The sequence below is a fragment of the Argiope bruennichi genome, chromosome X1, assembly GCF_947563725.1.
Source record: "Argiope bruennichi chromosome X1, qqArgBrue1.1, whole genome shotgun sequence".
NCBI lineage: Eukaryota > Metazoa > Arthropoda > Arachnida > Araneae > Araneidae > Argiope > Argiope bruennichi.
This window is the reverse complement of record NC_079162.1, coordinates 92,904,930-92,967,784: the sequence shown is the minus strand read 5'-3', so window position 1 is coordinate 92,967,784 and position 62,855 is coordinate 92,904,930. Positions and strand designations below refer to the sequence as shown.

The window sequence follows — 62,855 nt, the reverse complement described above, 5'->3', positions numbered from 1 at the left end:
TGTAACTAAACTAAACTAAACTAAATTAAACCAAAAGTGACGTGGCAGTTTTACTAAAAAATTATTTCACAATCTGCATTTACTTCTTTGTAACATAAGTTGCCGTTATATAATTAATGTTACGTTAATTATAGTAGTATAATTAAACTATACTAAACTAATCCGATATCCTACATTTCCTATTTGGTTTGTTTTATTTGTCAAAAAATAATACAAAACATTGCTTTGTTTTAATTTCAGAGAAGAAGTACTGGAATTACTTATGTGTTTAATTTATCTATAGTTAACAATTAATTCTTACTTGTGAATATTCCAATTGAAAAAGCACGCGTAGCTAGCTAGATAATTTAATTTCAGACAAATTCTTTGGAAAATATTTGAAATTAATCTTCTCATCGACAGTGACATATACATGTATAGCTTTACCCCAATTTTAAATCACACAAATTGAAAAATAATAAAGCCTGTAGAATAATAAAATTTAATCACTTAATTTTAGCTACATCTGATACATCAAACTGTTTTTGAAACACTTCATTTTTCTCCATATACGAACTAAATTAAATAAATAAAAAAATCGATAAATTATTTCCTGTAAAAATTCATCCTTAAGGAAGCTGTTCTCATTTTTTAAATATTTTAATCGACTTCCTTTATCCAAACATGCCAACCTAGCATTCTTAAAAAAAAAAACATTCATTACCAATATCCTTTTTTAAAAATGAAAATTTCAGATTATAGAAAAAATACTCGAGAAATATACAAGAAGCAACAATATTAGATAATTGCATTATGCCATTTCGGAAAATAAAATTCGGTACAAATTCCTTAAAGGAGACTTTCGAAAAATCGAAATATCTATTTAAATCATTCACCATTTTTCATCAAGAAATGTTTAGCTTTATCCAACAAATATTTCCTGTCAGAGTGCTTTTCAAACAAATGTTTCCTTCTATTCATGTCACGCCAAGAACAGACAGCCTCTTTATATACATAAATGACAGTATTTAGTCGGCGATTCATTATGCGTAGTTTCTGTCTTTCAAGAACAAGAATGTTAGCTGTTTTTCCGCCTTTCAATTAGTTTTTAGTTCATGTCGACACAGCTTTGGTTGTTGAAATTAATTAATCGCTCAGGCTGTTCTGGTAAATAACCAAACTTTTAACTATTGCATGTGACAGACGCAGAAATCGTTATTATTTGTAAGTTGTGCGTCTGATTTAAAATGAAAATGAAGCTTTTGAGGAAACGGTACATAATTTCAATACGAAAATTTGATTCTGAAACGAATAAATAATGTATGATTATGGTAAAATGTCTAAGCCATTTCTCATTCGTTTTTTAAAAATCATTTTTTTAAATAATGATAGGTCTTCATGCATTCAAACTGTATAAAATGTTTATAATATTTATATTTCAGATTTTATTATAAAATCTTAGCAATATTATAATGTACTATATCTATATCAACTGTTACATGGTTGTTATTAAAAACACTTACTTTCTGTTTGATTGTGAAAGTTCCACGGTTATACAAAAAAAAAAGAATGAAATATAATACAATTTTTATAATCCGATATAATCCTTTAATTGAATCTATTTAAAAATTATTACAGCATTTAAAATCTTTAAAATGTACGTTAGAATTAGCCGGCTATCTTTCTCACTGTAGAGTCGTGGTTGCCTAGAAAAAGAGTTACGTTTTAGAAGAATGGTACACAAAGAATTAAATCCACCCTGCCTTGGCATTAGGGGTGAACTAAATAGCAGAGCGACAGCGACACAAAATATGGGCATTGTTTCCTATACATAATAGGCCCCATCATTAGTTGACTACAAACCGATTCTTCATACAGGAACATACTACAAACAGATTCTTCATACAATAGCGCTGAGCCACAGCTATTATTGTATCCACCAGCGAAGCGAGAACCAACCAATATATAGAAAGTTTGTCATTCCCATATTAATATCTATTAACATCATTTCGAATTTTATTTAATTCATATCTATATAAATAAAACTGAAAAACCAACTTTTATGCTCCCTATAGAAATCCACAAAAAGGAACAGATTTCTTCAAAATTTCTTACAAATGCTATAAATCATAAAGAAAATATTAAAGAAGATTTTGTGAAAATTAATTAAATAGTTAAATGTTAATCAATGGAAAAATGCATTTTTTTTTCCATGCACATAATATAACATAGTCAAAGATGTCAGCACATGGAAAAGAAAGATGTTTAGTTATTGATTGATTGATATTTACAAATATTTTTTGTTTCAAATTTGATTCAAGGCTCCTTGTTACTAAAAAAATAACTCAAAGCTTGGTTACCTTTTTAAATAATATTTGTTGCTAATTGAAATTACTAATTAAAAATTGCTGCCTAAATATCCCATGTAGCAAATACATATTTAAGTTGTCACGCATACACATTAAATTGTTATATTTAATAAAATTTTGTATAATTCTTTTGAAATTATTTATAACTAATTTATAAATAAAACTAATTTTCTGAATTTCTAAAAATTATTTGGAGCAATTTGTAATTTTTTGAAATATTACGAGATTTTAAAACTCTTCAGCGCAACAGACTTTTTCGTTGTAATTAAAAAAGACTTTATTCATTGTAATATTTTAGATTAAATAAGCTTCTTCAATGAAGATAAATTACTTAAAAAGCGTTTGCTTACGAACGTGTTGAGATTTGATCAAAAGCTAAAATTAATTAGATTTTCAGGTAGGGTTTTTTTTTTTTTTTTTTTTTTTTTTTCCATACGATGCATGTTTAAAAATTTGTACTGCAAGAAATTAAAACTGCCTATCGTATTGAAGTATATCAGAGTTGTAATGAAGTTTTGCAGTAACTAATTACAGTTATTAATTTTTCTTTGTTAAAAAAACCTGAAAATTTCATCACAAGTAACGCTAGGTATATCACCTAGTTGGAAATACAATATGTATCCTCTCAGGGAAGTAAAAAGAAATTAAGTTTCATTGAATCGCAAAAAATAAAAGATAACACTTTTTTTACCATTAGTTTTAAAACTTCAGTCAGCTTTGAATATTATTAAGGTGAAAATTCTTCGAAATACTAAAGATCTTTCAATTACCCGCAAAGAAACAACGTGTGTCGTTTCAAACAATGAAGTTAATGAGGGATTTCTCACTACATTTCCCAGTGTGTACCATTATCAGATTTACTAAAGCAGCTATCAGATTTACTAAAGCAGCTATCAGATTTACTAAAACAATCAAGACTTAAGCAGTGTTCAGCTAAGTGGAATTAATGACATTGAGAAAATCAAATCAGGTTATGGATTTTCATTTAGATAATTTACCATTCTCTTATCATCAGGAATTCTGAATTCTCGGACAATCTAATAAGATTACTTAATGCAATTTAGATCTTCTGATCTAATCTTTGCCCTTATACAAATATAGAAATCAAATAGAAAAGATATTAAATATAATTCATTTTCCCCTCTGAAAAATATATAAAGGGGTTTTAATTCATTTAGAAGTAGACAAGCGACATGCAATTTATTCCAAGTAATAAGCAGTTCCTTCGACAAAACTTTAAGAAAATGCTTATTTGCTAAAATTCTTGTGTCTCTGTTAAGCAACTTAACCTTTTATATCAGCATTAATAAAAGCATACGATGATAATTTGCAAGCAAATAAATTTGTTAAATATTTTCACTGGAGACAATACCAAAATCTGGATGCAAATTAACCTAAGAGTTAAAATGTTAAATGTTTAAAATGAGAGTTTAAATGTTTTAAATGTTTAAATGATTTTCCTTGAATTTGAAGGGCAAAGCGTGTGTAATTAAGCGAAATAATTAATAGAAGTACAATATTTTGTACGTCTGCGTACTTAAATCATTTGTGTAAATACCCATTTTTATGTAATTTGATAATATAATGTAAAGCATCTCTTATCCTGGATAAATTTCGTTCAAAATTAGTTACATGTCTATTTATATATAGTAAAGTGCCGTTTATGATTTTTCAAAGGACTGTCGTAAAATGATGTGTGTGAAAAGATGTATAATCGAAATGTTAATAAATAATTTATTTTTTTTAGAGATTGAATGCTAATAATACAAATTCATTTAAAGGTATAATAAGCTGTTGAAGGATAATATTTGTATATTTCTGCATAGAAAATACAATAATTAAATTTTAAATTAACCCTTAAATGCATGATTTTTTATTTTTAATAAATAAAATTTGAAATCAACTTGAAAAGGGGTGTAGTTAATGGGAAAAATACAAAAAAAAACATAAGAATTTTTTTTTATTTTCCAAAATTCGTATTGATGTACTTCCACATCATCATGAACAATCACTCCTTGAGTTCTACAAGTCCACTGCGTACAATAATATAATATTTCAAACATAAATGATACCTCTCATTACATTGCAAAACATGAAAATTCATGAAAGAATTATTTTTAGCATTTAAACATAAAGGAACATTGCATTTGCCGAGGTATTCTGTGAAAATAAAAAAGTCAGAGCGTAAAAAATGAGTGTGAAAATCATTCAGGCACATTCTAATTATGCAATTATTAAAATAGCAATATAATTGCTTAAAAAAGACTAAAAAAATATGGAAATAGTAATAAAAGTTTCACAAAATAACTTTAGGATTAGTGAACTTTTTGCATAATGATGCATTTTTACATTACAAAAAAAAGGCTACATTTTTCTTGCATAAATTTATCAGAATTTGCAAAAATATAAATATTATTCGTTACTCTTGCCTTATTTCTATCAGAAAAGAATTTTTCCTTTATGTTTTTACTACTTTTTATATATATAATTGTAATTCGTAACACCCGCCGAAAGGAAATTATTCTCAGATAGCGCGGCAACAATGAAAATTGTCATAGAAAAAGAAATAAACTGGCGAAGATTCTAATTGTGTTCGGAAACGATAAAAGAGTTTTAGCAAAATTAATTTTAAAAAAAACATTATGCAAAAGGTGCTACATAAAGAGATATAAAGTTTTAAACATACGATGCAAATCTACATCGCTATGCATTTAAGGGTCATAAAAGGGAGATAAATCATACTCTTATTGCTTATTCTGGATAAAATCGTGCATTTCTTATTTTTATATTATTTATATGTAAGTTATATCACTGACTCTCCGACCAGCCCGAAGGCACATGGAAAAAGAAAACTGAATGACCGGACCCCCACAACAGCTACACTGGCGGGAACTGTGGCTGAGTCCTAAGGGCCATCACCGGCCACGGTACAACCCTCCCGAAGGAAGTACGTCCCGTCATCGATGGGAGGAGCCAGATCCCCCACCTTTTTGTGTACCCTCCAAGGTGGCGAGATCCAACCACAATACCGGAAGCATCTCATTCTCATTTCGAGGAGCCCCCCCCCCGGGGGGTTACTATTTATATGTAAGCAAAAAAGGGGTAAACTAAAGAAAAAAAAACTTCAACCATCGTTTGATGTTTCTCTTGTCTGAAACTGCAGTAACCGCCGCTGGCAATGATCAATCAATTGATTGTACTGATCAAAATCTCAAGGAACAGATCTCCTGTGTCTAAATACATACAAAATCCAACGGTTATAGTGATCAATAATTCACTTGTAGTGATCCATTTCGATGTCCAAGGTGTTTGACAAGGGCGTTTCTGGTATCATCCTCGCCATCTAAAAGCGATTCAAAATTACAAATGCATTAAAAAACAGCACTTATGTTGCTTCTAAACGAGACATAAATTAACTAAAATAAATTGTACGCTTGTGAGAAGTTAAAAAGAGATTGTCTTTTATTTGACATATTTTAATAAATTTTTTTAATAAACTGTTCAAATCTAGCACCGCTAAAGGAAAGACAAAACAAAATAACCACTTAATTTGATTATTCATAAAAATAGAAATTTCTTAAACAACATAAAAAATTTAATAAATTTCGAAAAAATATAATTAAGTATTAAGAACTCGCATTGTGGGATAATTTAACAAATATTATGTATCTCTTCAGATACACGGCATACATGTTTGAGTTTAGATTTTTTTAATTAAACTTTTATTTAATGTATTAGTATTAAACTCTAATGGAGAAAAATTCAGGAGTAAGAATTTGATATTTTCTATCCCATCGAATCGCTGCATATATAAAATGATTAAAATGAGATAGAAAAAAATTTTAATACTTTTCTTACTTTTAAAAAAATTCATTCCTGAGAATATTAAATATTTACTGAAACAAAAAATTTTTTAAACATTAAATGATCAAACATTACCTATCACATATTCAAAATGGTAATAGAAAATATTAACACGAAACATGTACCAATACATCACTAACATATGTTGTGAATTGATTAAACGTACTTCCTTATATAATCTAACCACATTCATGAGCCAAGGACTTGTGATATAATAACTTAACGATTGTTGCATTTGTTCTAGCAAATGTTTACATGTAACTATTATTTCTTTTTTATTATTTTCATCATGAAATTACTTTGTAGAATTGAAATTTCATTTTTAGCATAAAAAGAAAGAAAATTGGTTATATAAAACTTACTTTCTAGTACTTCTCAGTTTCTAGGCTACTTCAGGCTAGGTGGCATCTCGAGTACGTGGATGAGAAGTAGCCAAACTTTTACTATATCTGCAAATATCACTTCTCCTGGAATTATAGTAATAGGTTATGATGGAGTTACCTCCATTCCGATGAGGAAACGTACTCCTGAGGAAGAAGTTGGATGGCCCTTAGGACTTTCTCTCCCTCAATTCCAGTGTCGATGTCATTGTGATTATCATTTAGATTACCGAAATAACAAAGTAGGGCGGTTACGGCATTTTGTAAGTGTGAGTACTTTCTGGGTTATTCTGATATAAAAAGAAAATAATTTTTCAAGTATTCGTCTGAAATATTAAATTGAAGTCACCCCAATCAAAACGTATTTTCAAATTGTTTGTTCTTGTGTTGGAGAATCAGGCAGAAGCTCACAGTTAGAACATGTTTAATGCCCGGTTACGGATTGCAGAATACTTGCTTTAACTCTTTGAGGTACACAATTTTAAAGAAAATAGAAACTCTAGATGCATAACTTTTTTATTTAAAAAAAATTGAAATCATACATTTCGATTATTTAACATAAAATATTACTCAAAAAAATAATAACATTTCAATAAGTATAGAGTGGGACATATATAACACCACCATTTCACAGCTTCAAAATCAACATAAAACATCAAATAACAGTGTCTTTTTTATTATAAACAATTTATACACCCATAATAAAACATCACGTACCGTTATACAAAAATCCACTGCAGCATATAATGTGTCAACCTTCATCACAGCAGCACACATAATTTACTGATGCGTTTTGATTTTTATAAATTTCCCAATTATTTACGCATATACTATTGATGCACAAAATTACCAATTGAAACATTAAATAAAATATTAAACTGCATTACTGTGAGTAACCAACTTTTCGTGATGGGTTAAAATATATTCCACCATACATAAAAAGCTAAGCAAAAATTGAGACAGTTTTTAACCCACCTAGCTCCAAAGAGTTAACGCATTTATTCTATTAAGAAGATATATACTCGCAGTAAAGCGTTCACAGCTATGTCAGATGTGCCCTTCATTGCACCGATGTTTAATCATGCTGAATTGGAGAGACTCATATCACTGTCTAAAAGCGGTGACTAATATGTTGGGATCATTAATCTAGTTATTTGGAACGCTGACCATCAATATTCACTTAAGTCAGACATTCGTAACGGTTGAGTGACGACAGCTTATCATTCCAACTCGCTAAACTAGTGACCAGAAGCTGTAAGGGGCACATTTTCACTAGAAAAATCAATTTTTTGAAGTTATTCAATATCTAAAATCTGAAATGGTATCTGTTAAGGAGAATATGTTTTGTATAGCAGTGAGTTAAAAAAAAACACATGTCTTAAAAATAACATATTTTCAGAAAAAGCAGATTTTTCATCATCGCAACTGCAACTTAGAAAATAAATAAAAACAGGTTTGATTCTTTTTTTGAATTAAAAAAAAATAATTGAGAAAATAGCAGACTGAATTCACTTTGAATTTGAGAAAATAACAGGTTGAATTCACTTTTAAATTAGAAAATAATTGAGGGGAATAACAAGTTGAATTCACTTTTGAATAAGAAAAATAATTGAGAAAATAACAGGTTACATTCCCTTTTGAATTTGTCATTTAAAATTTTTTTTCAATGTTTTGTAATTTCAACAAGCGTTCAACTTCCTTTGTCTAAAAAGATAAATGAAATGTTACTTTAAACAGTTAATGTTACCGGTTTGGTAATCCAATCAAAACTTCAAAAGTAATCGCAAGGCACACAAAATATTGAATAATTGTTTTAGGGTTTTACTTAGGGTAAAGTAGCTAAAAAATAGCATAAAGTAGGGTGATTTCCTTAGGAGAATTCCTGTTTTTCCTAAGGATGAAGGTGTAAAATCTTTACAGAAATCGACCCTAAATCAATTACGCAACTTTTATTAAAATTGGCATATTTCCAAAGCGCAATTAGATCAATTAAAATTCTCTTTGACTATTTCAATTATGGAATTCAAAATTATGAGATCCCTCCCAAAATCGACCTCATGTTCCTTTCAAACAGGATATTAATATAACTAAACTAAACTATATCGCTTACGTAGTCAGTGAAAGTAAATTACCATTTTCACACGGTTCTAAAGTGGAATTAGGTTTCGAGCCAGGAACCACCCAGCCCCGAAGCCAAAACCTTGATACCATGGTCCATATAAATTATGTATATCTCAAGTGTTTCACGAATTTTTAGTTGAATCAATACTATAATATCTTTCCAATATCGAAAATATCATCTAATTAGAAGGTAAAAAAATTCGTTCAGTTAAATTTTTAACAACCGGGGATTTTTTTAATTAAAATTTAGATGCAATGTTTGCAAACAAGACAAAATATCTTTTTAAAAAAGCAAACTCTTCTTATACGAAATCGATATTAGCTTGATATAATTCAAATCTATAATAGTAAAAGGCACACACATTGGCCCGTAAAAAGCGCCGGATGCAGGAGAAAATAAATTGACTTCCAACCCGTGGACACGGCAGGATGAGGAGTTAAAAGGTTAAACATGAAATCAAAACTCGGAGCTGTTTTGTTTTGAAACTCGAATATGTCTTACTTAACCATTTCATTCTATTGCCTCGATTAGTTATAATACCATACTTATTTATAATAATATTCTATTAATTATATTATATTTATTAATTAATATAATATTATATTATATTAACCATCTCACTCCGTTAACATAACTCAGGGAAAAAATTAAACTCTTCAGAATTTCTCTTATAGTGAAAGAGCATATGCAGAGCATATTCGAAAGAGCAAAGGCGTGACTTGCAGACAGACTCATACGAAGTAATGTTTAATTTGTGTAAGGCAGAAAGATGCCCAATAGTTTTAACAATTATATTCCTAGGTAGTTAAATCATTGGGTTCGTATCAACAGTTGTATTAAAAATAGTTCTTGTGCAATAAACTCCATCAACCAACCATTAAAAGTGCATTTTACAGATGAGCTCCACTTTAAAGCGTTAACCCTCTGCGGTAGTCGTTTGCTGTCAACATTCACAGCAAAGAACCATACTTATATTAAATAAGTAAATAGAAAGGTACATCAGGTAAAACTTAGAATACAGATTTAATAGGATACATGTTTACAAAACACAGCAACCGAGTAGACTAATAGCTTGCGAATCGTATATCGCTTCAGACGGTAAATTCTTTGAACACTTATTTTAAGTACTCAAAGCATTTTTTTTTTCCTCCTTTTCTTTACCCCTTCCCCTGATACTGCTTCATATATGTCGTTATCGTTTTGTCGTGCTTCATGTGATATGCAATGTTATTAATGTCTATTTCCATTCCATTGAATCTGTGCTGAAAATTTTATCTGGTTATCTTTTTCTTTTACTAAATTCTCAAAGAATCTCTATGGTGGCACCCACTTTTCGTTTCCAAACCTATGTTTTATTGCAAAAAAATGACCTTTTGAAACACCCTCAATGCCAGTGGGGCATATATCAAATAATTATGCCATAATCCCAAACGTCCTCATACTAGTTTGACGTGGTGACTGTTAAAAAGTAAGAGGTGCTCACCCAATAATCCTTAAGTAAAAAACAGGCCATTAAATCTAAAAATAATCAAATCATTCACCTGAGAAAATTTTTCAATATTCCACGTAGCAGCCCTGATTAAATAAAAGAGTTAAAAACGTTTGCTTTAAGACAATATTAATAAAGTCGTTGTCATTGTTACATTGTTAAGAATGCTATTAACAGTTTCATAGATAATGTAATTTAAGCTTTACTCATATTGAATGAAACACAGATTTTAGTTTACATTTCATTTTCATCTCAATTAACTTTTTTTATATATATTTAAACGGAATTAAAATTAATCTATGCCATCTTTTGTCTGATACATCAAGCTATTTGATTAAGAAGAAACTTTTGATTTAGATAACCAAAGAAAAATATTCAAGAGACTGAAATTACTCACACAAAAAATTTAACATTTCATATTATATTCTTCTTTTAATATAAGTGCTTATTTAATGGTAATACATTTTTTATGATAAGATTTTTATGGAACTACAGTGCATAGTTTAAATTAAAAAGCTGTCATTTTTTTTTTGTCATTTTTTTTGTCTTTTTTTTTTAACGATGCATAATTAAATCCATAAGATCGAATCGTAACTTAAATATATTTAGCATACAATAAATAAAAATGTTAGAATGGATTATGCTAATTTCTAAATATTAATTGTAATTTAAAAATAGTTCAAATATTGTTTAATTTTATACTTTTAAATTAAATGTTTAATTCCTGTTCTAAAATTGTGTTATGATTTTTAAAAAAAGCAATTTTAATCTCATTTTGAAAAAGATTGTTCATCATACAAATGCATTTAAACTATGCAGATACAGTTCGCATAATCATATCCGCCAATGTTTAAATATTTCCAGCACAAAATTCAGAGTTTGTTATTTAAAAAAAAAATCATTTTACTTTTTTAAAGAAGTTCTTAAAAACATAGTAATGAATTATTAGAAATTGTTCAACAGAAACTCTACTGTAGAAAAACATTTAAGCTTGTACAACATTCGAGAAAAATTACTTTAATCTTATGAAGTTACATAACAATAATTTTTATGAAACCATTGGAAATTGTGTATGCGCAATTCCAAAAAAACCCCGTATCTTAGAATTCCATTTAATCAGAGTACCAATTTTCAGATAACAATGTTTTTCTTGCCGATCGAAAGATGGCAGCACATCCGAAGGACATAATTGCTCAAAATCGGAATTCAAAGTTAATCTCGAATTGTTTTTGTCAAATACGGATCTGCCAATCATATTGCAAAATAATCTGGGAAAATATTGCCTTATTTAGACTATTTTTAAATATAAAGGAACATAAATATTTCATTCTGCAACAAGCATTGTTTTCATCAGTATATTATTCTAAGATGTGTGAAAATGCTAATAGGACCAAGATATTTAAGACACACTGAATTTGGACAAATGTGTCAATCAATAATTATTAAGGTATTTTCAGAAAATCAATAATCATTTCAAGTAAAATTTTAACTTCCTTGCAATCAAATTCTGCTTTACTTTGTAACTTTTTTTATGATTCATTCTACTATCTGAGTAAACAATGCTTTTAAACCTACAAAATCTGAAGTACACAAAACTAAACAAAATGTGTTTAATGCGGAGCACTCAATAACAATAATAATTTTATTTCCGCCTAAAATCAATTATAATTTCTCAAATTTTTCAAAATGGAAAAAAAAATAATAAATAAAGTGCGATGCGTCGTAATATGATTATATTAAATAACATTTATTTAAATTGCTTTATTTCATAGTCTTAGAAATTCGGTTCATTTGAAGTTTTAAATATTTTTTAAATAATCCTCAAAGCTTCAGAAAATTACAATAAACTGTAACATTAGCTAGAACTAAGCAACTGCAACCATTAGTTATTCTATGCCTTTAATACACATTTTATATTTTTATATTTATTCACAGCTGAACAAAGAATTTGACTTCTTTTAATGAGAACAATAAAGAATAAGGCTTAGAATTAATTTTCAAGTTCAAGTTATTAATTTCGAGTTTAAAAACTTTATAATTCATTTAGGAACTCTTAGAAAAGGAAAGTCTAGGAGAACTCCTTTCCTTTGTCCACATTCCAAAACAAGATATTTTGGTATATAATTTAACTTTAGCCTCTATATTAAGCATTTTTAGTAGTATATTTTGACAAACTAAAATGGCAAAACATTACATTTCAGACGTAAAATTACGTAAGAAAATCAGTTTCAATATTTCGCCTATAAAAAATTCTAAATTTAAACTTAAAAATAAATTTTGGCAAAATAGTAAAAATGGCGAAATTTTATTAACAAAATCTAAATACTATTTAATTATATGATCGGACAGATTTTAACGTTTAAACCTTCTTTCCATCCAAAAACTTATTATAAACTGTTTATAATGCTTTGCTGATCACATTCGTCGTTTAAATTTTTTAAAAGGCACCCCAAATTCTTTAACCAACAATCCAAATTAGCAAATGCTATCTCAATAAATTAGTCTATCTTATTTTATTTTTAAAAAATTAAATTATATGAAATGTAATCCTAAAATATGCATGAAACGCAATTCCTTATTTGCATTAAAAGTACATTGTGTAAGTGGATTTCACCTAACATAGCCTATCGGGGTTCAAAATGTATTCCACTGTTGTGGTTAGACAGTTTGTAGAGTAGTAGCAAGCTCATGTATCGTCTTCTATATCTAACTATTGTTCGAAATTGTGAAGTTCATGCCAAAATAGATCTAGCGTAGTTTCTAAATCAAATGTTAATCAATCTGATTAATTAATCAAAATGAAAAGATTCAATAAAATTCCTCAAAACTATATTGCAATGAACATAAAAGCAAATTATCCTTTTTACAACATGAAATTACAAATTGTGAAAATTTCTAAATGTGCAAATAATATCTCGCCTTCTGAAAAATTATAAGAACATCAATCAATTCATCTCTTAGACATGCTATCTACGAACAGAGATAAATATTGTAAGATTGGAGTATATACTAGATATATAGATACTGTTCAATGATAATACAATATCTGGAACATACTGCAAGGCAATTCGTAGTTATTTGTAGATAGAACTGAAAGACTGAATATTTTTTAGAGTGCTCACGAGCTCAGATATACAAACGAAGCTATAAAAGATCATCTCTTATGAAACAGTTCATCAATTTTATTGATGTTTTTAAGGAAAAGAAACGAAAAGATAAAATTCTGCAAATAAATTCTTAATATAATGACTTTGTAAATTTCTCTTTGAAAAAGTTATATCTGAAATGTTGACTGAAATTACAGAAGATAAGAAACTTTGTTTGTATAGTGCTTGGAAGAGGATTAAAATTTTTAATAACAGTATTAATAGGTAATAATTGTGCTAATCAAAATTTGAAATATTCAAGTTTTACATTTTTAATTTTCTTTTCATTATTAAAATAACACACACATAACTTTATCAATAAGTATTTAAAATAAAATTCTATTCAAATGCATCAAAAATAGGATCATATTTAAGGTTGTTATTTACTTTGCACAATAATAATCGTCAAATTTTCTCTTTGTTTTAAGTATCATTTGTATTCGTCCGTGCATAAACATTTAAAATAACACACACAAGGTTGTTATAAACAGTTTTGAATTCATTTGAAAACCTAAGAAAACGATAGGTTAAATGGAATTTTCGTTAAAAACCAGATAGAAAGAAACCATATAAAAATTTATTTAAAGTGTGAATACGATCCATTTTCTTTAGTCAATTTAACATTTTGTGAAACATATTTTGTTGATAAACCATTTATTTGAAATAATGTTTTTAAAATATTGCATATATATATATATATATATATATATATATATAAAACAATACAACGGAGCGTTTTTCTGCTTCAATAAATTCTGCCAAATAAATCATTTGCACATATATTCATTGAATGCACGGAATCTGAAATCGATTGAAATATACAAGAAGTTAAAATTCTTAGTACGGTTTAGTGTTTTATGATTCAGCGAAGTTTTATTATTTTGGTGGAAAGTCATGAAATTCAAAGCATGCATTTATATTTCATGAAACTTAAACATCCTTTTTCTCACATTTCAATGAATTGAAATTTTGAAATTTACTGTATGAGCTATTTCCTTCATTTTCTACTAGCCACCTCCACTATTTGAGCAGTCAATTTTATAAATAGAAATAATTCAATCAAATCCTTAAAATTTAAAATTTGTTTTTTGAAGCAATCCAATGAAATAGTTTCAAACTGAAATTTTTTAATCAAATTAATTTATTTTGTATAGATAAAATATAAAACTTTTTCTCAACTTAAGGATTACTTTAACATCGACAATTTAACAACTCTTCCCACATCTAATACAAAAGACCAAAGGAAGGAGATAGTAATCATGCCGGTGGCATTGACAATAACTGTTTGTCACTGGCGGCAGCAGCAGCGTCCTCTGGAAAAGAAAAATTTTCAAGTGAGCAACAAATCAGCTGTTACTAAAACATTCCTCCTTTCTATGTTTTGTATATAATCTTTTGAAATCAGTGTTTTAAATTTGTCCATGTATAGCATAACTCTAATAAATATATTGTTTCACTGATTGGATTAGTTAATAAACCAAAAATAATACCACCACACTACTATAAATTAAGTAAAATGTTTTTAAAAATAAGGAATTTTATTCTATATGACACATGGAATATCTATACGGAATAAAAGGTTTTAAAATATAAGACGAGTTCTGTTTTAACAAGGGAGGATCTCATACATTTGTGTCTAATAATTTATTGCTATCTTTTTTATTAATAAGTGTAACATAAAAATCAAACATATTTATTTATGGTATATAATAAAAATTCATTTCTCAACATAGTCCCCTACATTTGGTGATTATATTAATGTGATGGCGATTTATATTAGGGTGATGGATATTATTTTATTCATTAGTTCCACCAGCCCACATACTACGTATTCCCTGACGGAAGAAGGATTTTGAATGGGTGGTCAATCACTAGTGCGTCGCATCTTATACTATACAATGCGAGTAAGACATTTTTGTGGAATCTAAAGAGATAGAAAAAATGAAATCTTATCTGGAGGAATGGTATCCAAAACAAAAAGTGGTTACTCCTTCTCACCTTAAGGTATTCGAAAAAATTGAATGATCGAAACAACGCAAGAGCATAGGCGGGAACTATGGCTGTGTCGTAAGGGCCATCTCTGATCGCGGTACAATCCCTCCCATAGGAAGCAAGCCCTGTAATCGGTAGAAGATAGCCATCTGCATACGTTTTTATCCCCACCAGGGTCGCTAAAGCCAACCACCATGCCGGAAACTTCTAACCCCATATCTGAGGCGCCCCCAATTGGACAGGAAGGTAATCTGGAATTTCGAAACACAAACGAAACTAATTATACTGGGCTGTGGCCTGCGTTGTTGTGCAACACCACTTTATACAATAACAGAGGCCACATTTGGTGGTGGTGGTGGTATGTGTGTGTATAATAATTTAATATCTCTCTAGTTTTTGTAATAACGAACCTCACTCCAAATTGCGATTCACTATTTTACAAGCTCTAGTACATCAATAACTATAAACTGTATTTCGCTTAGATCCAATTGAAACTGCTTGAGAGAAAACAATTTGAATTTCACTGAGATAGAAAATGGTTGATAGATCGACGTGAAACGGCTAATAATCGGTTGTTTCGGCGTGAGTTTTTCTTATCACTTCGATTAGAATAAGTATCATAATTTAATTGAAGCTTGAAAAATTTATCTGCAAGCAAATAGTGAGGAGTAAATAAAGCCAGTTCAACTAGTTTCCACTGGCATTTCATTATCGATGTAGCTTCACCGTGAAGACTGGATTGTCTCTTCTTTATATATATATATATATATATATGCAGAGTTGCAACCTCATTTAAAGGAAAAAAATCTCAAAAATAGCTATATGAAGGGTGTGATGAGTAAAGTAATAAGTAGGAAATATTAATTAGATGTAAAGCAGGATTACAATACAGATAATGCATCACAGTTAAACGTCATAAAGAGCATGGACAAGAAATTTTTAATGGGATTGGGCGAGTTTGAGGCCGTGACGTCACTGCACAGCCAACATCGACGAACTAAGAATTGATTGCCCATCCGTGCATTCGTTTATCCAATCAACTTTTGCAATTTTCACCGATTAAATGTCGTTTGAGGCTCTATAACCTAAGATAATATTTAATCCTCTTAAAGTCTACTATCACCTATCTGAAACTGTCAGTCGAATTCGGTAATACTCTACATATTTGTGTGCTTTGGAAGTATGTCAGGAAAGGGCATATATGTGGATAGATTGGTAGATCTTTATTATTTGCAATTATCTCAAGACTGTACAATGTACATGAGTGGAATATGTCTTGGACGTTTATGATGTTTATCGTTTTTACTTTTTATTCCATATGCTTTTACATATTTTCAAAAATATATAATTTTTCAAAGTGTTATAACTCTAAAAATATTACTTCAGTGCTATTTCATAATATATCGTTTATTAATTTATTCTATTTTCCATTTATAATAATTAGTTTTAGTGATAGATAGGATCATCCGTCATTTGATACCTATTTAAAATTTGATGCATATCAAATTTGATCAAGCATTCCATGCGGATCAAATTTTCACAGGTAAAGAGAATCAGTCCAGACTATATTTTGAGATATTTCCTTTTGAAATTGGAATTATCTCGATAAAATACACAATGTTAATGGGAATATAGGGTAGAATGGTAAATATTTTTTCTCAGGCTTATTTCAAATTATATGCAATGACAGTTGCCCGCACAGGCGTTTTCTTTTTTAAAAAATGAATGAATAAAAAAAACCAAATATATGAAACTTAGGAGTAAATAAACATTAACGAAAACGCTGAGAAAAATCTGATTAATAAATAATTTCAAAAACAGTGATATTCAAAAAGTTTCTAAGATATAAAAATGATTAAAAAATCGGTTTATTAGATCAACAATTATCTTTTTTAGTTTAAAGTATAAAAAGAATTGCTATCTGCTTTATATTTATCAAAAGAAAAGTATAAATTTAGAGTAGATTTTTCTGCATCAATCGTCGAATTTTTGATTATTTCGAAAAAACGACCTATCTAACGATTTCCTAAGTTAGTAAGAATAATATTAACTTATTTCTAAATCAGTGAAAAAATTCTAAATGCAGTAATTTACAAATGGTAATTAAATATTCCAAGTAAAAATTCTTTAGTTATCTTTTGATTTTCCTCCAAATTAAAATCTAATAGAAATTCATGGCAATTTGTAATGCAAACGGAGAGCGACCGATTTCTATTCTAAACTGCACAAAGAACTACAAATCGAATAGAATAAATGAACCGCATTTAAATGAGATGTGACTCTTATTTATTGAAAATGTAGTAAAAGAATTGTTATAAAAAAATTATGGATAAGTTTTCTCAATTCAATTTAACAGTGACATTTAATATTTTGATATTTTTCAATATTTGTTTCTGCTTTAATAAACTTTTACTGACAATTCTTTATTGCATTTCAAAAATATCGTTTTAAAGCTCCTTAATATGTACCTTTGTCCCCATCCAAAATTTAATTTTTCTTTCATTATTTAGCACTAAAATGCCAATGAATATCGTTCAAAAATGCTAATTTAATTTTACTTTATCGGAAAATATGTTAAAAGACTGAATTAAATATACAAATATATCTTAACATAAATTTCTGTTTTAAATGTATTATACAGAAAACCACTGTTTTGTTTTGAAATTTATTTTACATAATTACATTATTTTATTAATGGGGAGGGCAAGGATAAGTCGTCTTATGAGTGTTTGAAGGAGGCAATAAACTTGGATTTTTAATGGCTTAGAAAAACAGGGAATGTTCCTTTCTTCCTGATTCTTGGGCCTGATACCCATCTTAAAAGGATATATGAGATATTGGTTAGCCTTAAACTAAAATCCTAAACCTAGCGATACTTGATTTGTTACTAGCCACCCAATCCTGGCCAGTTGTTTTGCCTGGAACAATGGTTATATTTAATTTCAGTTAAATCGTTCAGATTGAACTTCAGGATTATGATTCCTTTAAATTGTCAGACATTAAAACCGTGTTGTTTTAATTGTCTTTCATATGTTCTATCTATTGTGTGCATGAACGTTTCTAATCGTTTATATACAATACTCATCATTCGATTTTCACAAACAAAGCAAAACACAGCAAAAACATAAGTTGACTACTGACGTAAATATGTTTGGATTTTAGTTATGTTTTCAATGAGTTTCTATGGATGATAATGTACATGGAAGCATTTTCTTATTATTTAAATTTTTCCATGTATTCTAATACCCTCAGAATTGAAAGCCTTTCCTAAAACTTTTAATCTACTGGATTATTCTTTCCCAAATGCATTTTACTCCATAATACTTAATACTCATTCATATTTTGGGATTATAATTTTAAATTTCTGAAATTTTATTCACATTTCTTCAACTGTAAACATTTTATCTAAAGATTAAGTTCATATTCTAATTGCATATTTAAACTAAATCCATTATTAATACTTTTTAAATAAAAATTTGTTATTCATATACCAAATTATTTTTTCATAACATTAAATTTCGAATTAGGGATTTGTCAAAACTATGTAATTCAGCGTACAAAAGGCATAAATGTTTTCTATAAGTATGAAGAATGAAAGAGGCTGAAATTTTCTAAATTGCATTAAAAAACGTAACATTTTAAAAATTACTTCATTACTGAAAAGATAAAATATTATGATACATTGAAAAACGTAAGCATAGCTAAATCATTATGCTATAGCAACGCTCTCTATAGAAATGATTGGAACATCATTATATTTTGATCATTTTATTGGAAGTAAAAATACGAATATTTTATGACCTAAATTAAAAATACTAACATAACTGTGTTTTTTTTAAAGCTCTGGTACATATACAATATATCGATTTGTATTAGATACACCGCGATGATGCCTAGAACCTACATGCAAATCAGAACCATTGTTATCACAAGATCATAACAATGAAAAATTAAATTTATACTCAGAGAGAGTATGCAACATATAACAAGACACAAATCTTATTCAAGTTAAAGTAATTTCTAGACACATTGCAATAAGTATAAAAACTTTATTAAAAAGAAATCTGTCATACTTCATTATACATAACTTAAGGGTTTTGTATCAACAGAAATATAAACAGATAAAATTAGGGAGGTATAAACAAAATGTGAGTGAATAATGCCAATTCCAAAATATCCAGAGTGGGTATACACAATTGACAGAAAAAATAAATAGTTGAGAAATATAAATGTAGACGCACATAAGCATTCAACAATCCACATTGGGCAAATGCAGTTAATAATACAACAGCATAAAAAAATGCTTATTTTATAAATTAATCAATTTTTTCAAAATTTTACAATTTTAAATTATCTTTCAAAATGTTGATATCAATTTAAAAAAACTGCTCTAAATTTCAGAAAAGTCCAAATTTGTATTAATAGTAAAATAATTACATGGGTCATTTACTGATGAGCCATTACATTATAACAATTCTAATAAAACAATTAATATTCTGCAGATATAAAAGAAAAGTATGCTCAAATGCACACAGATTAGCCTTTTTCTCACAACTGCATCTATTGCAACAACAGAAAAAACTATTTATACCATAACCATTGAATACATAAAAGAAAATTTATTTCTTATACTTTATATCTTAATAACTACACATCAGAAAGGGTGTGCAAATGAAGAAAAAACATTGCCACCTTCAAGTTATGAAGTAGATAAGAGTGTCTTCATGATCCATGTTTATCTACAAAGCATTATCTGATAAAAGAGTCGGAGTGTGAAGACATTTTATCAGACAAGACTATACATCGCCACTCAATCCATAGATACCTCATTCAATATATTTTAAGATTTAAAAGGAAAAAACATAATGGCTCATCAGTGCATATCATAGGAGAAAATCCATGAACATAAAATATTTGTAGTATAAAAAAAAAAAAAAAAAAAAACTGAATTTTAAATTTAAGAAAAATAACATCTAAAATAATAAAGCTCATAAGATTTTGATTATAATATTGCTTTCTTTTTACATCTAAAAATAAAAAGTAAAATAAATTATGTATAACATTATAGGAATCAGCAAAAATGTCAATCCGCAATAAGAAAGGAACAAGGTATCGGAAATCAATAGCATTTTTCAAATACTGTACAGAAATGTTAGAAAAAGGCTATTTTGTTAGCCCACATTCATAGACAATATTCTTTCATCAATTTTCCAAACACTTAATACGTTGAGTAAAAAAAGTGTTACATAAATAACAGCCTAAATTACATATTAAAATTTAATTCTAACTTTTTTCTAATATAAAACAACATATTTTCGTTTGAAAAAAAAATAAAGCTATCTAAAGGAGAATACTGTTAGGGTAATTTTCTTCCATTTGGATAGTTATAACAGAATTTCTCAAACTCCATTTAATGTGCTCTGAAAGGGATACGAGTTTGAAAAAACTTGGCAACGATTATAGAAAACTAACAAAATACTTCAAACATACATCCAAAATAAAAATTTTAAAAAATTACAAGACATAAAAATGTAATTTGGAGCTAAACAAAGGTATGACAATTACCCCATTCAAATTAAATACTCTTCCTTTTCGAAGAAATAATCGATTTTTCAAGATTACCGCCTCATTTCTTTATTCTCTTCACACTAATCAGTTATAGAGATCAAATGCTAACAAAGCATTCATGAGATATTTTAATTTTTCTAACAGTCCTCCATTGTGCGACATATTCAAACACTTCCTATTTTTTACTTCCTCACTTTCTAATTAATTTGAAAGCCAATAATTTCTGAATACATACAATGCTGACTGCTCAGTTAATACTTGGCCATTTCAATATTATAATGGTAGATAAAATCTAATATCTATCACAGAAAATTATAACTGTTTAATGAAAAACTGATTAAAAAACTAATACAATTTTCTAAAAGTAGTCATTTAAAAATTGTATGTGAAATTATCACAAATATTCCGAATAAATTATACACGGATATATTCAAAATTATTTAAAATAATCTACTGATACTGATGTTTTGTATAAATGCCATATAGTGAGTTTTTTAAACTGTTTGAAATACAGAATTTATCCAGCAAATAAGTAACTTCAAAATTATTCATTTAAAGCAGCTTTTAAAAAAAATCTGTATCAGTCAGCTAAACCAAACAAAACACAGTTTGTGTTAAAAAAAAGCACAAAATGGAAATTTAATTCAAGAAACAAAATATATAGATATATATAAAAATAACAATTACAATATAGTTTCCCTGCAATACAATACAATATAGTTTTCATGATTTCAATTAACACGACTTACAATCGAGAGTAATACAATGTTGGTAGACACAAACGAATACAGTACTTAACACATATAATAGTTTAGAATGGGAATAAAAACGATTAAATTGCTAGCTTTCATGCTAACAAGTTTTTAATGCATAGTACAGTTAGTGAACGATAGTACACTATATGTACACAATTTTATGCTCTACAATGGCATTATACTAACAATTATAAATTTTGCTTAGAAGACAATGTCTTAAAAATTCCAAATGCAGAAAAATGAACATTATTATTTTATCTGACAATAAATGCAATCATGAAGAGTCTGAACTCCCTTTTTATACGTCACTTACCACAAATATATATATTTTTTTTAATCTTGTCAATACTTTAAATTTAACAAGTTTTTAGACACATGAATATTCTGAGATTTTTGTCATTGAAAATCAACCAAAATTACCTAAATTTTTAATAAATGCATGTGGTTAGAAAAACTTCAGAAATTTATTTAAACAGAAATATTTAGAAGCAATCTGCAAAACAAAAGAAAAATTATTCACTCACTTTGCTAATTATTAAAAATAGAGAAAAGCATTCTACCACATTTTTACAAAAAAAAAAAAAAAAAAAAAAAAAAAAAAAAATTACTATTGGCAACAAAAGTTGAACACAATGTTAAAATCACGTTATTTCCCAGTTGGAAACAAATTTGAAATTAAACTTTTATTCAGCCTTACAAACAACGTTATGATTAAAAGCAAATGGGAACCATATGCATAAGTTGCATTTTCAAAGCAATATCTTTAGGATATACGACATATAAAAACAAATCCTTAAAAATACATCGATACAGTTAACAGTTTGACTTTAAAAGCCCACATAATTGAGTATACTGATTTCAATATAAATCAAATAGAAACTTCTAACTTGAAGAAAATACCAGAAAAAAAATTAACATCTACTTGAAAATATAATTCTCAATGCACCTCGATAGTGATATAATGAAATCAGAATAAAATAAATTGCACTGGAATCGATTAAAAGAGGAAATTCAACAAAATTAAAATTCACCAGCCTCTTGCTCACGTTAAACTAAAGAAAATGAAACAGCTTTTGAAAATTATCTAAAAAAGCAGCTTATGTAATTATAATTACACGTCTCAAGTTGTATAAAAAGTATTTAAAACACAAACAAATACAGAATAACTACAAGTAAAACAACATTGTGTAAACTGATACTTTCATTTACTATTACATAATAATAAGTTAAGTACAAACAAAACAAATAAAAGCTGAATAATACACTTAGAAACAATTGCAATAAAAATGGCAGGAATCTGAAGGGGGAAATGCAAATTTTCAATTAGTTAAATGTATTTTTGACGATCAAAAATGATATGATTGAGATACTTGAAAGAATACCTATATACACAGTTGAATGAAGCTAAAACACAATTGAACACTTAGTGTAAGTATAAAAATATCTCCGATCAACATTTTCAATACGTACTAACAAGTCTTTAAAGTAACTGTCATATGTATTGATAATGATACGTATATACGAAGAACATCAGAAAAAAATATTAGCTTAGAGCCCATTTTGTGAAAATTACTAATATTAAAATGTTGAATGAAAAATATACTAAATTTCCTGAAGATGTAGTGGCAGGTGTTTGATATGAAGGAGGTACTTTATCAGTTGGTAAAGCTCTTGGCACACTGAAAAACAAGTCTTCAAAATCTTCAGCTGTGGCTATATGCCCAAAGCCACTGCCACTGCCGCTACCACTAGATGAATCAGCTACAACAGAAAAGGAGAATTTCAATTATTCAGTATAACTCAATAATTACACACATTATGAAACTCTCTTAATATATGAATAGGAGACAAGAGAAATTGTTACTACATGGAATACAATAAAAAAAGAAAAGTAAGAGACAGTGAAATTCATTATTTCTTTTAATCATATGAATCCCAATAAAAAATAATCACAGTTCCTACATCAATTAGAACTCAAGTACATAAAATAAGGCCAAAACTTTTTCGAAATAACGCAATACTGTACTGAATGTGTACATGTTAGCCTATTTGTCTAAGACTACAGCAGCTGTAGGAGGAAGGGAAGATTTCAGTTTAAGGTTATTTTATAACTGGTAAAAAAACAACTAACTTTCTATCCTACAGAGAGTTCTAAATTCATAATATTTATTTAATATGTTATTTTTAACACACTATCAATGCATTAAGCGATTTGACGAATCAAAAACAAAAAAGGGAGAAGGTAAAAGTACAAGATATACAAGGCAAAGTACTTCGATCTCATTTAAAAAAAAAAAAATAGCATGCTTTGTGTCAAACTAAATAAATAAATTGTCAGTTTATCTATAAAATACAGTATTTCATTTAAATATTCCAAAACTATTTAAAATGTGTTTCCCAGAAAAAAAAAGTCTCCGAAAATGCCGCGAACTATCAAACAACCACTTTAAATTATTATCCACTAACAACAGTAAATATATTCTCCAAGATCTAAAGACGTCATTATTTTTTTTTTTTTTTCATCCTATACTTTTTTAAATCTTTGCATTTTTACAATAATATATATAAATAGAGTAAAAATTTGATTCATATAAGAAGATGCTTGTCCGAAATAAGCATTAATGTTTACATAGTCATGATTAAAAGTGCGATTTAAATACTCTTTTTAAGCAGTTGATGTGCCAAGAGTCAAAAAGTAAGAAATTATTCACAGCTCTTTTCAGGATGCCCTAAAATAACACATCACATTTTAAAAAATTGATTATAAACTGGAGCAGCGGCGGCTCATACACTCAAATTCCAGCTGAATTCTAAAAGGCATCTCTCAAGGGGTAAAATTCATAAACTTTCCAATATAATGATGTTTACTTTTATTAAACGATAATAATTAGAGTCAATATTTAAAGTGTGTAATAACATATCAATACTCAAAATATTAATGAACAAAGTAACAAATTTTTATCTCTGACAATTTTCTTGGAGTTTTTTTCGTAAAAATAAAAATTGTATTTATTTCATTGCAATGAGATATAAACAGCAATCAATGTGTTAAGACAAAAAGAAAAAGTGTATAATCACAAAAAAATTTCAAATGACCTAATTAAAAACAAAAAATTTATATGTAAATTATACATTTTTTTTTTTTTATTTAAGTACAACAAGTGGTGAAATGAAAATAAATAAGCATACCATCAAATTGCTTATGCAAATCTCACCTCAACACACACCATGTAATATAATGAATACATTTAATAAAAAAGAAAAAGAAAAATTGATAAGAAACACATGTAATTTAGAGTAAAAATAAAATGTAATTGAAACAAATGAACACTAAACATTTAAATCCTTATTACCACAGGGCATAGTAAATTACTAACACAACATTTAGTTTATTATATAGATTGATTACTAAAGATTTCATATTATCAATAAAACAATTTAAAAGAATTTATGGCACACCACTCCAACCGGATATCACAGATACATTTAATATCTATAAATTGTTACCTGAATCTTCCCATTCAACATCTAGACCTTTATAAGCATGTGATAGTTTGGTACTTATAAGGTTCAAGGTCAATATCTGCTGATTTATTATTGGATTCTCATTAGGCTCTTTAGAATCTTTGAAGGGAAGAAGATGCTTAATAGAAGCATTTACATTCCTAAAAAAAATTTAAGCACTGTTAATAAAAGGAATACTGCTTTCTAATGATAAAAATGATGAAACAAGGACATTTCTATGTTAAACAAAGGATTTTTAGTTCTATTTTTGAGTTTTTTCAAACATGAAGTTACTTAATAAAAAATTACATACTAAAAATAAAGGATATCAATTACATATTAATATCCAGATCTAAAGGTAATTTCTCTCATACAGTCCATAATCTTAATGTACGAAACAGCATTTAAAATAATTGCACTTCCAATCTGTTCATAATTACAAGTCAATAAAAAAAACTCAGAATCGTGCTCCCTTTATTGTATAAACATGCAATATCTTTAATTTATTTGTTCTCTCAACATAAAGCTTGTTTGACGACACAAATTTTAAAAATTAAATGCATTCAAACTCTCATTTAAAGATAAAGCATTTCCACTTTAGCTTTATATAAGTCTAGCAATTCCTCACTTTTTAGAAATCCAAAAAAGTTGTAATTTTTTTTTTTTTTTAATTTGGAGACTGCCCAGTTCCTAATAAAAAAACTGATTCGCATTTCTTTCTTTATTCTACGATTTCACTTCATCCCTGCACAGCATTTCCATAAAAGTATTCATGGTTCAGATCTTCCTTACATATTATCTGAAATTCCTAAATGAATTGTACATAATTTTCAAAAATATATGCTATGATTTAAATAAAATTTTATTCGGTTTCAACGATTGCAAAACTTTGAAGAAGTGGGTCAATATTTTTACCAAATATTATCTTTCTGTATTTAATATAATAGACATGACAGTATATTTTTGATTACTCCCATCTGATAACAGAAACTCAATAATATTTAGATATAATACGAAAAAGTACTGTTTCTTTGAAAGTAATATTCTTAAAATCTATAATTTTAAGAATATTCTTAATAATCTGATTAATTGTAAGAATTTCAATGTGTAGCTTTTTAATTAAAATTTTAAAGAAAAAATAAATTAAATACGCTTAAAGCATCAGACATATACAGTGTTCTTTTTTTTCCCCATATAATAACCTTATTCAGTACAAACCAGAAAGATGTTTCAAATTGAAATTTTCCCATTTTTTTCTTTCCACCTAAAATATCAAACTAATGCATAGAAATAATAAATATAATACAGCCTTTTAACAATAGATAGTGTCATCCATGCTCTAATACAAGCTATATTTTATTAAAACATACAACATTAACATACAAAAAAACATATTTACTTTGTTTCAGCATTGCCGTCCCAACAGCCCTGTGATCCTTCTTCCATTAATGAATGACTGCACATTTTTAACGGAAGTTCTTGCCAAAATTTCTTAATTCTTTTTGTCTTCTTTTTCAGATTATCAACTAATCTTTCAATACTTGTGCCTGCAGCAGTAGTTGGCCGAGCACCATGATTATGCAGGAATTTAAGTTTTTCTAATGGAATTTCCTGATCAGAAAGATCACGTTTTCCTAGGCGTGGTTTTCCACATTTATGAAATAACTGAAATTTTTTTCAAAGAAATTAAGTTTTGATAATCAAACACAAAACTACCATCAGAAAAAATGAAATAAAAATAAGCATTAGACAAATAACAATGTATAACATCTCTTTCAAAATAATATTAAAATTTCAGAAAGTACATTTTTAAAAGTTGAAAATTACTTCTACATAATTGAAACTAAATTTACCACCAGTTACTACAGAAAAACATCACACAAAAATCAACATATTCAAATGTCTTTCATTTCTATTTTAAATATATGCATGATAAATAATAAATAAAATTGCCTCATTTATAAGTCACTAGCAATTCTAATAATAACATACTACAAGGACAGTTGGAATTAATGGTGACTCGTCAGAAATTAGCAATGCTGCAAAAAATATATTTATCAAGAGATTGAAATGTTTTATAAAAAGAACTTTACTCATAAGCAACTTAAATTTTTTAAATTTCAAATCCACAAATGAATTTTCTGGCATTTCAAGCATATTACATAACTAGTAGTTTTGTCAACAGAAAATTATTTGAATGTTGAAGAGATAAATAAACAAATATAAGTATCATTCTCCTTCTCCACATAATACTAACTTCGCCTGGTCAATTCGCTAACGATCATCGAAAAATTAATATCAAATAAAAAGCGAAATAACTGATTTGCAACTTTCATGCTATTTAGATGTAATAATAATAATTAATATGTCAGAAACTGTTCATCTGAATAACGTTTTAGAAAATGATCCAAGTACTTTTAACCTCTAACAGAAGAAAAAACCTCTAAAAGAAAATTCTATAAACATGATATATTTCTGTCAAATCAACATAAATCATACGCATCCAAAATGAAACAGACAGGAATAAAAAACCCAAGAGAAAGAATGAAAATTTAGTTGATATATATATATATTTTTAAATGGTCACCTCTCCAAGCCAGGTTTGTTCCGACAGCAGCTCCAACACCTCTAAATTCAAGAGGAAAAGGAATACTTAGGTTTGCACAGAGGATTATCATAGGCTGCAAAATTAATCATCCTGACCTGCGTATCTTTTGCTTGTTATCTACTATTTTTATTGTTTTTTCCTGATTATCAGATTCTTAGAACAGCAAAGTAAACAAAAATAGTCTATGTGGAAAAGTAAGAAATTTCGGAAATAAAAACTTTAAAAAATTCAAGAGACGCTACAGATCTGCAGTCCTAATGAACCAGCCCCCATTGGTTGGAACTTGCAACACATGACAATGAAGCAATGTATAAAGTTGAACTGCATTAGTGTCATCACATGCTTCTGACAACTCTCAAGCATAATCAGCTAAATGAGTACAAGGTGGAAACTATCATATTTAACTGCTAATCAGCTCTTAACTAATTATATCAACATCCAATAGAACAGGAACACACCATTCTTTAATGTGATTTAGAAAATTGTCAATTATTGGATAGTAGTATCAATAATTCCAGTACTGTCATTTTGAAAACTAAAAATTGTGTTGAATTTTCTGATACATTTTAAGTCAAATTATACCATGAATGAACTATTTTATTTAAGAAGAAATCAAATTGGTTTGATTTCTTGTTAAATGAAAAATTTTGTGAAATGAAAAAGTTAAATGAAAAGTAATTTCTTGCTAAATGAAAAATTTTGTGAAATGAAAAGGTTAAATGAAAAGTGATTTCTTGTTGAATGAAAAGGCTAAATAAACATTAGTTTGATTTCTTGAAGTCAATTACTGGTATTAATTCTTCTGATCTCCCAAAGATTAGTGAAAGACAAGCACTATATAAGTTATCATTACCGACTTGTGTAATAGAACTTTTTGAAATTTGCTGGTCCAGAATTAATTCTTGAACAAATTGCGAAGAATGAAAAGAGCGGTTTCAATAAATCTATCAAGAATTATAATCTATTATATATTCGATTTCATTCTTTAGTTTGATGCGATCTATTGGTTCAAATTCAAGGTCTAAAATCATAGATGATGACTTATAGTTTTTGTAAATAAAATAGGCGTTTCAAGCCACAGCATTTTCCCGTTCTCCAATACCATGGTTTCGACAAATCTGCTTTCTCCCCATGCCAGTACATTTCAGTTACAAGTTGGAATACGAAACAAAAAGTTGGGTATTCTAGCTACTATTTGAAATCTTATATGTTACCACAATATATACTAACATCATGGTGATTTTCTATGATATTTAATATGAGCTAAAAACTAATTAAATCACTCCTGTAATAGAAAAACTTGTCATTATTTTGAAAACTGGTTGCAATGATGTCACAGAAGTGTTGGATTGCAGAGTAGAGGATAGATACTTGATGAACAAACTGCTACTATAAAAGCTGAAAGCTCAGATCGAAATTTTTAAAAAATGACAACTACAACTTAATAGAAAACCTCTGCTCTGTTAAGAAAGCAGTTTCAAATTTAAGACACAATACAATCTAATGAAACATATTCCAGCAATAAAGCAATGAATAAAATAAATAAATAAATAAAAATAGACTTTAGTATACAATGAAGAAATTATATGCGAATAAAATGTCATTGAATAATTAGAAGAATTCGATTTTATGGGATGATTTTGTTCACTTTTCATACATATTATTTTATATTGATATGCCAGTAATGTACATTCTTTATTAAATAACGTTTTTGAAATAATTACTTTCCTGGTTCTTGCCATTAATAAGTTAAAATTCGAAAGCACAGTTAGGCTTCGATTTAAGCGTATTTCGTCGATTTCACATATCATAGTTCTTCGAGTTAATTCTGTAGCCATTTTCAGTCAAAATCAAGTTCAGTAAAAATATTTTATGTGAAACAGTTATCTTTAAATAAAAAAAAGTAAGCTAAAATCTGTCACATTTTTATAAAAGACATCATATTATGTTCATTTTAAATTCTATGTTTATGAGTCAGGTATTATTTCTTCCAACTTTATCTATTCTTTATATAAAATCTATTGAAATTTCAAAATTTTACAGTGACTTTCAATTAAAGATAGCAACATTTTCATAATGATTCATTTCACTTCCTTCTCTTTATTAAACAGACTTGTAGAAATCGAAGCTGTCTCTTTAAAAAGTAAATCACTTTGTTCAACTCATGTTTCACAACAATCCTCTAAAAAGACTGAATCACTGCAACAAATGGGCAGTGGAATAGATACTCCCGTTATATATTGATAAACTAAATATATTACCACAAAAAGAAATGGCAAAAGAAAATTATTTTGACTGTGTGTGTGTATGTATATATATATATATATATATATATATATATATATTCACAATAACATTAAAACTGCTTAAAATATGAAAAACCAACCTTTTTAGATATTGCAACTCCATTCTCTTGAAAGTTCATGATTGCTTCAGAAATCTTTATATCGATCGGTTCCAAAACAGACTCAATGTTATAAGAGTTTTCAAGCCGAGATACAAGATTGATAAGGGAATCTATATTTAAAAGAATTATTTTTAAAAGTTAACACTTTCAAGATAACAAACAAATGAAATCACCTATCATATATATATATATAGCAATCTGGTATATCGTTTTGCTCTAATTAATTGCAGTAATTTAATTCTGTTAAATCTAGCAGAAGATGGCACTTATCCTTTATTTGTCAAAGTGATAGGAATCACTGAGTTCTTCTCTTGCAGGATTTTTTGAACCTCCCTTTTCCAATTATTTATTATATAATTTTACAATGACATTTTAGGATGACAATTTGCAAGCTTTCCTGTATTTTTACTCTGCCATTCAAACTCACAATTTAAGCTTCAACTTGCCCATTCTACTCAAATTTAAAATTCCATTTGTAAATATCTCATTTGCAGAGCAAACAAATGCACACCTAATTTCCTGTTCTACCTTTCACCTACAGTATTAGTAGCTTCATTCAAACAAAAAAGAATCGAAGACTATTATATTTGTCTATGTACAGCATCTACACAAGATAGTGCATTGTATATAAAATTAGCAACACTGAATCATTGAAATACAATATTCTATAAATTTTGAAATCAGCAGAAAACTAGAAAAAAAAATTCAAAATTAGATAAGGTATTTAAAATTATTACAAACACAAAATTAGAAAAAAGAGAATACATTCTCTATCAAAAGAATTGGTTAGAATTACCCGAATTGAGAGTTTGTATGAAAGTGATGAGAAATGAATGGAAGTTAGCAAAATTTTACAGAATTACAGAGAAAAAAAATACATCTAAACAGCAATGCACTTGCTGTATAAATTTTTACTTCATTAGCAGAGATGCATATAATTAGTTGTATTTGGATTCCCTTCCCTCCCCCTCCCCCAAATATATATAACACTAAAAAAGACTTGATCAATTACTTTAAAATTTCGGCTGAAGGCTCAACTTTTCTATATTAGAAAATCTGTTAATAATGATAATATGAATTTACCCCATCACTTTTTTTTTACTCATTTATATTTTAAAAATAATTCCAAAAGAAATATTTTTCTCTAGTGAGTGATACTTATGATTTGTATATATTGCACTCATTAGAATTTTAATTTGGCTTCAATTTAATATTTTTGTTAAATAAAAGGTGCTTCTTTTAAGAGCAATATTATGATATGGTGCTTGCAAAGAAAACATCGCATAAAGAATACCAACAAGGCTTTTCAATAACATACTACTCAATATAACACTCAAGCATACAACACAAAAAAAGGTTAATTACCTCTTATACTTCAAAAATTAAAAAAAGCATATTGCAAAAAGAAAAAAAAATTCAAAAGCCCTAAAATCAATTACAAACTATGCAACATATTATACAGAGACATGTCTTTAAAAATATCTTCATTTCTGAGTATAAATGTATTCATATTTCCAGATCACAATATGTTAAAGCTCAATTTAATAGCAGAAAAACACTAATAAGAAAATTAATTTTCAAGCATTGCAAAATCAGAAAATAATTGAAAGATACAGTAGTTTTGTCTCAAGCATTTACACTTACCAATAAAAGAACTCCATTCACTTCCAAAAGCAATATGATTGTTTAAGCAATTATTCAAAACATACAAGCAATAAGGTGAACATGGTTTCAGATCTGGCAAGCCATGACAATGCGGGCAATAAGCCATTTTCATCAAAGCACGACTACATTCTGGAGTAGGGCCCACCTAAACATTAAAAAAAATGATGAAAACTGTGTCTGTTTCTTATTTAACAACTATCTTTATTCTATACTTTTTTCTTTTTTTTTTTTTTCATTTACATAGCAAATTATGAAATTTAAAAAAAAAAATTCACATACTATGTATTCTAAAATATGTTATTAATCTCTAAACTGTTTTTATTTTTATTTTTAAAATTTGTCATAAACCTAATATGTCACATGCTTACATTACGGTGATATTTGTTGATAAGATTGGTGTCAATTAAAAAGAATAAAGTGAAATTTATTTAAAGGAAAAAAAAGCATTGTTCAGCATCTTTGTAAAAAAAATGAGAACATGAAGATTTCAAATAATATATTTATACTTTTTAAGAACTTAACATGAATACAAAATATAAGAATAATTAAAAAATATTGAATTAAAGTAATAACTGATAGTTTAAATTATAAATATAGCTTTTATGTTTCACAAAATGTTTATAGAACTAATCTCTTTCCACGTACACCAATTGCTTTTAAAAACTTTTATAACAATTATGGAAGATTTACTGCCATGAAGAGGCTCTCATTTTCATGCACAGTTTAGTGCTAAACAAAGCTTTACATATAAAAAGTTGTTGCTCTCTGCTTGTATTCTTTTATTTATAAACTGCAATTTCAACTGCATTTATGATATAGAAATATATAAAAGCTGTTATTCTGAAAAAAGACTCATCATAAATACAATTTTTAATATAACTTTTAAATCTACTGGATTATTCCAAAAGCTCCAGCCAGTTTCCACTAACTTGTATTGATAACTGTAGAGATGCTGAATTACTGCTATTAATCCTTATTACCAATAATTTTCTGAAAATAGATATTTTGCCTATCTTAATATCTGTCCATTATCAACATTGATTTAAAGTATATATTGGTGTTACTGTGAACATGGTGATGAAAAATTGCAATTCTAGCATTTAATGCTTTTTCCACCAAAAAGTTAAAAATGTTTTCCAAGCTGTGTGAAAGAAATGTGATGATTATGAAGATAATGCTGCAAATGAACAAACCAAGCTTAAATAGTTTGTGAAGTTAAGATGGTCCAAATTTCATATTTAAAACTGGTGCCACTTCAGTAGGCCATTAGTGGTCGATGATGACCAAATTAAAGTGCTAATCAAAAATAGTCAACGTACTCCAATTTTTAAACAGCAAATAGCCTGAAATTTGACTGTTTATGAGCAAATAATGCAATTTGATATGATAGTCACTTAGGGCGATTCACAAATTAAGCAAAAACTTTAAATTGATCATATTTCTAAGTGTGAACCGTTGCTCAAACACAATGAACACAATCAATCTTTGAAATAGATGATAACAAACAATGAGAAATGGATTATCAGCAATAAGTTGGGTGAAAGAGCCAAGAAATTTGAGCAAGTCATTATGAACTTCCCCATGAAAATTATGCTCTGCTGCAGTTAGTATATGAAGGACGTTTTCTATTGCAAGCTGCATCCAACTAAAAAAAATTTTTGGTTAAATACAGAAGTCAGTGAACAATCTAAAGTCACAGATCTGAAATGCCCACAATCAGCCAATAGTAAAAGGGTGTTTTTTCATCAGAAAAAAATACTAGAACACTTGTGCCTTTGGTCAGCCAGAAAAGGCTATTAAAGCTTGCTTGGTATCTTTCTGCTCCCTCCATTTAGCCCTGGTTTACATCTTCAGGCAACCAATTGCTCTGTTATCTTCAAAATTTCATTTATTATACAAAAAAAAAAAAAAAAAATCTTTTCCCTTTACATCCAAAAAAATCATCAGAATTTTCACAAGCAATCCAATTCAATATGCTACAAGATTGTAATCTTGCATGTAAAATATGCTCATTAAAAGGACCAAGTAAAAGACATCTCATTTACAATTAATGAGGCAGAGGTTATTTATCAAAACAGTGGAACCTTGCATAATTCATTCCCGATCTTCACTCTTAATGCAAAATGATTTTTCCACAGGAATTGATGAAAAATAGGGCAATATGTTCCAAAAAATATTTCAAATTTACAATTCTATTTATATTTATAATGCACCTTCTTTTCACAATAAAAATGTCTAAATGTTCATTTGCTTTTGCCTACGTATCGAATTTTGGTGAAAATGGCATTCACCTTAAATAAATATGTAGCGGGCATACGTACTATCTAATTAGGGCAATACTTCTGGATGAACGATGCAATAATTTCATGGAAGGCATCTCCCTTATTTCAATGGAAGCTTAATACTCTGATGTGGCTTTTATCTCCTCCTCTCCTGATGAAATCGCCTCCGCAGCTTTTTGCTGTGACATAGAATACAGCTCAATAAATTATTCGGTAATTCTGGCTATGTTCTAACGATTGCCAGTTCAGTGATTAACACTTCTAAACCTATAATCTTAGTCAGACACAATATCATCAATAAAAGCTCCACAGGCACTTGCTAAAACTCCTCCTCAGGGTGGCATTTGACTAAGCTACCCGGCCAAAACTTCTATGCAGAAATAAGGATTCTCTTCGAATAGACACTCCCACAGACTGATACTAGAGACACAGACTTATCTAGCATTTAACTTCATGGTATCTCTTCATCACTCATTCTGTGAGAAATAGCTCCTTAAGGGGGTCATTTTTTTAACATTATGTTTTGCTTGTAATGTGAATCATTCATTATGTGTAGGGATTGCAATATCGGACCAAAATTTCAATACCGGTATTCGGTATTTTTGAGATCTTAATACCAGGATACCGGTTTTAATACCGGTATTAGAAATTTTAGAAAAAGAAAGAAAATACAGGCGATTCTTTGTTTTATTTGCCAGTTTTATTAGAGAGTGTAAATATCACAAAAAATAATTTGTAACTTATAAATTATAACAGTATATAAAGAAACACAAAAAAAGTAAAGGAACATCTTATTTATTTAAATCACAAGTAGAGCTAAGTACAGCTAATATAGTTCTGGATATTAAGTGGAATTCACAATCTGAAAAATTAATTTACACGTTTAAGTCGATTATTGCTTTTTGGATTGGATTTCTCAGTTTCAAAAATCGTTCCATCATTAAGAGTAAACTGTTCCAACGTGTTTTAGAATCTAATATTAACATACTTTCTGTTTAATTTTCAGTTAGTATATATTTTAGCAATACATCATTTTTTATAGGGGAACCTTTAAATATCTAAACAATTTTTCGAATTTTATAAATTATAAGAAGCAATTCTTGATGGGTTAATATTTCATCCTCATTAGCAATATCTTCTTCAACAATTGCATTGTCATTATCTTCATTGTCAATATCACTCTTACTCTTACTCTCTTCAAAGTTGGAATCCGCAGTTTCTATATCCACAGTATTTGGATTCTTCTGTTCTTTATTTTTTTGATATAATACATCTATTACTCCTCATTGAATTCCATGAGCATAGCACAATTGCTGATTTGCACCAATCAACTTTCCAACTTTTTTCATAATTGTTGCTTCATCAGTCGTTATGGATACAATATCTTCTTTCAGAGATAATCCACGCTTCGCTAATTTAGATTTAAGCAATTAATTAAGCCATTAATGAGCTAATTAATTTTTCCCGTTAAGGATACATAAAAACAAAAACGTATACTATTTTGCTGTGTTGGCAGTCCCTGAACATATAGTGGAGAATTTTAAAAATTTCTAGTAAATACCGAAAAACCGGTATTTCAACTTGCGAATACCGGTATTACAAAATTGTACAAATGGCTCAAAATACCGGTATTCTGTATACCGGTATACCGGTATTGCAATCCCTAATTATGTGAGGTGTTCAATAAGCAAGGTATGATGATACTTTCAAAATTTTAAGAGCAATATCCGTATTTTCTTACATCATGTTTAAGTAAATTGTTCATTTCTGTTCAATCTAAACAATATCCAGAGATGATTTAACTATTTTGCAGTCCTAGGTGATTACACGAAAGACCTCCTCTTTTATTAAAGTAGGCAATACATTTTCATATTTCAATATACTTTGAGCTTTTATTAATGATTAATTTTAAGTTAATCTCATATTTTTTTCGTGAAAAAGTATATGTTTTTATTAATTTATTATGATTCACGACTGCATAGCATCCACATATGTACATAATATTATTTAAGCAGAAGCTTGGTGTAATAAATATTGCAATTACTAAGTAAATGTAATTAAACAAATAGAAATCTGGCCAATTACACCAGCCAAAACCTTAAAATCCTCCTAATATTTCATAATTCATAGAATTTGTATTTTTACATATTTATTTATTCATTAACTAAGCCAACAGAATTTTTTAAACATACCTGCCTGCCATAATACCCTCTTCCTTAACTCAGTGCCCTATGCAATTGACAAGTTTTGAGAACTTAGAATTCTTCTTTACATTGAATTTCACATGCTCTTTAAAACACAGAATACATGAGATAATCAGTAATACATACCTCCATTATGCTCTTTACAACATCTTTTCCAACAGAAAGAGCTTGTACAAAAGTTCTGGTAGCCACAAATGACCTTTTGATATCCAATATTAATTTATTTGGTACATCTCCAAATGGCTTCAGATCATTCATCTGTTCACTTACGCACTCTAAATATCTATTATCAAAACGGTGTTGGGCATTCAGTACCTAAAAGAGACAAAGTAATGTTTAAATGCAAGTACTTTATTTTAAATAAGAGTCTTTAAAATCTTTTTTGTCACAAGATTATTATCATTGTATTAATAACTACATATTTTTTTAAAGCAACAGAAATATGAAGCATCTAAAATGAGACAGGTCCCCTCAAATCTTTATAAGAATTAATGGCAAAGCTCGAACTGAAATAAACACACACAATAGAACAGAAGTAAACAAATAATACCATATGAAAATGAAGAGGAAATACTAAACTGCAAAATTTAAAATTTAACACTTTAAAAACCAAAACATAGTCAGTCAACCATTAATTTTACAAAGCACTCAATAATGATATTATCAGTATTATTTATTTATCACATTTACAAAGTAACAACCTCAAGAATACTGCTACTTTTTAATTCCTTACATGTTTCTCTATTTTTCTATATAGTTCCCATATTTGCTCGACTCTTCAGCGCACCCACATTTTTTTTTTTTTTTTTAACCATACGCTTGGCGCAGTATGGCCAAGAATGGCTCTTGCGCCAATAAAACCGCACAACAACAACAACACAATTTTTTTAATGTTAGCTCGTGTGAGGGGTCATTTTGATCCCAAACTGTTAGGCGCTCCTTATCTTATTTGCTATCTGCATAAAAATAAAATATAGTCAATGAATATTTTTCATACAAATATTTTCTATTTAAGAGACAAATACGGTTTTTAATAAGAAAAACCAAAATTGAACTATGCTGCTTTCTTCCATATCTTTTCTGTATTCATTTCCTTTTCTCCCATTCCACTCATATAAAACTTATTATTTTTAAAGTAGTTTTAAAGTAGGGTTTTTTTTTCTATAAAACAACACTGAAAGAATAAGAAAATATATATTTTACATATAGTTTACATTTAAAAGCTATTTTGGAAAAAGAAGGTTAAAATTACAACTTTGAAAATTCTAAAGTTTTGTCTTTCGTTTTTATATACATACTCAAAAACACTTTTATCATTCCATATTGAGAATAAAATGAATTTTTAAAATAAATTTCAAGAAAATTTATTCATATTATAAGAGAATGCATTTTATGCAAAGATTTGCTACTTTTTCAAGAGAAGGAAGTCTTTCGATCAGATTTTCTACAGTAATCAGAATCTGCATTTTATTCCGATTATTTATCATGAACACTTTCCAAAATTTCATCAATATTTGACGAATCTAAGCTATCATTGTTTTCACTATCAGGAGGAACACTTGTGAAAAGATCTCTGAATCTCTGCTACTCACGTTAGTATGTTGTCACAGCCATAACATTAAAAGAATGTAAAACGCTAGTACATTGTAAGGGCCAATTTGACCACAGCCTTACATGATACAATTCATTGTGTACGGTGTTTATATAAATACAAGAATAACCCCATGAGGTTCCATAAGACAGACATCAGTTTCATCCTCTTCATTAATTTATTCATAAACTAGCTTGAGGGTCATTAGAGCAAAAACTGTTTTAATGTTGTTGTTGTTGTTGTTGTTGTTTAATTACTGTAGTACTGAAAAGAAAATACAAGTTCTTAAAAATAATTTTGAAATAATAACCTTTTCGATGAAATTCTTTTCTGATTAGTAGAATGTGAAAGTTAATTTTAGAATGAATATTTGATGCAAAGGAAATCTTTATAATTCATTAAAAATATTCAAACACAAACATTTTCAACAAAATGTCAAGGAAATATATTCAATGCATGCATGGAAAAACTGATTATATGTATCACTGTTGATATAAATAAAAGGTTGGATTGTTTCCAAAAATCAAATTAATAGTATATACAAAATTTATTGTGCAAAGACAAAATGCTACAGCCCAAGTAACAAAAGAAAAAAAAGAGGTAGAATATAGGGGAAATAATCAGCTAAAGGAAGATGCTTTGCATCAAAATTAATTTTTGGTCATAGCAGTTTTATTTTTAAACAATTTATTCCATTAATTTTAATTCATTTAAAAAAAAAATTATATTTTATAACAGTACTTTATATAGATTTACTTATAAAATATTTTTACACGCACTATGACAGAATATTATATTATGTACATTCTTGTGCGCATGTTATCACTGTTGCAAAATTATGAGAATATTACAATATATGAATCCATCTTTAAATATCATCATCATGATATTTCAAGCCAGAAGCTCAAATCCTTTTTTACTGTTTTTTTGTAGAAAATTTTCAGCCATTTACAATTTTACATATTGCTCCTCCTTTCATACTGTGGCAACATTTTCACTATTACGTTTCTATTTAAATAAGTAATTCTTTTAAGATAAATTTGTTTAACATAAATTATACATAAAATATGCACTTAAATGTAATATGGGGAAAAAAGTTGATCTATGAGAACTTTTCTTTGCAAGAGCACTTCAAATACAACACATTTAGAGTCCCTGAGGTTAAAAAAAAATTGCCTTTGATTATTGCTGAAGTCCAAAAGAGAATAATCTCAAAACACACAGAAACATGAACTTCATCATTCATCAGTGAAATGATCCAGAGCAGCTATTTTCACATTGCACATTTAACCTATACTTTAGACAATAGTAAATCCATGTAGAACACAGTAAATCATGTAATAAGATTTCACAACTACACAGAATTTACTCTTATGATTTGAAATCGTGATGAATCTTGTGCTTCAAGAAAAAAGTTTCAAATAACATTATCACATAAAATTGCTAGCATATTCACTTTCTCCTAATGTAAAAAATTTAACTTAAACTGTTTTCCAATACTTTTTAGGATACGTGAACTAAGCTGTTTAAATTATACGCTTATCTTATGTTAATATTCACTCAATTTTACACAATATTTTATAATGAGATAAAGAATGTATAACTACTTACATTTATTGTATTTATGGTAAGGATTCCAAATTTAAAGGGACAAGATTTAATTTTATTTATTTTAATCATATTAAATCTGGTTTCAAGGAAATATAAGTGCTATTTTGGGACAGACATAGCAATTTTCAACTGAGTCTTGTCTATGCAGCTTTTAAAGCCTCTGTTAAATTCAACATTCTCTTTTTCAAATAATAGGAATTGAATACATCTTGCTGTTTAAGATCACATGTGCCTTATTGTATATTTTTTAATATTTATAATCCTAGGTATATTTTTTATGTACATATTTCTTAGCTTTGACTAAGAACAGTATTTTAAAGTAAAAAGGTGGTGCTTTTGGGAAGGTATATGTCTAATGTTTCATTGATAGCAGTTTGCACAGTAACAGTATCAAAACATGGATATCAGATATTCCCTGCTGATACGTAATATTTCATGCTATTCCTTTTTGGTCTAATTTTGTCAGGTTTATTTTTAAATTTATTTTATTATCATTCTGCTTTTTCCTAATAAAGCAACTTGCACATTAACTGAAAACAAGCTTATTTTTTCACTCATTTTTTTATACATTTGGATTATTCATTTCCTTTTTAATTTATCTATTAATAGGTATTATAAAAAAATTAATAGGGGAAAAAACTGGTAATAAACTGAAATAAAAAAAATATATCAGAATCAGTTCAAGATGCAGTATTTAATTTCCTATGATATATTTCATTATTTTAAAATGTATATTGCTGTAATCAATATTGGTCTGGTTTCTTTTTCAAAAAAGTTAAAATTAAACTATACAGTAAGAGTTAATAAATATTTGATTGCCTGCTAAGGAACAATATTTTATTTTAGGTGATTTTCAAATTTAATTTTACTCCAAATATTATCCACCACTCTTACAAAGGCAATTTGAAATATCTGCTATATGTGTTTCTAATTAGGACTACTTCAAGGGTTGCCACTAGAATATGGATAAAAGAAACCCCTGCATTTTCTCTGGGTAAGGGAAATAATGACAGGAAATATGCAAATTGGCTCATGTGCTAATTATAATAGAATATCAATATCGCTAACTTTTATCAGGGGGAAAAATAAGGGTAAGTAAGCAACAATTCAGCACTACCTAAAATAATGGTATAATAAATGTTTTTATTTAAAAACAGAAAAAAAACCAAATGCTCTCTAATTTGAAGTCACATAAAGTTAAGGACTCAGGTGAAATAAAATACAAAAAACCAGTCTTGCTGTCATGATACAAACTATTTAATGATTGAATGAATGACAAACAAAAAAAAATTGCCAGTTCATATGTTTCAACATCAATTTCAGCAACCATTGAAAATTTTTCAGGCATCAGTTTTATTTTTTCCTTTAGCAACAATTTAATTTGCAAAATCTTCTTTGACCTTTTTGGGCCCTTTTTTTTTTTATCTCGATGGGCTTTTTTTTTTTTTTTTTTTTTTTTTTCTGCTTTTCTAAAGCTTTATAATACTTCACACACACTAAATTTGCATACAGAAACAAATATCTAGAGATCAGAACATTTATGATACCTGCATAAAAGTTCAGGTCACAACACAGTTAGACCAAAAAAAGAATCGGCCTTCTGATTTTCAACAAGTATATCCTTGCTGATACTAAACCACTTCCTAAAGCAGCACTGTAATGTGTAGGTACAAGAATTATTTTTATGGCTTCCCAAAAATTAAAAAACTCTTTGAACTTAAAACCATTAGAATAGAAATCATCTAAAAGAATTTCTTTGTTAAATTAATCAAGCTATTCTTTATATTCAATTTTTAGGGAAAATTTCAAATTGGATATTTGCATGTTCTGAACATGCGAAAATTTGTCCTTTTGAATAAAGAATCAATAATTTGCTTTTCAGCTAAAACTATATTATTTTTCATTAATTAATACATTATCAACAAAAAAAAAAAAACATTTTAAAGGGGAACAGTGGTGAACAATCTTCCATGGTTTAACACTTGTGAATGATGTTACGCTTTTAGAGCAACTGTGATGGTTTCTATTCTTGCTATGTTTAAAGAGTGACATTTTTTAGAAGAAACAAGACACTAAGAAATTTCAAGCTCCCAATACTTTCCTGGCTTTTAAGAAAAATTTTAAAATCTCCTGCATTTTCCCTGTTTTATAGATGATTTATAAATTCCCCTTTTCTTTACGATTTTCCCAGTGTTTTGGCAACCTTCACTTCATGCAGACTGAGATTTGCCCATTGTAATAGGCCCATAAGCAGAAAAACAATGCTGTGTTAATGCTTAAGGAACTTTCTTAACTATTAACTTACAAGTCAAATAATAGCAAATTAGACTTATATTTGACTACTATTCTAGATTAATCTTAAATTAATATTTCTCAATAAAGTATCAGAAAATAAATTATCTGATAAAATTTCCTTATAATTTAATTTTTGGAAGAGATTTTTATTAAAATATTAAGAGAAAAAATTGCAAAAATACTTTTACCTGAAACATTTTTCCATACAACCGATGAAAAAAATCATCCATTGCGTCTTCAAGATCAACACCTCCAGTTGCATAGTATTTTTCTAGATCATCAAACATCGAACTAAACAAATATGCATTCTGCTCATAAAGCTGTCCATAAGTGCGAACAAACATATCATGGAAACCTCTTCTAGACACTTTCAGGAGTTCACGGAAAAATTCTGCAAAAGAAAATTGATACACAATTTACACATTCAGTAAATTATGAAAAAAATTATATATTTGAAAACTTTCTTGCATTTAAATTCATATTTAATTATACAAATCTACTTCTCTCTCTCTCTCTCTTTCAATACAAGTATTCACAATTTTAATACTGAATTATTTTTTAAAAGTCAGTTTTATGCAATAAATTAAAACCAATTCTTATTTCTGAATGAAATAAACATACAATTTTTTAGAAAGAAAAAAATCTGGCACAAACCTTTCACCAAATGTCATGCATAATAATAAAAGCAACTAATGTAAGAAAAAATAAATAAAAGAGTGTGACCTTAACCTTTTCAATAAAATTTGTTTTGACACTGCAGATAGATTGCCATTTTTTTAATGTGTGCTTCCATTAAACAAACTGCAATTATTTAACAAACATGATAACACAGTCAAAGATTTTCAAATACAAGCAATGGCAGCAACTGAATTTCAAATAATATCTTGAAGCAAACTTACTCTGACTTAGGGAGGAAAATAAATTGGAGAAGCAATCATTCAGTTTTTAAATGATTTTTACTATTTAGAATTTCATGGATATAATTTAGCTTTTAACAGTTTTTTTTTTTTTTTTTTCCCCTTCTTCTTTTGTAGTTTAGCAATTTTTAGCTTTTGTCACGATTCTGTTGCATAAGTCATAATGAAAGCAAAACAGCTACTTAAGTAGGCAAGCAGAAAGGATGAAAGTGAGAGCTGAGAAAGAACTTTGATCTTATATAGTTTTAGAAGGGATTTGCAACTCATCATTGTGATTCCATAGTTAAAATTAAAAATCCTCGTAACTCTGAAATTACCATGAAAATGAAGTTTGAGTGATTAGAAAATTATTTTCAGAGCATAGCTAATTCAAAATTATTATATATATTCTATTAAACATGACCTCTGTTAAAAGTTAAATAATCCAACCAAAACCTCCACATATTATCTCTGGTATTTAATTGCAATCCTACTGAAACACATAATATTTCTAAAAATAAACTAAAATTAAGATACTATTTAATCTTTAGATTGTGGGACTGAGCAGAGCTCGAAACTCCCCTTCAGAAAGGGGTATGAACATGAAACTAAGTGCTTTCTGCTTTTTACAAGTGGATAGAAAATAAGACTCATAGGCTTCTTTGGTCTTATGTGTGTTACTTATTCATGCTTTTATTCATTAGTAATCAAGGTACTCATTACATATTAGATGATTAAATAAAACACAGGAACTGAACAACTAACCATCTACTTAAGAAAGAAAGATCGTTTAAAATAAGAGAAGGGAAATCCTACTTATAACATATTTTCTTTCAAATATGGCACTAAACAATCTGTTTATGAAACATCTATAACAGTAGATTTTAAAGAAAGGCCACTAAAAAAATGTGATACTTATTTTAAATACAAATAATTCAGTGAAAATACAATGTTTCTTTATTTGTAAAAATATATTTTACTAAAGAATAATGCTTTAAATCAATTAAAAAAATATTTTCAATATCAAAATTTTGCTAAATCTAATAAAGGTGGCACTGATAATAAAGAAAATAAAAATTACCAACAATAGTAACTTAGTGAATTAAATACATACAGATACATTTAAATAGAAATTTTTAAAAAGTAACTTTTATTTTGGTATTTATAAAGTTAATCACATGAAAAAATGAAAATTTTCAGAAACAAGATTAATAATGAAAACTTTTTTTAAAAAATGACTTTATAAGGAAATTATAAAAAAATAAAAGAAATCTAATGATCAGAAAAAAAGTAATGTCTACATTGGCGATGTTTACATACCACATGTTTTATTTACATTTACACGTTTCATCTGTGAATACATTTCTTTTTTTCCCTACTTTCACTTATATGTAATTGAGAAATAAGAACCAATGTATTGATGTCTTTGCTTTTGATTCATATTTTTAATAATGCTTGCATTTTCAAATTAATTTAACAAATAATCATACAATTAGTTATTGAGTAAAATGAATACCATTTGGAAATTCTTGAACACAGAAAGAAGCAACTTTCACATATAAAATAAAAATAAAATTAAATTGAAACTTTAAAAGATAAAACTGCACTGAATAGCATTTCCCAAAAATTTTAATTCTGGTTCAAAACCAAATGACAAGAAAAAATATTGCTTTATTCTGCTGTTCAAAGAATTAAACATATAAATCAATGAATACGTACCGTCAAAGCGATGTGTGTGAGTTTCAAAGATATCTTTCAATTCACCAATGGTATTATGTAAAAGTTTATCAAATTCAGCTCGACTATGAGTACTTAATTTATGTTCCATTTCTTCAGTACAGCACGTCAGACCTCTCTCACAAATTCTCAAATGTTCACCTGCAAGAAATAAAAAGAAGCTCCATGCATTATAATCATTTATTTCTTCTCAAAAATATAGCTATAAAGAAAACTGCTCAATAAAAATATAGTTCATATCTATTTATCAACTTTAAGAGAAAGTTTGAAAGTATTAATGGTAAATACTGTTGAAAGAATATCAATTTTAAAATTTGTGGTATAAAGCTTAAATTTATAACATTAAAGAATAAGTATTACTTACAGTTTAATATTCCATTATAATTTAACAGATAAGAAAAACTTTAAAAACTTTTCATACATTTTTCTTTTCAAAGTGTGTATTTTAGATGATTAAAAAGAGTATTTTGCACTTTTAAATCCATCACAACTTCTTAAATTGCTTAGTATTCTTTATTTTCATTTTCTCTTCACCTAACACTTTCTTTCCTTTTTTCTTTTTTTTTTTTCCCCTTCTTTTTTTTTAACATTATGTTCTACTTTAAGCAGCAAACTAAAACTTTTCAAACTAAGAATAAAAAAGCATGTACCTGAGAGATGAAGCATACCTTTTTGTTCTAGTGCAATCAACTTATCAAATGATTTGTGTTTTAAAAATTTTTTAATTTACAACATTAATAAACCTTGCACAGTCCCAGAGTAACATAACTGTTTTAATAATATTTTGATAAAACTGTTCAATTTCATAATTATCATATGTGGTAGAAATGATGCAAAATATCTTGTGGATATAGCATTAAGTTGACTTTTTTACAGAGACAGTCATTTGGAGGGTGCAGTGGATGCTATGCACTGGGCCCCTGCCATTAAAGGGCCCTAACATGTTCAAGAAATAAATAATGCTCTGAGCAATAATAATGGGTTGGAAAGAAATTTAACCGGAAAAATCAACGAGTTGGTAAACATATGAAATGAACAGGTATATTATAGTTTATTAGAAGTGTGCAACATAGGGTAAGTAGATGTACAGTCATTTACCTCACCAAATAAATTAGGTTGCATGTAGTATTTTGAAAATTAATACTATAAAATGTTTAATATTGTTAGATCTAATCATGTCCATGCGAAGAAAATATTCCTGTAAATGTCAACAAAAAAAAAAAAAAAATAGATAGAAAGAAAAAAGAAAAGCTAAATTTTAAGAAATTATGAGTAGGTCTGTCCTGTCTCTGAAGTAATTCAGGCAATGTTTTCTTCGACTTCAGAAATTACAATTCAAGCTTCAATTGAACAAATTACACAATTTTACAATAAAAATATGTAAACTGAAATTCATTGAAGAACTGTATGTTTATACAAATATGATTGAATCAGAAAATAATGATGAAAATGATAATAGATATTGTCAAGTGAATATAAGTGATCCAGGTTTATGACCAAATATTATAACTAATAAGTTTAGAAACTTTTCTGCTAAAAACGGACCTGTACAGCACAAAAGAGTTTTTGCTAAGAATGGTGAGGGTAGATAATTTTCCACTACATACTGCTTTAAAAAAATGCCAAACGGTGAAACCCAGCTTCTCAACTGGTTAATTAATTCAAAAATACAAGACTTCATATTTTGTTTTTGTTGTATACTATTTTCCAAAAGAGGAAATGAACAATCTACACGATTTATAGGTGACTAGAATAACTGGAGAAAGTTGCTAACTGTAATTCGAGATCATGAGAGTTCTATTTGTCACTTTAATTTGTTCATTGCTTGGAAAGAATTATTAAAGCACCTAAATTCATGTTCAGTTGTTGATAAAAACAAATTAAGTTACTATAAATAAGGAAATGGAACGACTAAAAATACTATTTCAGAAAACTATAGATGTAAATTATTTTTAGCATGTGATAATCTTCTGTTTCCAGGAACCCATGAAAAAAATAGGAATATCTAATAATGGAAGTTTTTTTAAGTTTAATCGAATTTTAAGTAAATACAATTCTGTGCTAATAGATCATATAAACAGAATAAAGAATTCTAAGGATCAAACTTCAGTCATTATTAAGTATGCAAATTTTGAAGAGAAAAGATGAAATGTAAATGAGTTATTTATAGGGTTTATTGAAATAACCGATGTAAATGGAGAAAGAGTAGCAAAGACTCTATTAAAAAGGTTAAGAGAGTTTGATTTAGATATTGCAGAAAAAAGTGGACAGGCAATTTTAGAGGACAGGCACACAGCTATGGTAGCAGCGTGGAAGGGGAATATAAAGGTGTATAATTTAGAAGATTTGCTCTAAACCCTCAAGCAATTTATGTGCCTTGCCTATCACATTCTTTTAATTTATTAATTTGTGATGCTGCATTAAGCAGGATATATAGTTTTTTTTTTTGGGGGGGGATATATTGCAACGTTTATATCACTTATTTTTTGTATCTACAAAAATGGAGAAATTTTACAAAAATATTTAAATATTTCCCTTAAACCATTATGCAACAATCATTGGGAAGTCAAAATAGATTCTATTATTAAAGCAGTGTACACACAGCTTGAATGAACTTGTAATGCTTTAGAAGAATTTATTGATGTAAATAACAATGATACAGTGGTATTGGAAGCTACAAATCTATTGGATTCAATACAAGAAATGTCATTTATCTTATGTTTAAAAATATAGTTTGCAATATTGTCCAAAATTAACACTATCTATAAATTATTTCAAGAAAAACAAATTTTTATTGATTGATTTAATTTATAACTCATAATTTGAATATTTCAGAATGTTTTCATGAAAAATGAACTTGAAAAAGAAAAAGATTATATTCTGAAATAACAGAAGATGTAGTTATAGAAACTCCGATAGAGGAATTTAGATGTTATTTTTTAATATTGTAATTGCTACTGTTACTGTACAGATAGAAAATAGATTTAAAAGATCTCAAATCAATCACTGATAATAATAAAAAAAGACTTCAGAAAAACAGGAATTAAAAAAATGTTCCACAAACTTTGTAAAGTTTTATAACAACTATGCAAATGAAAACCAAACCCAAGAAATTGGTTTGCTAGAGGATTAAATTTTGAATGAAAGAAAGGGGTGTAAATAACACACAAGACATACTGTAATACTCACTAAATAATAATTCTAACATTTTATTTCTAAATATATTAACTGTGTTAAAACTTTTCTTTATGTTGCCAGTTACTATAGCAAATATAAAAAGATCAAGGTCAAAAATTGTAAAGAAACTGTTTTGAATAAATTTTTAAAGTTATTTTATTGCCTTAGCTAGCACCATCTTAATTCATCATTGCAAAGGTTTAGTACAAATTTAGTAATTTAATCCATTTATTGAGGCATGTATTCCAGGTTCAAATTAAAGAATTAAAATTATAAATATTCAAAATTTTAATAATTTTATATGAATTATTGTTCATTAAAAATTAATAATAAAAAAGTAATAATTTTAATTCATATTATTGTTTATTATTCATTATCTGTCAAATATTAAAAAAGAATTTACAAATGTTCATGACAAGAGTTAAAGTAATTTCAGGGCTATACATTAATGTATAATTTTAAAGAAGTTCAGGATGACATCAATTTCACTGCTAGCTGGTTTCAACAATCATTTCAGGATAAAAACCAAAAACCACAATAACTTTTTCATTTGTAAATCATGTTATTAGAAAAATATAGAAATTAATAAAAAAAATTTACTAATCTAAATTAACATGCTGTTACAAATAGAAATAATTTCCTCAAAATGTAGCCTTCTTCAGTCTTCAAAATAAATTATATTAGAATTACTATTTTTAAATGCTGGTTGTTATAATAAATACATAACAAAAAAAAATGAAGCTAGCATGTTTTTCAAAAACTATTAAGATTTCACAAAAAAAAAAAAAAAGTAGAAGTCAAATCAAATTTATAATATGGGAATAAACTCCATAATGTATCCATCCTAATGTCTTACTGAATAATCTTAAATATGATCTCAATTCACCAAATATAGTATTAACACCAATACTTTATTAATGTTAATAGTTTTTAACCCCAATTGATATTCGATATAATAAAGCTCTACGCTTAAAGTAAAAGCTGCTTAATTATATAGAGTTCTTCCTCTAACCTTAAAACATGCAAAAAGATTTTTATTGCAGCACTTATCAATGCTGTACCCCTATGTAGCTTTTAATAAATGACTAACATGACAAATGTGTCATTGACATATTAAATTAAGATTTCATTAGTAACTTAAAAATTATAATAATTCTAATTATATCAATTTATAACTTCTACTGGATGATCAGGATATATCCCTAAACTTATTAAAATTGTGTGTGCTTTTTGAATGAGATATATCAAAAGCAAAAACTTTCTATACCAACAAAAGTAATGAAAGCATGTAAAATTTTGAATATAAGTTCACAATGAAACAAGATAGTTGCTGTTTTGACTTCATAAATAATGTGACTTTTGTTTATTATTATTTGCATTAAAACCATGCAATAAAATTCCAACTCTATTTTAAGATGAACAGCTAAGTTAAGCCTAAACAAAAATGAGCAAGATTATTTGAATAAATCTTATAAAAGAAAATGCTAATGTTTATTTATAAGCTAACATGCATAAAGTTGCCGATTTCTAGAATCTTAATAACAATTTTCAATAACTTACTGGTTTAAAAAGTTAAAACAATTTTTGGCAATGTACAAAGTTATGAGGTCTATATAAATCTTTCACATTTCCTTTTCTAAATAAAACATCTCTTTACAATTCCCAACCATTAACAAAATTAGCAGTACTTTAAAAGATATTTGGAAGGATTGAAATACATATCTTAAAGCAATAACTTAGTCTCTTCCAGTATATATATTAATTTTTTTAACACAAAATGAGTATTGACAAGATTTTTTCACAGATGCAAATTTCTAAGCCTCATTCTCTTTATCTCCCTACCCCCCCCCCCTTTGTTTTGTATTTTCTTCTTTTATTTTCCAATTTTATTGATAATCAAACTAAAAGTAAAAAAATGCTAAGAAACAAGATGTGATTTTCTTATTCAAAAAAGTAAGAAAATGTTAAGAAAACCAAATCAAGTTTTAGAAATACTTATAGGTATTGTTGTATATTTATTCTAATATGTTATAATAACTTAAATTTACAAAAGCAGTTTAAGGAACTGTCATAATTATCATTTAAAATATTTTAAATTTAAGAAAAAAATTGATGAAAAAATTATAATTTACTGAAACAATTCATGCTCAATAAAAAAAGATTACTCTTAAATGAGTAATTCTTTAAATTTTTTTAAGAATAATAAATAATACAAAAAATAATACATATTATAAAGAATAATGCATATTTTAAAGAATAAAACTTATTTTAAAGAATAATAGATATAAATATATTAATGGCTATTAATGCACATCACTGGATGTATGAAATTAGGTTTGAGTCTTCAAGTAAAATCATTAAATTATAAATTGATTATTTTTTTAAGTAAACTTTTTACTGCAACCATCACTAAGTATAACAAATTGGTCACTGTTCTTTCATTTATTATTTTCATTTCCATTGATTAAATTTATTTAATTTCTTGCAGACATTTAGTTTTTACAAAATCCTAACTGCAATCTATAACATGTTTTGACTACTATTATACATATATGATTTCAATTAAATAAGCTTTTTACACAGAAATCGAAAGGTTAGCATAATGCAAATTTACTATCCATTAATTTTTTATGTGTTTGGCATAAATCTAAATTGCTCATACAAAATCATATCAATATTACAATCTGATAACATTAAATTCTTTGAATAAAACTATCATTTAGCAACCATAACATGAGTTACAAACTGACACAAAATGCCTAGTAGCAGCCACAAAATTTCTCTCCGAGTGCCTAAAGAAAAAATTTTTACTAAGCTACAGCCTTATTTCTTAATTAATATCATATCCCTGCTCAAAAGTGCATATCCGCTTCACCATCTGTTAAAAATGTATTAATTGAATATCTTATATTTTGTCTAACAGTAACCTTATTACAAGAGACTATGCAGCCTGTAATCACACAGGTAAGATTAAGAACCAAGATCATTTATACATAAATATGTATTTGTCAGTTAAGAAAGTCTGATATGAATTATTTTATTTGTTAGATATATGCAACAGCATTTACTTATACAGCATATACCAACTTCAATGAATAGTTACAAAGAATTCCACCAATTTACAAGTAGAAGAAAAATTTTTTAGTCATCTTGCAATTACAAAATGGTAAGTAAGCGTCTTTAATAAGTTCCTAAAACTTTATATTAATTTTTAATTTTATAGATTTGAAGTCTTTAATAATCTAAAAAAAACCATTAATGTACTTTTTCTGTGAATTATAATGGCTGAATTGTGAGATTACAAGAAATTCAGAGATATCAGTGAATATATTTATCTTGAACAGTTTTTCATTGCAAATGTTCTTTCACCTATCTTAATCTGGATTCAAGAATTCATAATATTTAAGTTGAACAGTTGAACTGCTATTAACGATATTACAATGAAATTACTGCCAAGTAACTTAGATTACAGTTTAACACTAATCTGAACATGTTCTCTCAGGCAAAAGTGTTCTTTAGAAAGTTTCATGCAAACTAGGAAATTGCGAGAAATAATACTAAAAAAAACTTGATCTTTGACATTCTTACCAGATATTGCAGATTTTGGCACATCTCCGTCGTCAAATCCTTTGGTAGTATAAGCATATTTAACGTTTGAACATGATAATGCTTTTACCGCAGCAACTTTAATTAAAAGCAAACTAATGCAAAGAAATGAATAAAGTATCTGTTTCATCTTTACAGCTGTGTTGTTTCAGAATTCTAGCGTGAAATCATCATTTTGAGAAACATGAGGTCAATGCATCGCATGTAAATAAAAAAATGTAAATAAAGAAAATTATGAATTACATTATCAACACACAGAAGTCTAATCAAACGAAAGCTAGCATTGCCAGATAAAAATCTGCAAATATGAAATTTAACAGCTTTTCGAAAAAGTGAAAAAAGCAGTCAAACTTGAAATTCTGCGCATGCTCATAAACCACCAAAATGGCAGAAAGGCTATAAAACATAGCGGACATCATTCTAAAAACATGAAGTAAGTTTTTCTATTGTTTTTTCATGCACATGATTTCAGATTTAACAGACGTTCCTAAATGACGTGTAGAAGATACATAAAAATCTTAAATCTTTAAATATGCTCTGCAGTATGATATAAGAATTTTAGAGTAAAAAATTTATACAGTAAGTGAGTTAATTTACTCATCAAATTTCACTGTTTATTCTTCACAATTTAAAATTAAGTAATGTTTTTGTCATGCAAACTCTGTATTAAATAGTGTTTTTCGTGTAATTTTTATATAATTTAAAATTTTAGGAATCATTCGGTTAGAGGGATTCAAAAGTGCACCTTTAAATCTAAAGGTAAAATGATAAGATCTCAGATTCGTGAAAGGTTCTCAAGTTCGAAGTCCAAAATTCACCAAGGGTCCGACGTGTATGCGGACTTGATACAAGCCTCAAATTTTCCATCGAAGATCAAACGTTCCCCCGCTAATATGGAGAGGGAAATTCCTAAGAGATCTACAACCTAAGGTGTTATTCTCATAATCAAGTCATGCTCAAAATAACCGCAGTGCAGCTTCAAAATCCAAACTTAATGTAATAAATCAAATCAACTCGTGTTCATTCTCGGGTTTTGAACCCCTCTGCGCTTTTGCGTATGCTCCAGGAAGCATTTATTTCGTCAAAAAAAGGATGGTGGGAGAGATGGAAGGAATTTGAAATAAACACTGGAGAATATAGCGACAAAAACTACTATCCCCAGAGATGAAAGAAGGATATATTCACATTTTCAAATAGGTTGAATTGACATTTAATTGAATTGCGATATTGAAATACAACCGTTGAAAACAGCGAGTCTCGAAATCTTGAAACAAAAGGTAATCTAATTTTGTCTCTTACTCTTTGAGTGCGATTTTAAAAATATTTTGCTCTTAATTTTCTATACAAGTGAAAAGGTTCTTTAAAAAAAAATTTTCGAATGATTTTTCTTTTTTCAAATCATTTTTAAGTCAGATGTTTGGCGGAATGTAATGGTCATATAACTCCAAAGAAATTATTTTTATTATGAACTACTTAAAACTAATTTCAAAAGATTAATAGGATGTATATGTACCGTTGGCACTTAAAAGGTTAAAGTTCAAAGACCGTGAGGGATTACTTGTGCTTAAGGATTTAGAAAGCAACTTTTATTCAAATATGTTTTCTTTTTTAAAGATAATTCAAATGAAAATTACTTTTAGCTATTAGTATATTAAAAGTAAGTCTTCTTTAACTAAGATTCATTTCTGTATCTAGGTGGTTAAGTTAATGTTTTACCCAATATACTCAAGTGGTTCTCTCTCTCTCTCTCTGTCTGTGTGTGTGTGTATCAGTGGGTGGGTGCAAATAGAGCTCTTATACGCAACTCTCATATTATATAAATCTCTTTATATGCAATTCTTGACCATAAGTTCTAAGATTTTTTTTCCAACAAAAAGTTACTATTTTAAGCCCAATTTTATAAAGCGCATCCTGGCAAGCTATACGGAATGATTACAACACACTTTTTGTGTTCGCCGAGATTAGCAGTTTGAGATTCACTCTTTTTATCTTTGAGGGAAGCTTAGTACTAAAATGTAAGGATAATGCTATCCTTTCTTAAGCAGATTTCTATCTATCTTATTTTTGACAGATACTTTTAAAACAGAAGCTAGAAATGTATAAAGAGTTTTTTTCTTAATCTTTGAGATCAATAAAAATGTTAGAAAAAAATACGAAACAATTTCTTGCTGATTTTCGTATTTCAAGAATGACAGTGAAATATGATTTTTTCATTTCTTTTTTAAACATACGGAATAAGTTGCCGTTGGTTAGTATGTTCGAATTCGACAAAATGAAAAAGTGAAATCCATAATTGTGAAATGGACGATACAATCTTTTAAAAAATATTCCTAATAGGGGGAGATTTATATGAAGGGACTGGCTTTCCAATTTAAGGACTCATTATCCAATATTTGTTTTGTTATATTTTTATATAAGTTTTCAGGAGAGATAGATGGAAGTGACTGGGTGTTAAGAGGACTTAATTGACAAATTTCATATATTAATTATATTTCTTCTACATTTTCATCAATATCATTCCGGAACCACCTTGAATATGAGGAGAAATCAATGGCATATTAAAAATATGATGCTTTAATGATCCTTTTTCTTATGATGTATTAAAATTTGAATTGTGAGCTGGCTTGATAAGCAACGGGTCGAGAGAACTCATTTTGCATATAATACAGTATCAACTTAAAATATCTGGTTTATAGTTATTCTTTTCAGGAGAAAAGCGGGTCACAAATTTTTATCCACCGAATACCTAAAGATCCCTTTAAAACTTTGTATAATGTTTCTTGTTCTTGTCAAAACATGAATTATTACTAGGAAAATAGCCATATTTTTTGCTGTTTAAAATGTCATTGGATACATCAGATTGCTCCCTTGAATAAAATGCTTACACTTGAAATGCTTGAATAATGCTTACTTAGATTGTATCCAAGTGATCGCTCTTTGAGGCTTCTATAGTTATTGTCATTCTACTTTCTTTGCGTTCTAAGTAAATAAGATGTTATAATGTAAAGAATATGTATGATTTTGAAAAATGTAATCCAATAAATAAAATTCACGAATGAGTTTTTAAAATCAAATAATATTGTTAAATTGCAGATTTTTTAAGATTTATTTTACAGAAGATGGTTAGAAACATTTGTGCTGTAAAAATAAATTTAGAAATCACGTACAATTAGGTTTTTTCCCCTTTTCTTAAATCATAAGCCAAGAAGATCGTGAAAATATCATACTACTATAATATCTTACTTACAATTTTTATACAAATCGTGATTCAATAAGCAACTTCATTTACTTTAATTCTTTGAAAAAAGAAAAAAACGGAATTGTTTGCAACCACTAACGATTATATCTAATTTTTTTTTCAAGCCTTGTATGAACATACGATGTTATTCTTTATTGCTTGCAAAAAAAAAAAAAAAAAAAAAAAAAATTCAGCATCACCTTTCTCTTGCAGAATTTCTAGAATTTAGTTAAGTAGTCTTGTTTACCAGATAAGAAATACTATTTTCTCTGTTTAAAACTTTTGTTCTTGTACCTGCTAAAATTCTAAAAAAAAAAAAAAAAAATTCAGACTGGATATTGAAATCAGAGTCGACCATGGTATCCAAGAGTTTTCTTACTCGATGGCGCCTATTTCTGTGTATTGTAAATAAATGGCTAAATATGCCCAGAAGTCCTGATATGTTTTATTGTGTGCTCATTCGAAAATTAATGGAATGCACAAGTTTCATATAGATTCAACCGGTTGTATCAGGTTGGGTGTTTGGGAATTGTCAGTTACATGTGGCGTCGATTTGAATTTGGAATTCATGAAGGTTTAAACGTTTGTAACTCGCCGTAAAATCTAGATATTTTACTGGAACAGGTTCACTTTATATGATTTTTTTTTCTACTCTTTCCGAATATATCTAGTTTTCTTTTGTTTAAGTTTCTCAGAAATCTTGCAAATTTTTTTCACATTTGGCGCATTTTTATTTTATTTGTTTGTTTATTTATTATGGCTACCATCAAAAATTGTAAACGGTAAGATAAAGCGCAACGTTACGCTGGTGTCTTATGTTTCTTCTCAACTCATCTACTAATCCATTTGTTTGACAGATTAGATAAAAATCTCCCAGTAAATCAAATAAATTTTTAAAAAATTACAAAAAAGATAGCGAAAAGCTAACAAATCCAAAGTTAATTGCTGTTGTATGAACAAATATCATGTTGAATGGTTGCTCATACCTCTATGAGTTTGATAAAGATTCTCTCTTTGGCCAGAAGAGGAGAAATGTTACAAACATGTATTAGATTTTTGAGGTGAGTAGATAGTTCTCGGTTTATTTTATGGGCAAAATTACTTCACGAATGTCTTAACTGGTGGAATATTATCTTGAAAGAGAAGATAGACTGGTCAAATCCGAATACCCAAAATCCACTGAATATGTAAGCAACACTCTTATGACAGAAATAACATGTCGTCATATATTTGAGATCATTCAAGAACTGTACTGCAGCAAGAATGGGTTTGACTGGTACACAGACTCACCATATAACCTCGTTTTCATTAGACGTAATGTTGTGAGAGCTGTTTGTAAGAAGGACCGAGCTCCAAATTAGAGCCAATTTACGTTCAGTTTTACAATATGGACTTTAGACTTTCCTACCTTGATTGTCTTTACTAATGACAATGAATGCGTACATTAACTTGTACGGTATTGATTTCAACACTTATTTAATGGCATCCATACAAAATTATATTAAAATGTGCCCTATTGCTCTTTTATTTTGCAAGATACCTCAGATACATAAGTAAGCCACGGTATTCATTTTTATTCTCAGAATATCAACTTTTTGAAGTGTTGTGGGTGTTAGAATATCTTTTAATATATACTTATCACAATTAGCTCATATGAATGAATTTACATGATAAGTAATTTTTTAATAGCAAAATATGAATACCTGACACGTAGCATGAAAATTTTATTTGCATGAAAATTTGGAGAAATGAGTTGTGAAACATCAAAGTTTTACTCGTATTTGAAGAAGAAAGTACTTATTAGGGATTAATTATTAGGATCAAATCATTAAAAAATAAGCAAATATCACATGGCTTAGTGAGATAAAATGTAATCATTTTTGAATAATAGATCACAAGAACTTTAATCCATAAGCTTATGAGAAGAGTGCAATATGTGCTGATTGTTTAGACATTCAAATAAGGCTTTTGAAACATACCACTTTTTGCCATTTCAACACCAGTATAATCACAAGTTGACTACTCGGAACCATACTGAGGCACACGGATAATTTGAATGACTAGACTGCCACAACAGCACTGTTGGGAATTGAAATTGAGTCCTAAGGGCCATCACCGGCCCAAGGTACAACCCCTAGGAAGTACGTTCCGTCATCAGTTGGGGGGTAGCCAACCTAAAGCCATTTCTGTACCCACCCGGGTGGTGAAAAACAACCACCAAACGCAACTATCATTTTCATCCTCGTATCTGAGGTGCCCCGGGATAAGCTTCACGAGTCGTATAAGAATTTTGATGAGCTTACTTATATTCTTTGTATTGTAAAATGAGTATTTGCAATCAGATCCAGATTATCAAATGGGTAAAGTACAAAAAACGTATCAGAATATTATACTTAGGATTTTTTTAATGTTTCTAAAGTCACTTGTAGATAAGTGTAATCCAACTTTTTGCAGTTGGCTTATTGAGACAAAAATCAATTTTTTTTTTATTAGTCTTGAGATTGTGTTAAACATAGAGTAGTAATTTCCTAATATTTTGTTTAAAACAATTTTAAGTTTTTATAGGTGAGAAGCTGAAATCGTCTCTCAATTAATTAAATGTCTTGTTATCTAAGTTTGCCACAATATTATCTTTTTATTACTTATACATTCATAAGTAGTTTGCATAAAGTAATATAATAGTGAAATGTGCTTACTTAATAAGCACATATTACTTAAATAAGCCCATAATTATAACAGTGATATGTGTTTAATTAAACATGGATGTGAAATAAAAATCAAAAAAAAGTATCTGGCTTTAAGAATTGGGGAGAGGAAAGGAGGCGCCTGGAAGTTGTATTGCCTAGAGGCCTTTACAAGTCTTACAAAAGGAGGGCACGGATTGGAAAATTGAGTTCGGGATGAGATTTGGTATGATAGTAGTGCGCCTTTTGAAAGTTCATTCACTAAAATATTAAGGTTCAATAGCCAACCGATTTCGAAAAAATGGCTCTTAAACTTTTAGTATAGCTTATACACTAATATGTGTTGCCACCGTCGAGAGCACGAACAGCGTGATCGGAAAGGCACTGGCGTAGCTTTCGAGAGACCCGAGTTCGATCCTGCACTACTGCTTTTTATTTTTGTTTTCTTTCAAATTTATTTCAATTAATTTAATAATTTACAAATTGTTTTAATTAATTTGTTTTTTCTTTTTTATGCAGAAATAAATGATTATTTTCCTAATTCTTGAAATATAATTTAATTTTTAGAAAAAAATAATTAAAAATATGAATGCGTTTTTTACTATTCAGAATTATTTAAATTAAATTGACAATTAAAAAAATGGATTCAATTAACATGTTACTCATTTTTGTATGGAAAAATAAATATATTTTCTCTTTATACCTGAGTTATAATTTGATTAAGAAATAACTAAAGATAAGAAAACGTCTTTCTTAAAAAATTATAAAAATTATTTAAATAAAATTAATAACTTACAAATAGATTTAATTAATATATAACTCTTTTATAATGCAAAAATAAATGGTCATTCACCTAATACTTGAATCCTAATTTTATTTTTAAGCAGGAAAAATAATTGCAAATATAATTTAAATGATGATAAATATTGATTATAATTATTGGCGTAGTAAAAATATTTCATTAATTTTATATTACATATAAGAACCAAATTAGTAATTTTCGTAAAAGTATTGGAAGCGAGATAGATATATATTTTGACATCTTGCAAGTTGATAAATGATGATTATTCACAAAGGAAACCTTAAAGGAATCGTTTGGAAAAAAATTTCATTTACCTTCGAAAAATATTTGTCTTTTTTCAGAAAATCGGGTAGCATACAAAGCATACCGTATCATGTTATTAAAAACTTTGAGCCATCTGCTTCCATAACTTAACATCTGCTTTTTATTTTTTATTTTCGATTATTAATATTAACAGCGTTTGCTGATACAATTTTATTCATTTTAGCTGCTCTCTTTAATTTCTGAAATAAATACAGCTTCCTTGAGTAATAACAAATAATTTCTCGTTAATAAAATCCAAACTTTATTAAATTTAACTTTAATTTTTAAAAATAACTTTAAAAAATTAAAACTTTTAATGATTTTAAGATAAAAATAGTTATATAAATCATTTTTCTTCGTTAAAATTTTATGTATAATTATTCTAATTTTTAAAAATCAAATTATAATTATGAATCAAGTACCGTATGAATGAACATGATTATTTTTCTTTTGAAAATTAAATTATTACTTACGTATTAAAAGACAGAACATTTATTTTTGCATATAATAATGAGTAGCACATTAAATAAAACCATCTATAAATTGTTAGTTTAATTTATGCAATTTTGAATATTTAAAAAATATATTTTTGAATTTATGATTATTTTTCTTCTAAAAATTAAATTACAATTCAAGAATTAAGAGAATTAACATTTATTTTGGCATAAAAAATGAAAACATATTAATTAAAACTATTTGTAAATCGTTAAATCAATTTTAAATAATTTTAAAAGAAAACAAATAAATTTAAAACACACAGACACACACCACCCCAGAACCTGAAGTTGGCTCTCGCTAATGCAGAGCCAGCGCCTTATCGACCATGTTGTTCGGACACTCGCCGACAGTGACTCATTATTAATATATAAGCTATATTGAAAGTTTGAGGGCCATTTTCTCCAAATTGGCTGGCCACTACGCATTAATAGTTTTATGAATGAGTAACCTGCAGCGTACTACCATTATACTGAATCTCACTTCGAACTCAATTTTCCAGTCCGTGGCTTCCCCTTGATAATCCGATTCTGTTTGCAAGAGCATCTATTTATAAGGAAGAAGAATGATATGAAATTCTATAAAATCAAATAAATGTATAATACATTTTGAATATTGGAAATACATTCAAATGGTGCATAACCTCCCAAGCATTTAAATATTCCGTGCATGGCTTCCCTAAAATTTATCTCGATTAGACAAAGGTTACTTAACACTAGGTTTTCCAAGGGGTCATTTTGACCCGTCTGAGAAAAATTTCCTTTAATTTTCTTCAAGAAAATTTTTGCCGTGTTTCATGAGAACATTTTAATTAATTTTTACTTATATTTATAAGGTATATAATCGTAAATCTTATCTTTTCATTTTGACCATTCGAATAAATATTGTTGAGAATACATATATTTATATTTAAATATATAATGGTTTGATAGGGACGCACACAGATATTGGTATAAATATAGAAATCAGTATGTGCTAGTAAAATGTGTGTATATAAGAAGCAAGAAGACGAAGCGAAAAGTCAGTCAGATAGAAGCTATTATAGGTTATTAGTAAGAAGACGTGTGAATCAATGTTTGGGTAGAAGAATAGATGGTCTTGAAGACCTAGATTAGAAAATAAACACTTTTGTTAGTAAATAAACACAGAGGAACTGCCTTTTCATCAAACCACACCTCAACAAATATATTGAAAGTATAAAAGTTTTTTCTACTTTAACTTCATAATAGGTAGGTCAGTTTATATTTTTTCTAATTAAATACCGAAAGGGGTCATTTTGACCCCTTTGGTAGAAAAAGGTATATGCCAATTCATGGTAAACTAGTGCTAAAGAAAATCAGCCTACAAAGACACTGTTCGGAAAAGAAAACAGCGTTTCGGTCCCCCTACATTCTTTTCCGCGGGAGATTAAACCAGTTGAGAGACCCGCTCCACCCCCTCCTCAACTTTCTTTTCACAAAAGAAAATTGTAGTTCCAAAATAAATGCTCTTACCTCAATCTCGTATTTTAAAAATCTACGGCATTTCTTTGAAAAACAAAGTAGATAAATATTTTTCATAAACGCTTCATTTAATTTTTCAAATTAAAACTTTAAAAAAGTGTTCTTTAATTTAAATGATTAGTACTCATCTTTTTTAATTTCAATATGTTTACGAGACAGAAACTCTAATGTCACAAATTTTCTCTTTATTAGCATTTCATGATATATATATATATAAAAATTGGATATAAATTAAAAGTCATTCCATAAATTTACATTTTTCCAATAAAGTTTAGATGTAATGCCTAGTACAAATAAATGATTTTTTTCAAATGTATATTAATTTTCAGCATTTGTGTTTCATATGCTTTATTGTTAAAAATATCTAAGGCATAGAAATATTCGTGCGGTGTGATCACTATGTCGTTTAATGCTATAAAGCTTGAAAGAGAGAATTTACGGTTTCTTCCTTAATGTGATCGAGGTAAACGTTATCATTCGCTTTATATTATTAAAATTCTTGGTCCCGTTCTAACTGATTCAAATGTGCATAGAAATATTCGCGCAGTATGATCACTATGTAGTTTAATGTTATCAGGCTTGAAAGAGGGAATTTACCGATTCTTCCTATCCAGCCAGGGACTGACATTCCTAGAATTTCTTACTCCATTTCTAAAGAAACATCTGGTAGTCATTTTTCATGTGGGGTGGGGTTCACATTCTTTTATCCGAGACAGAGTGGTCCGGAACTGGTTTAAGCGGACACCTCCGATGCCAGGTCTGGTTTGAAATCTGTTGAACACTCATAAGCCACGATAAGCTGTTTGCGATTGGATTATGAAAACAAAAGGATTGAAAAGGATCTGATTTGAGTGTTAAAGAGAAAATTGAAATTCTTAACAGATATGAAAGTTTAACTAAAATGAGTAAAAGCAAAGCTGTGTGGCAGTTAACAATTGAGGATTTCATACCATCTTATTTGTAATATTTTGTAAAACTGTAAGATTTTTACAATCAAGGCTAAACAATAAACTTTATTGATTCCGAAAGAGATGGATATGTTTAAGAAAATCCTCTAATGAATGCCAAAATGAGTCAAGCGATATTTTGAAACCCGACATTCTGCATCGTACAATAGTTTTTTTTTTAAATTTTTTAATTTTACAAGAACAAACAATGTAAGAGAACTCATAAGGAATAATTGGTGATAAGCAAAAAAATAAATAAATTCTATACAAATTTTGTAATTCTAACATAATGTATATAAATGTAAAAAATATCAAAAAAAAAAAAAATGAAATTGCTTCTTATTTTAAAAAATGAAAAAAAAAAACAAAAAACAAAAAAAAACAGAAGGAGCTAATGAATTATCAATAATGTATTTGGCCAAGCTCGATATCATATTCAGCATATATTAAAAATAGGAACATTTAGAACCCATTTTTTTTAAAGGAAATCTTGTTAATCTTAAAAAAAAAAAAACATTATCGTAAAAATAAGACACGGGACAATATAGGACAAACAATTCCGGTAGAAAGTCGGTAAAATCCCAGTTCATCTGGGACGTCTGGCCACTTTAGATAAACAGAAACTTTTCATCGAAAGGTTTCTGATTACAAGTCGAGGCTGTTTGATAAACTTGAAACTTTTTGATTGCCACTTGTCTTCCAGTTTCTTTTTCAATTAATAAAATTCATCCAGGAAATCTGACTCCACTTCCCGTGCTTACTTCCTCTTTTCAAGGCCATCGCTTATTCATCGGAAAGTGAAAGTAAATTAGATTCGTAGCCCGATTGCAGGCTTGTTTTCCTGACTTAGGGAATGTCTTTTAATTATATCGATACTTCTTACTATGAACATTTGTGAAAGTTGGTGGGTTTGATTTAGTTTTAACCCTATATCATAAAGTAAATATAAATAATCTCAGTTATTTAAAAGAGACTCGTTTGCTATAAGTAAAAGTGACCAAAAGAATAATTTAATATAAAGGGCGATTTAAGATACGAATGGGATAATAGGTATCAGGAAAATGAATCGAAAATTAGAATTGTCCTGGTTTGTCAGGGAAATTTCGTGATTTTAATACTTTTCCAAATGTTAACACGATTCTACATGCGAAATTAAAAATATATATGTATATTTAAAGGAATTATATTATGGAGCTGTGTTTATTCGCTAAAAATTGATTGACCAAATTCTGTGCATAGTAAAAATTGAGAAAAAATAATTTCTCAGAAACTCATTTTTAAAATTAAATCAGAATAATCGGTTAAATGTCTTTGAATATGAACTATTTATTTCAAAGTTTAAGAACGGGACAGTTCGAATCCTTTTATTCAAATCGAAATAAAGAGTAAAAAAATAATTAAATAAATAAGTTTTTTTTTAAAAAAAAGCTGTTCCATTTAATGAGAAGAATGCTTTCTTTAATTTAATCCCTTATAAAGAATAATCTGAATGCTTTTTTTTCTTCTGAAAAAACCCCGAATACAGTTAATTTTGGATTTCATTTAAGACAATAACTGTTTCTTAGCTCCTATCATTATATGTTTCTCATTTCTTTGTTATGAGAGGTAATATATCAAATGAAAAAATAACAGATGCA

The 62,855-nt window shown here is 28.0% G+C and overlaps 1 protein-coding gene across 1 annotated transcript; it reads right to left on the bottom strand.

The window, feature by feature from the left end:
• Positions 1–22,279: 22,279 nt before the first annotated feature.
• On the bottom strand, positions 22,280–51,544 carry LOC129958825 (glypican-6-like). The gene is made up of 9 exons (XM_056071524.1): positions 51,230–51,544; positions 44,447–44,605; positions 42,020–42,222; positions 36,461–36,649; positions 31,828–31,993; positions 30,163–30,293; positions 26,568–26,833; positions 25,172–25,329; positions 22,280–23,425 (listed from the first exon to the last, which is right to left on the bottom strand). The coding sequence occupies exons 1-9, from the start codon at positions 51,375–51,377 to the stop codon at positions 23,208–23,210; spliced, it is 1,638 nt and encodes a 545-aa protein (XP_055927499.1). The 5' UTR covers positions 51,378–51,544; the 3' UTR covers positions 22,280–23,207.
• Between the last annotated feature and the right edge of the window lie 11,311 nt (positions 51,545–62,855).

Excerpts from the sequence above, each read along its gene's own strand:
- LOC129958825 (XM_056071524.1), bottom strand. The coding sequence starts at position 51,377 with ATGAAACAGATACTTTATTCATTTCTTTGCATTAGTTTGCTTTTAATT. Across the intron at positions 31,994-36,460 it reads TTGTAAAGAGCATAATGGAG|GTGGGCCCTACTCCAGAATG; the intron begins GTATGTATTACT and ends TTTAATGTTTAG. Across the intron at positions 25,330-26,567 it reads GACGGCAATGCTGAAACAAA|GAATGTAAATGCTTCTATTA; the intron begins GTAAATATGTTT and ends AATTTTTTTTAG.